At 48.1% G+C, this 59,495-nt stretch overlaps 1 protein-coding gene across 2 annotated transcripts; it reads left to right on the top strand.

Moving 5' to 3' along the window:
• The first annotated feature begins 333 nt into the window (after window positions 1–333).
• On the top strand, window positions 334–57,041 carry LOC112981013 (syntaxin-binding protein 4-like). Of its 2 annotated transcripts, none has more exons than XM_064520458.1 (22): window positions 334–535; window positions 17,348–17,421; window positions 24,183–24,278; window positions 25,057–25,126; window positions 26,558–26,632; window positions 34,617–34,702; window positions 35,561–35,681; window positions 38,924–39,065; window positions 39,258–39,364; window positions 39,798–39,951; window positions 41,152–41,224; window positions 44,317–44,414; window positions 47,387–47,483; window positions 48,610–48,737; window positions 49,471–49,563; window positions 50,099–50,164; window positions 50,763–50,951; window positions 51,550–51,666; window positions 52,870–52,919; window positions 53,809–53,939; window positions 55,308–55,365; window positions 56,172–57,041. In XM_064520458.1, exons 1-22 carry the CDS (start codon window positions 471–473, stop codon window positions 56,275–56,277), a joined length of 2,196 nt encoding a protein of 731 aa, XP_064376528.1. In that variant the 5' UTR covers window positions 334–470; the 3' UTR covers window positions 56,278–57,041. The 2 variants fall into 2 exon arrangements, with proteins under 2 accessions (XP_064376528.1, XP_064376529.1); XM_064520459.1 differs by lacking the exon at window positions 334–535 and adding an exon at window positions 14,731–14,798.
• Window positions 57,042–59,495: the final 2,454 nt, after the last annotated feature.

The raw sequence follows: 59,495 nt of genomic DNA, 5'->3' as shown, positions 1-59,495 counted from the left end.
CCGGCTCCGGGCTGCCCCGGCTGCTCCCGCCGCGCCTCGCAGAGACGCAGAATAACCCCATACGCATCAGGCGGCAGCCCGTTTGGGGTCAGCGTTTTATTTTTCCCGGACGAACTCTGAGCGCGTTTCGGTGACCCTGATTCTGGGGAAAAGCGCGGCCGCGCTTCGGGTCCCCCCCGGTGCCCCCGGCGTTGCGCTGCCCGAGCGCCCGGGCCGTGCGGAGCTCCGCGCTGCGCTGCGCCCGCCGCGGGGCAAAGCCGGAGCTGCCGGGGCGGTTCAGCGCGGGAGAGCCGGGTCAGGAGACGATCACATGTCCCGGCCGCCGGGGATTAGACGCGTCTCGCTGCGGCTGAACGCCGGGCCGGGGAGCCGGGCGCGGGCGGGCTGAGGAGCGGGGCCGTGCCGCCGGCCCCCGCGGCTCTCCCATGGCCGGCCGCGGGCCCCCGCGCCGGGGCTGACGGCCCCGCAGCATGGCCTACCTGGCGCCCGCCAGCCGCCACCTCGAGCGCGTCGAGGGGCTGTCCCTCATCTACTGGTGAGCGCCGGGCGCGGGGCTGAGGGCTTGGGCCGAGCGCGAGCCCCGCAGCGGGGCAGCCCGGGCGGCCCGGCGTTTCCCAGCGCCCGCGGTGCTCGCGGCGGAGGCGGCCGGGGTCCCCGCTCGCCCGGGCGCCCGCCACGGGCCGGGGCTCTGCCGCCGCCGCGGGGATTGGGGCTCGCAGGTGAGGGAGGCGTTGCTGGCGGGGTGGTTTATTTTAAAAGCGGCAGCAGGAGGTGGAGGAGGGGGCGGCTGGGCTCCGGGCTGGGGTGGGGGCGCAGGCGGTGGGGGCTGTGCAGGATCTGTGCGTGTGGTGAGGGCTGGGCTCTCCTGCAGCCGCTGCCTGGCTGCGCCAAGGCGGCTTCCCCGCAGGGCCAGCCTGGGAGGAGCTGGCTGCGGTGGGAGGTGGTGTCACTGCAAGCCAAGAGGTGATTTCTGTGCGGTGCGTGTGGCCCAGCTCTGCCCGGGGCGGGCGGCAGCGCGTGGAGCCCTGCCGGTGGCAGCCCTGGCCCTGGCGGTGCTGCCGGGGGCTCTGCGTCCTTCCCCCTCGAGCGGGGCAGGAGCTGGGTCCCCCGGAGCAGGGAGGGCTGCCTGGGGCGGCTGGTTGCGCAGGAAGGCGCAGGCTGCGGCTGCCTCCGTGGGGCTGTCGGAGGGCTCGGCAGCAGCGTGGCTCCCGGCAGGGCCGGGCTCAGGGTGTGACTAGCCAAACCTAGCTGCTCCCCTGGGGGTCAGTGGGCCAGATCCAAAGCTGGTGAGGGCTGGGGCCCTGTAGGCTGCTGGGGCTGCTCTGGGGACCAGCCCTGGTGTCACCTGGGCTTGGGTGTCCTGGGCACCCTGCTGCCACCGGAGCCTGTGGCCATTCCTGGGGGGAGACTGATCTCCTGCTAAAGCAGGTCAGGGGAGCGACGGCCCAAGCCTTGCTCTGGGTGCCGTGGGTGGGCATGGGGAGGCTGCTGGGGAGCGTCCTGGGGCGACGGCCCTGGGAAAGCTGGTGTGCCGCGATGAGGAGCGGGGTGCTTGGTGGCTCTGCCCTCTGGTACGTGGTGCTGGAGCTGCGAGACTCCCTGTAGGAATCACCAAAAGGTCTCGGTGCCCAGTTTAAAGAGGGAAAACCGTCCTCTTCGTGTGTCTCCATCAGTAACTTAAGCCCACTGATTTAATCCTTGCATAGGGCAAGGTGGCCCGGGACTGCCCCACTGTGTCCTCTGGGTGGGACGGGGGTCTGTCCACCCGTCGCCGGGCTAAGCAGCGGTCCTGTGCGCCCAGGGGCTCGGCAGCGGTCGGCCCTCGCTTGCTCCCCGTTTCACAGGAGAATCTCCCATGTGTGGGGAGGAGCTGAGAGCGCGGTGTCCTCACCCCGTCTGCCCCCATCAGTGGGGTCCCTCCTGCTGCCACGCAGCTTCCCCCAGCACTGGATGGGACAGCCCCGACCCCGCGAGGTGCAGTGCCAGCCCGTGTCACCCACGGGTGCCGAGGCCGTAGGGCTGCGATGGAGCGCCAGGCGAGTGTGCAGGCACGGCGCCTCTGCCCAGCACGGCCTCGCCGAGCGTGCCGGGGCCGGCCGTGCCCACCCGGCGCCGTGGGGCCAGCGCACCCGTGAACTCCGCTTTCCCCGGCTTGCAAGGGGAAATGGCCACCGACGGCTTCCTGCATCACAACTTTGCTTGTGTGTCAGGTTTGGGGGTTGAAAGCTCCCTCAGTTTTCTGTTTGCCGGGATTCGTTTCGTGTGGCCCCGTTGTGCAGCCGCAGGGCGGACGGAAAACCCCGGCTGCCGGCGGGGGAGACGGGGGGCTGGCCCGCGCGGGGCAGGGTCCGCGCGGCCGCCGTGCCCGGGGCCGAGCCTTACGGGCGCCAGATATGCGGGGCCGCGTGTGGCTGCCCGGGCGGCGCGGCTGGGATGGCGCCGAGGGCAGCAAGCAGATGGCAGGGGAGATGCCGCCTCCCCCAGCCCTCTGATAAATATGGCCCTGATCTGCCACTGATTAAGAGATTATTTTGAGAGTCTGAAATACAAATTTTATATATAAATATGAGCCACCAGTGGGACCTCCCCCTGTGCTGGTCCTGTGCCCTGCCATGGGTGCACTGGGCTTGGGGCTGTTGATATGAGCTCCCAGCTGCTGGTCCACCACCTTTCTTTGATCCCCTCGGAGGGATGCTGAGCCTGACCCATGCCCCCCGAGGACATGGGCCTATCGCCCATGCCGCTGCTCCTCTGGCTGCTCCAGGGCCGTAAGCAGGCTTTGCAAAACTGGCTTCCGTGCAGGACCCTCGGACGGCCCTTCGCCAGGTGGAGCAAGAAAACGCACAACCATGTGCAGGTCCCTTTTGCTGGTGAGGTTTGTAGACTGACCGCCCACGGTGATGGTCATGGGCTGGGACCCTGCGGTGCCCCCTGAGCGTGCGGGGCGGGTGCAGAGCGGTGTCGGCCCTCCGCAGCCGGAGAGCACCAGGCACGAGGTGGCTGAAAGCGCTGTCAGCCCACAGGCCGCTTGCCGGGTGCGATCCGGGCAGCTCTTGGCATGAGAACAACTCAGAGCTTCCCCCTCTTCCACTTTCTATTATTGCTACTGCTTTTATGGTTTATATCAATATTTGTGTTTTGTCCACAAGGATATTTACAGCTTGAGGACAGAGCAAAGCTCTTCACAGCTGATGTTTTGAGCAAAACGTTTGCAAAGCGGCAATCTGTGTGTACAGATGGCAAAGCCCACTGAGGTGGTGTTGCAGGAACGTGTCCTCGAGGGTTTCCTCTCCTCTCCTCTCCTCTCCCTTCCTCATAGCACCGACTAGCCGTCCGGGCCAGGGCGAGCAGCTCTGCAGCCCAGGCTTGTGGCATATTCTGGGCAAGTCAATCGAGCCTTTCTCAAAAGGTTTCATTTTTCACATCTCTCCATACCCAGCTATTTCCCTCCCCTTGTCTCCTCCTTTTTATTTAGACTTTGGATTCACTGGGATTTGTCTTGGGTTAGCTTCCTGCCTTCATTCTCGTATTTTTCCCCCCAATTAATTTGCTGCTCACCAGAGGATCTAATAGCTTGACCCTTGGGGCGGAGGGTGTTCGTGGCTTGGCAGAGGGAGCGGAGGCACGCTGCCTTGGGAGGGCGGGCGCCGTGGCCGTCGGCTCCCTGCACGGGCAGCAACAACCCTCTACTGTTAATAAGTTGATAAGCAGTCAAATCCTGTGACTGAGGGGACTGAGAAACGTAGGGAGATTTATAATCCTGTTAACCCTTAGTGCGTCCGAGTCACTGAAGAGTAGCTGAATGATTTATGCTGGCCACTGCCTTTTTTTTTTTTCTTTCCAGCTAATATTTAATTGTATCTCTGGATGCCTTCTCTTTTTCTGAGCAAACTTAGTATTTGGAGATATCACAGAACTTAAGCCGTGTGAAAGAGGTTTCTTCACATTTTGGGAGGGATAATGTCTGTAAATACACTTGTGGGATTTGAGGGCATGCACACGCTCAGATGAGTGGGCATACACGCACTCGCACCATCTCGCGGGACTGGAGCCCAGCGGAAACCGCAGCACCAAATTCTCCGTCTGCCTGTGCTGGGCACCCCGGCACAGCGATGGGGCTGTGCTGCTCCGCGGTCAGTGAGGACCTGTGTACCGGAACAAGTCAAGCTGATTAATGGTAACCGCACAAATACCCGTGGTTCACTGAATAATGCTGGCGTGAGCACGCAAAGCTCTGAGTCCTCATACTTTGAGGCGGAGCTAGACAAGGGCTTAGCTTCAAGAAGTCATTGCAGCTCTGTGCTATGTCCCTGCAGAGTAGGGGACGTGGACAGTGCGGAGGTTTAGCTGGTCCTTCAGCATGTCTTGTGGTGGTGGTTAGGAGCAGAGCCTGCGTGCTGGGCAAGAGGGACCGGTCCTGGGGCAGAGTGGGGTGGTTGGCCCTGTAATGGAGGGACTGTCCTGGGGTAATGGAAGAAACGACGACTCCGGTGTGAAATCTGGATTGGGGGCTGTTCCTCCTGCATTGAGAGCGGGATAGCGCAGTACATCCCTGTGGGGCATCTCGGCTCCCTGAGGCTGTGCGAGGCCCAGGACAAGCGGGGATGTCTCTGCTCGCTCCCTCGTTGCAGCATGGCCCGTGGCCTTGCTGAGTGGAGGGGCCGTGGCTGGGCGTGCCGCTCCTCTGCGGTGGTGCGTGACTTGCCTCGTGCAACTGGTGGAAGGAGCGGGTGGAAAAACAAGCAAGAAAAGGTCTAGTTGGGTTCATCTGTCAGGCTCAGGCATGGTTTATGGTACAGGTGCTTTGGAGGGTGGGGATTTCTGCTCCTTTGGAAAGGAAATGTTTCTTTTACTGGTCCCAGTCCTGAAGCGGTGAGTCCCTGAGAAGGGTGAGCTGTGTGGCATGGAGAGGACTGAGAACAAGCTGGGGACAGTTTGCAGGGGGAGCTGAACTTTCTTTTTCTCTCCCTTTGACAGTCCCTTTCTGTTAGACAACCCCCCTTTGAAGCTGATAATATTAATTATACCAACCCTGCAGAGCCACTGAGTTTCCGACTCTGTTCCAGGAAATTGTATTTCCACAAACCGAGGTCCAAATTAGGACGGCAGTGCAAATCCCCAATCCCTGGCTTCCCGTGAAGCAGAGCAACAGATTAGAGACAGAGGAAGAAGCTTCCCTGCGTGTGAAACGCCAGCCGTGCTCGGGGTTTCAGTCCTGTTAGAACAGATCGAACGTGAAAGGAGCTTGTTAGAGCTTTCCAGATTATATTTAGTTTGATTTAATTTTGATCTCAAGTAAATACATCTGGTGGTTTGGGCTGAAACAGATGTTGATAGGTACAGGATCTACAAAACACTTATCCCATTTGGATATATGGCCTTAACATTACCAAAGCTTTTCAGTACAGTTTTGGGCTAAGCTTGACCTTGCTTCCACCTGGAATAGCCTGTCTTCCTGACTGCAGTGGCACGGGGTAATTAAAGTGCCTTTTTGCCTTTTCTGGAACCAAAGATTTTCGAAGCAGCAAGGGAGGAACTACATTTCAATGGAGGGAAGTCTGTCCATTTAAAAATACTCTTAACCTCTCTCTAAGCTTCAATGGCCTATAAAATGTGTGCTATCTTTCTAACTCTCCTAAGCAAGAGTGTGAGGGCTTCCCCCCTCATGAATCCAACCAAATCCTGTGATGTTTCAGCCTTCTGAAAGCATCTGGTGCTGGCTTGAGGAAGAGCACAAATGTATGCTGGGACGGTATTAGCAGCAGACTGCTTGTGGGTTTGCACGCTCTGGGAGAGAAGCACCTCCAGAAAATGGTTCCTCTCAGTTGACTTGATTCATACTTTTTCGGTAGGATTGATTCCCTTCCAGGAGTGCCTGTCTGTACTGGGGTATAGGTGACCACCTCGGTTTAGAGACCTAACCTTTGTACAGCAAAGGTTCACTGAGATGAATCCTTTGAGCTGAAGAAATCCACTAGCCGGGAAGGATACTGAAAGACGGGGCAAAGTTTAGAGGAGGGTCACAAAAGTAAAGAGCTGAAACACCTGACTAGCAGTGAGAAACCAACTCCACCTGCTTGTGGTTTGAGAGAGAGGCTGGATGGTGCTTGATCATTGCCTAAAAGCACTGGAACAGGAGGCCCTTCGTTCTGGAAGGCTGCTGCAGTGATACACATTCAGCCTAGGATTAAAACATCTTGCATGAACAGCTGGAAGAGGTAACCACTGAGAAGCTTTAGTCTTGACTGTAAAATTGCTCACATCTCAGTCTTTAGGCTAAAAAGTACACTTTGGTTCAGACATGAATTAACTCAGTGAATGAGCACCCACCACTGCCAGGGATAGGAAGGATGAAATGCCCTCTGGGAGCTACTGCCCTACAACCCTTTGTGGCTGGAGGAGACAGGGAAAAGACTCGCACTCAGCTGCAAGCAGTGAAGGGGGATTGACAAGAGGGTTTGTCAGGATGGGGCAGGGGTGCTGTGGCCATTCACCTTCCCCCTGAGGAAAGGAAGGTCCCTTTCGCTTGGGGGACTGAGCCCTGTTGCAAGAAAAGGGCTGCACTGTAGTGAGAAGGCAGGTGTGACTGAGTGACCAGGACTGGTTGTCCACCTGGGCAAAGAGTGGATGGATTTGTGATCAGAAGGCTGTGGTGGGAAGCAGTAGCCGCCCTTGTGCAGCCCCCTTCTGTGCCCCGGGATTCACCCTGGGATTTCCTGTCCCTGGGAGCCCCCCCTTGGTGCTAGCAGAGGAAGGGGGCAAAGGAGCAGAGGTCTGTAAGGAGACTGGGGAGGAGGAGGGTGCCTGCAGGGATCAGATGTCGATGTGTGGGTGCTGCCAACCCAGCAGCCTGTCTGGATCCTGAGGACTTCCTTTATTCAAATAGGACATTTCCATGTGGTCTGTGTGCTGCCGGAGCCTGCCTGCCCTGGGTGCTGCTGGTCCCTCCCTGCTGACGGGTGATGCTGGGTGTCTCAGCTTCTTGAGACCCTGCGTAGATGCACTCAAGGCTGAGAGCTGCTTCTGCCCAGCCTCTTGTAGTGTTCTCCTTTTAACCCCAGCAGATGAGAACACTTCAAGGAGACAGGGGGTTTTTGGTCTGAATTATAACACCTGGGCTTTACTTGGTGGTCAGGAGAGCTGGCCCATCCCACAGGTGGGAAGGATTGCAGAGCAGGGACGCAAAGCAGCTGCCTGCTACAGCCAGAGCTGGCTCCGGCATTCACGTGGCACCGGTGCTGTAGGAGGACGCTAGCTCACCCCTTCTGTCTGCGCTGCTGTACTGCTGCCACCGAGGGAAGCGGGGATATCGGGAGAGGAAGCACAGCAGGTCGCTCCACAGCACAGCTCATGTCCTTAGGATAAAGGTTATTTATTCTCTGCAGCCTGTAAATCCTGCATGTTTCCGTGCAGCGTTAGTGGCTGGAAGTGCTTGGTGAGCAGGGAGCAGAGCGGCAGAAACGCTGCTGTTCTCCACCTCCTCCCTGCTGAGACGTTAGCAGTAACGCTGCAATTCGGTGTCGGCATGTGCACACGCCTGACACCTCATTAGTTTTTCATGCTTAGGTGAGGAGTGATTTTTGGTTATGCTGTAGGTATTTACACCTCAAAAGTCATGGGTCACTTGTACCTCAGTGTAAATGAGACCTGGGCTTGTGGGCACCAGGTCTCCCCACGGGAGTGGGCAGTGTCACAGGCCTCGCCCTTGCAAACAGCTGCAGCGGGGTGGGAAACCTGTGGGGCAAGGCTGAGATGTGGCGTGGAAGGGACCAGGAGGTGACACTGCCAGTGTGAGACAGCACTGGTGATCCAGCTAACACTTGGAGGACAGGTGGAGCTGCCTGGCCTCTGCCCTCGGCACCCTTGGGAAGTGTCCTTTCAAATTCGGGATGCTGCCAGTCATCAGCTGTGCTGGACCAAAGTGACTGGGGAGGGGATGTTGCTTTCTCCTGCACTAAACATTTAATGTGTAACAGTGTCAGCACTTGATGGGCTGATCCCGTCTCCAGACTGGAGCAGGGCAGCAGCAGCTGCCGTGCAGCTCAGCAGTAAATGTCAAGCCAGATTCCTCCATGACTCGAGGCTATTTACCCCTGGAAGAGCTGATCTCTGCTGTACCCCAGCCCTGCAGAAGCAGGGTCCCCCCTGCCCTGGCACGGCTGCAGCGCGGCCTGGCCACCCCTCGGTGACTGCCTTCCTGCAGCCTGGCACGGGAACGGAGCGAACGGCGAGCAGGGAGCGCTGCAGGCCCAACCCCAGCGCTGCAAAGCGGGGCCAGGAACCGCCGTCCCCTGCGAGAGCAAGGGGACCTCTGCAGAGGTCACTCCAAGCGCCCAGCCGGTTAAACGCAGGGATCCTGGGCTCAAGGAAACTCATCCTGCTTGCGGTGCCGGTGCCAGCTAATCTGCTAACACCCCTGCGGTGCGGCTGGGGGATTAGGGAGCGCATGATGCGGACGGCGGTAGCTATGGTGACTGGGGAGGGCACGCTGCGCTGGGGGGTGTTAGATGCCGCATGGCATGATCTGTACAGGCTCTGGCGTTTTTGCTTTGCCGCCTGTCTGACTTCCGAACAGCTCCGTGGGGCTGTGCACGAGCGCTTTGCGGCGTGGGCGGCCCGCTGCCCCCTTCGCTTTCCCGCGCTGTGTCCCGGGGTCACCGGCGAGCTGCGTCTGCAGCCGGAGAGACCAGGCACGTCTATCTCCACCGGTAATTTCGGCAACGTGTTTTTGTTCCCTCTTCTGTTCGGGCTTGTCTGTGAACATCCATGATTTTATGAGCTCGTTTGAAATCGCTCCACGGGTGATATTTATGAAAATGGTGTGGGCTATGTTGTGACAACACGGACCGTTTGCACTTGTTGCTTTGCTTTAGAGTAGGTGGTTTATTTAAAAAAAAATCAGTGCTTTGAAATGGATCCTGTAAACCACACAGCTGCATTTTCTGTTCACTAATGGGGAGCAAACGCCTGTTCAGCCCACACTCATGTTTTGCCATGAAACAAGCGTTGGATCTCTGTTGAGCAAGCGCCCGTCCGGGCGCCGTGCCCGTCTCCTCCAGGCGTCTGCCCGGGCAGCCCTTGCTCCCGCCGGGCCTGGCGCAGTCGGCGGGAGCTGGGAGCGGGGCCGTGGCGGGGTGCCCTGCCAGGGGCCGGCTCCTGCTGCCGGGCCCGCGGGGCTGAGCTGCCCGCGGCGGCTCTGGGCAGGCTCTGCCGCTGCCGTGACGCCCGCCTGCACGGACCTGCTCCGGCTGCCTTGCCGTCCCCGCCAGGGAGGGATGCGGGCGCTGCCCCTCGCCCCTGGGGGAAGCGGGATGGAGCTGTTCATGCAGTAAGCAGCCTGTCCCCGGGGAGCCGTGAGGAGCCCAGGGGAGATGCGTGCCACGGGAGGCTGTGGTAGGGTCAGGGTCAGGCGAGGGGGGTCGAAGCCCCCCTCCGAGGGCCTCGTGGCGGCCCCAAGGGGGTTGCACCATGGAGGACCGGCCGGGCCGGAGGTGGGATGTGCTCGGGACTTAGGGTCAGAGCGTTGGTGCCGACAAAGGGCCATGTACCCGGGGAGTCCCGCGTGCTGGGAAAGGCCAGGCGCCTGCGCACGGTGCTGCGCTCTCCCTGGCGCCGTGCCGGCACTGCCCAGGTGCTGCCCTGAAGGTCTGGAGGGCGAGAGGAGGCAGGGGCAGCGAGGGAGCGTGGCGTGGGCTGGCTCCAGGCAGGTACAGATGCTGTCCCGGAGAGGGTGGTCATGCCTGGCTGCCCGGGTAAGTGGCTGGCACGGGGCAAAGCAAACCACTGCATGGCTGAAGCTTCCTCTTGGTTTGCTGGCAGAGCTGAGAGCGTTCACATCCTCGTACTTGGCCCTTTCCCTTGGCTCTCTCATCTTGTCATGTATTTCTGCCAGCGATGCATCTCTTCACTTTTTATCTCATCATGCTCACTTTCATTCCTGCCCTTGTGATTTTAGAGTTTTCTCTTGTTCTGTGACCTTTTTTCATCACAAGTCTTGTGATTCCCTATCTTACAACCAGCCAGCACTGAAAGCAGTGTGTATCTGTCTGCAAGACCCGAGGAAGCATCTGTGGCATGAAGGTACAACCAAGCACTGCCTCTTTTCCTTTAGCCTTTCTTGCCTCCTTGATCTAACAGCATGAATCAGTGGCCGTCTTGCACATGCTTTTGATGTTCATGCTGCTCTTTCCTGAGAAGCAGGGAAGAAAGGAGGCAGAAGACAGAAACAAAGGAGGGAATATAGAAGAGATTCTTACCCGGGGACAGCTTAAAGATTGCAGTGCCCATATGCTGCTTCTGGGTATTCCCAGAAAGTTCTTTGGCTAATATTTATAGGAGACTTGGATAATAACTTAGCAGAGAGTTGCAACATCTGCTACTGACTTTCTACTAGCTAGAAAAGAAATTCTCACCAATTTTGTTGCATCCCTACCATAACTTTATAGATCTTGCAGATCCTGGCTGTGCTTTCAAAAGTAGGAAAGCTAAAATTGCCTGCCCTAGGAAATGAAGGGTAAAGAGTCTTGAGGCAGGATCTCCGTGAACATAGTGCACTGCTTGCCTAGAAGCAGGAAGGATTATGTAATTGGTACTTAAGAGAAAATCCAAGAGGACTTTAAAATTTGAAATGTGCTGCCAGAAAACTCAGGGTGGAGAGAAGCACAGGAGAGCATCCCTCTCGTAGAGCTTGCAGGCATTCAAGAAGGTACTTAAAACTAACACCATCAAAGTCCAAGTTTAGAAATGATCAGCTGCTGAAAGTCTAGAGGCTGTGCGCATCCTGGGGCAAACAGCCCTGCTCTGGCACAGAAACATAAGCTGCTCTTTCTTAGTGGAATCTATTTTCCTGGCTGCCCTTTCAGCAGACAGACATCTTTTTGAAGCAACGCAGATGTCTCATGTGCTAGTTTCAGACTAGGTGGCTTTAAGTAGGCATGACCTCTGCCAAAGGAGTTGGAATGAGCGGTGGCAAAAGGACTAATGATAGTGTGGAAGACCTAGATCCTTGTCTCTGTGTGGCTTTGAAGCAGCTTGGGCTAGGCAAGTTTTCTAGATCTCTAGGTCTTTCCCATCAGTTGGTTCTGAAAGCTGACACATGGCAAGATTGTCTTCTGGGTTTTAGCCTTGACATTGGGGATGAAACTGTTAAGACCAATGGCTCTATTTATTTGCTTGTATGGCCTTAACACAATGCAGAGGTCATTCTACCTTAGCAGGCAGGCTGGAAAGGGTTGTTTGGCCTCAATGCACCCCTCAGTTTCAAGTAAAAGTATATTTTGCAAAGACCAGTCTTGAGCAATGTCTTCCCGCATGATTTTTAATTCTCCGCTGGACAGCTCTCTCCTCCCGTGTTGATCATGCAGTGTCCGGACTTCCAATGATACTAAATCCAAGTCCTACATCTACTGTAGGCCAGTTGTTCCCAGCACTGCTTGCTCGTAGTCTAGGTAGGAATGGCTAGAGGAGACATGTATGACGAGAGAGTACTTTCCTGTTCGTCGTGCTTGTTGCAGTCATCCTCTTCCCTGATCTTCTTTCAGAAACCTAGAAACATATAACTTTCCACTTGAGATTAGACCAGCTTGTCTGCCTGCTTTCTTCTGGCAGAGGTCAAAGTTTGTTTTGGAGAAGGTGCAATACCTCCTACCCATCACTTAGCCGTGAGCAATGTGGACCAGGCGGATAACTCCAGATGAAACTTTCAGGTGCTTCTGAGAGGAGGCAGGAAGGTGTGTGCAACATACTGTTAACTCGGAGTAACAGCCTGTGCTACGTCCTTGCTTCCTGGCAGGACGAGGCAGTTCTGCTGACTGGCAGTAGGATGGGGGAAGAGTACAGCTATAACAGGCACAGTCACCGGGACGTAACCCGTCCCTTTCTGTGCTTCTCCCCACCGCTTCTCATTTCTTTCCTCACTTTCACCTTCATGATCTCTTAGAAAAATGTGTTGGAAACATGTCTGATCTGTGCTGTATTTTGCTATCAGCACTTCTTGTCCTGTGGTGCTACTGTAAGCCTTGTTTTGATTCTGCTTGTAGCGTCATTCCTGCCTGCTTTTACATAATATTAAGTAAAGCTGACTATTTCGATTCAACACTTTAAAAATATTTTTTCAAGGAAAAAGGGACTTTTACATAGAAAACATAAGCTTTGCTAAAATTCATTTTATAGCAGTGAAATAAAAGGTGGAAATGTTAAGTACATGTTTATAGGCTGTCCAGCCCTGTGGTGTTAGTTCATGCTTAATTCATACTCCTTTCACTCACCCATTTATTTAACAGTGTAAAACACTGTCAGCCCCAAAACAAGACCCCCAAACACACATGTGCCTGCTTGATGTTCAGCACGAAAGTTTTCCCAAGACAAAACCTGTGATGGATGACCATTGCTGAATTGCAAGGGAGGAGAATTCTCCTGCTTGTCTGCCCATTTTGGGGCAGAGTGGCCTGACACCACCAAACTCCCCCATGACCCTTCTGAAGCCGGTGTTGGTTGGAGAGGTTACCTATTCCTGCAGAACTTGCCTCCAGCATTTGTACCATCCCTTGACTTCAGCAGAGTTGACTTAGCAGAGTTGACTTATCCCAGCTGAGGTTCTGGCCTATGAGTCAAAGGGTTCATTCTGTGAATTATTTTATTAGCCGAGTCCCAAAGGACCTCCCAAGGCTGTGTGAAACAAGTCATGTAATGAGCTGTAGTGGTGAGATGGCAATATTCCCATCTGGTGACCGGAAGGCTCGTTAGTGCATTAGAGGATTTGCAGTACGATCGTTAGTGTAACCAGCAGCAGAATGGAAGGTCTGGCTCTGTTCAAATACCCGTTTACAAGTGAGCTGCTGAAGCAGGCCTGCCTGAGCTGGGCACCGCTCTGATTCCTGCTGCCTGAGGAGAATGTTTTTAAGGGAGTTATGCCCTGGCATGGGCCAGCTCTTCGTTAAAGGGGAATGGGCCAGGACGAAGGGTTATAGCATCTACGGGGGAGTTGAATTCTTGTGTCTAGCCTGCTACAACGCTTTCTTGGTAACCTTGATCTAGTAGTTAGGGTGAGACCCCCAGGTAGCTGGGCACTCAGATCCTCTGTGAAGGTGGCGTGAAGGTGGGCCCTCAAACAGCAGGGAAGGCAGAAGCCCTTGCTGCCTTAGTGGAGTTTCACTCTAGCTCCTCTGTGTCCTCGTTCCCATCTGCAAGAGGGGAGGGAAACTGCATTTCCCTCTTGGGGGGGGTTGCTGTGAGGATGACTGCTTCTGCGAGGCTCGTGGGCCCTCTGCAGGGAGGGGTACAGGCGTCCAGTGGACTGGGAAATGGCACCAAGAAAAACACCTCATGCTTAGTCTCATTTATTTCCCCATCCCTTAAGCTAAAGCCTTTATGCAGATGTAGAGCAATTACTGCAATAAGCAAATACGTACTGTTAGATGCTTCTACATTTGATGTCTAGTTGGGCATTATTTATCCAGATTTTGATCTTGCAACCAGATTAATTCATTTTTAGGAGAGCTTTGACCTAAAGAGTCCGTTCTGCTTTTTAATATTTCATCAAAATGCTCCCAAATGGAAATCACTTAAAGAGACAATTAAAAGAAAACCTTTCATACTTTTCATTGTTTTTAAAGTACCTAGAATTCACACAGCACAATTTCATGTGGCCATTGGGAAAGTTCTGGCTAATAAAACTAATTGTTCATTAACAGGAAAAGTAATATCCAACAGCATCGAGTACAAGCAAATATTTGGCAAATGGTCTGCAGTTATAAACAGCTGTGTCTGTATCAGATCACCAGCTGATCTATGCTGATGTACAACGAATGATGCCTGGCCCAGAGCCTGCGCACGGAAGCCGTGAACAGTGAGAAGGACAATCCTGATAGAGTTCGCAGCCTGCTACGGGGACCTTACGGGGCCTTAGCTGTCCACCAGAGCTGCCACCGTAGGGAGATGCAGGACCTGCGCCCTCCTGTCTCCCCTGCCCTCTCTGGCTCTGGAGAGGCACGTTTTTGTGGGAGTTTCTCTTCACACAGTGCCCAAAATCAGTTGTTCCAGCTCTCTCTGCTCACTGTACAACCTTGGATAATCTCTGTCTGCCTCAGTTTCCATGTTCTGTAAAACAGGGGCTGTGCTGCTTCTCTGGCAGGGTGATGTGCCGTGAGATAGCCGGATGAAGGAGGCTGTTTAAGGGCACACCACACTTCTGACCCCCTAACAGATATTAGAACAGCTGAACTCACTTTGTATTAAGGAGGAAACGCTGTGGGCTGGAGAAGATGTTAAAAAAAAAAAAAAAGATCCTAAGTGCTACAGTCTGTTATTACTTCCAAGGCTTTACTGCAGATTTTAAGCCTTTAGGGGTGATGAGAGCACATGTCCTACGCGGAACACTGCCTGTCGTCCCCGGAGGGGATATTCCCAACGATGAGCAATAACGTGTGAAAATAATCATCCCGTTGTTCCAGCTGTGCGTGCCAGCCCTGCTGGGGGGGGGGAGCTGGGTTCGAACAGAGATCTCTCCCCTGCCCGCTCAGGGAGGCACTTGCAATAGGCCGCGTTGGCTTTGTTTGGCTTGCGTAAGCTTTAATCTAAAGTTGGAGATGTTTTTAGCTGATCTGTGTTAATGTTGGGTGGAATTAACATGCATACGGGAAGACCATGTGACCCCTCCCCTCCCCTTTTTCATCGCTTTAACGGATTCCTGCCAAATCAGAGTGGCTCGAGTCCGGCAGGGCTGGGCTGCCGCCGCACGACTCCGCCAGCAAGATGCCCGCCGTCTCTGTCCTTTACAAGGGAGCCGTCATCATCAGCAGGTAACGCCTCGGAGCAGTGGAAGGCGGGTGCCAGGGGCCGCCTGGAAGAGGGAAGGAGCCCTCAGACGGCTCCCGGTGCCGGGTCTCGTAGCAGCCGCTGCAGCGCGGGCTGGAGCTGCCTCCCAGGTGGAAAGCGAAGGGGGCTTTGCTGGGGTTTCCTCAGGAGAGGGCTGTGCTTGGCAGGGGTTATTTGCATGCAGCAAAAAGAGCTGAGAGAATGAAACAAGCTGAAAAATCAGAGGAAGCATCACTTTCCAGCAGCAGAGATGTGCCTTACCCCATGCATGAAGTCTCCCTGGCACATGCAGGATCTTTTGGTTTTGTATCTCCCCCCATGAAGAAAAGGGGACCGGGTTTTTAAGTAGGAATGATGCAGAAATGGGATGAATGCTCTGCATATCATGCTGTTTTATTTGATTTTTGTCTCCTGTGAAGACCCTCTCCTGTTTCTGAATTTCCAAGGTGAGGTGATAGGTGTTTAGAAGATGGTCACTTAGAAATGAAGCTTCCTTGAATTCTCCTTGGGAATGGCTAAAGGCTGTTTCCTCCTAGGAGCAAACAGCGGTCCTTCTCTGCACCTTCACCCCGTGGTCACCCCCTGTGGTTGGGGGGTTTTGTATCCCTAACGTTAGGAAAGCTCATTTGTGCTTCTGCTCTAATGTTTGTGCATCATATTCAGAATAAAATTTGATCGTATCAGGTAGGCATCAGTTTTAACAAGCTGTCCTACTGTTACATTGCAGCATGGTTTGAATTTTCCTGTTTATTCATGAGGGAGTTTGCTCAGGTATTTATCCAAAATATTCTGAAAAGCCTGCACAGTTGCTTCAGTTTATTTAATTGGTCTGGGTCCAAGCTTTAGAGACTGGCCTAGCTTCCTGGGAACTACCGAAACTCTCATTTTCTGACAGCAGATGATTTGGCTAGTTCTTTGTCAAATTTCTTGAATGTGTGAAACATTGTAAGAGCGTTAAGGAATTTTATTTGTAATGAGGAGAGGGAGCTTCCTGTCAAATCTGTCTTTGTAGAATGGTTGGATGTTTTGAAGTATCTCAGGTGTGCTTTATTCAAAGACATGTCCCTGAGGTTTATTCCTCTCTTGTGACCTGTTAGATTTAGATGAGCACGTCGTGTCCCATGGCTTTCTCCCTCCTCAGCTGAGTCCAGTGAAGATTTGGGTTCTGCTATTGATTCAGAAACTCTCCTTTCCTCCTGCGAGTTAAATATTTGGAAATGGGAGTGTTTTAGGAGAACACTGCTGTGTCCCCTTGCTCACCTGACTCTGGGTTTGTCAGGTTAAAGACCACTGATCCTTCCAGGGTGATCTGACAGGTTTTGAGGAGAGGAGAAGCTGTGTCTTGAATGAGTGGGTCTTTTTCTAAATTAAATTTAGAAAGTAAGAAAATAAGGTAATAGCTAACAGCAATCCAATCTGCAGCCTCTGATCTTCTTTCCAAAACTAAATTAACGGTAGGAGTTTCTGAAGTCCAGTGCTGGAGCTGTTTGCTTGTGTGAAGCTGCTTCCACTCCAGATGCCTTCCAAAGGGCCTGGCAGGGAAGCGGTCTTGGGGAGGGAGTTTTTCTCCCTCCTCGCTGGGGCACTGCACAGCCAGGGCAGCGTCAACGTCTGCGGGCCGCATCGCTGGGTGTCCGTGTGACACTGTATCTGTTCAGGAAATCTAGATCCTTACTCATTCTCACACAGTGTAGGGAGGCTTGAGGCACCACGGGACAAGTTCTTGACCTGACAAGATGTTTTAGGAATTTTCTGGAGACGCGTTTACATGGGAACTGCGGATAGTCCCAGGACTGGAGTTGAGAGTGCCCAGCTGGGGCAGAGTGGATCAGTGTCTTTAAGTAACGCGTGGTTTGGGTAACACATGACACCTCCCTAAAGCCAAGCCTGTTTTCCCAACACCCATCAGAGTGTTTAGGGAGACTAGCATGCAGTGGTTCAGATACTAACTTGGCATGGAGGAGACTAAGGTTTAAGCTCCTATTCTGCCAGCCTTGGCCTGCAATGAAAATCTTCTGCTCTTAGTCTGACAAGACTTGACGCAAAACTTACATCCCATTTTTTCCAGCACCTCTGCTAGAGAAATGGAGATGCAGACAAATAGTCTGTTTCTCCTTGTCATGCATCTTGCATGTGTTACAAAACCTTGGAAATGGACTCTCACCCGTTTTCTTCATTGCAGATTGTGAAACTGGCTTATTCTTGGAATATTGGTTCGAGCTCTGATCTCATTTACATGGAGCCAGACAGCTGTCCAGCCCCATTAATCCGGGGTAACGGATCACAGACAGGTCCATCAGATTTGCTGGGTGGAGATGATGCCCATCTCTGCACATATTTCTCATTGACTTGTGTAAATTTGGGGGACGGAGCTGGGGGGGAGGTGCTTTTTGTCAGCATGGGCTTATGTGGGGCTGTGTCCTTCAAAGCCTGGAGAGAAGGGAAGGGAGTGCTTGTGTGCGTGTTCGGTTTTTGTGTATGTGTGTACATCTCTATTTTAGCCTATGAAAGACGTGTCTCCTCTCTCTCCCAGGACACTCATGGGACCGTATGGAATGGATCGAGCCGTGCATTGCTTTGATTTCTACGACTGTGCGAATGGGCTGGGTGAGTAGTGCCCCTTTAGGCAAGAGGCATCCCAGTGCACTGGGGAAACTGGAACAACCCCCCCAGATCTCCAGCACCTGATTTCATCTCCCTGTTTGAAGTCTGACTTCTCGCGGAAGTATTGCTGCTTGTGCCTGCCTGCCGGTCAAGCCTCCGATGTCAACTTTCACGGCAAGGAGGTTAAAATAAGGTCAAAGTCCTGATTAATTCTGTTTACTACAAGCAGTTGCAGCGCCTAGAGCTGCACAAGAGCTCAGTGCAAGATGGCCCTTTCCTTGAGCAGGATTTCTGGGAGCTGGAAGGTCCTAGGGGAGGTGGAAAGGAAAGCCACCCCTGTGCTGGGCACTGTGCCTGGGTATTCCTCCCACTGCCGCAGTTTCAGAGTGATACCAGCCAAGAAGTGCCGCCAGGCTGACCAATGCGAATACCAACCTGAGCTGTCCAGAGCAGCATGGCTGTAAGTGACATTGTGTGACACCTAAGTGCCATATGGGTGGCACCTGAGCTGGCATAAAATGGGCCAGTTTAGAGTTAACCACAGATTCCTGTTTATTTCCTCTCAAGGAATTTTAATAAATTAGGTGAAAAAGTCTTTTCAGAATTTTCCAGTCTTTTGTACTTTTCTAAAAAAAGAAAATCCCCTCAAGAGAATCCCAAGCCCTTCCCAAAGGAGTATCCCAGGAGCCGGGTGCCCAGGGCTCCTGCTGTGCTCCAGAGGCAGGTTTCCTGCCTGCGGCACCCCTTCAGCAGGCAATTCCTGCTGGCTGGAACCAGCGCGTCATGGCTCTCCTGTGGACTTGGGTGTATTAGAGCAAACAAAATCGGTCTGGAAAGTTTTGCCCACAAGTAAGAGTAGGAACACAGTGAGTCAGGCTTCCTTTCAGAGTGCTCTACACATTAAAGAGAAAAATAAGATGGTCATAACCATCAGAATGGGAGAAATAGTAATAGATCCATAAACTTAGGGCCAAAAGGATCCAGTGTATTATCTCATTTGACCTCTCTATTTCCAGCAGTATAAATAGAGATGCTCTTTCATAGCCTTTGCCAAAACTGAGATCCTCCACAACAGCTGCTCCAGAACTGCGTAGCGCATGAGCCACTCCCTGCACTCAGGGTTTCTCAGGGTCCACCCTGCATCTCATCAATAAATTAAAATTGCAAATATAGATGATAGTGCAGGAGAGCAGCTGAGGACCAGTTGGCAAGGTGACTGGTCCTTGGATGACTATTCGGGAACTGCTAATTCTGAGTACTTAAACTCATCAGAGAAACAAGCTCTCACATTCATTAGGGTTTAGGTTTCCTGAGAACTAAGAACATTGTTAATTATTGACTGTTTCCAGCTCTTGGACTGGGTAACTAGGATTTCTGCTGCAGAAGAATGGCTTTGGTAGGATCTCTCCCCCTGTATTTTATTCATGAGGTATATGGGAGTTCAGAGTAAGTTCTTTGCTCAGTGAATATGGTATTCTAATCTCCAGAGGTAGATTTGGTTGAGTTGGTGGGATTTTAGCTGATTAGATTAGCTCGTTAAAGGAAGAGAGACAGAAGTCTGACAAGGATGTTGCTGAAGGCTGCAATTTAGAGACGCACAGGTGATGCATCCCATTGAGAGCCGCCTTGCTGGGTCCCAATGTTCCTTCTTTCCACCACTCTGTGGCCAGAAGCAGGGAAGGGCTTTGCAAGATATTGCAACATGCTGTAGTATGCTGTAACGATATGGCTTTTCTATTGCCATCATCAGCTTTCTTAGTACTCTTATGAGACATGAAAGATCCAAAATAAACAGTAGTCCTCCAGAAATCATCCTTCTCTACTCGGAGCCTAGCACAGAGACGCAGAAGCTCCATGTCTGCCACAGATTTTAGCTGGTCCTGCAGTGCTCACAGTATGTTCTGGAAAAAAGAAGCCTCTGTGAACCTTTGAACCTGTGAGCCTGTTTGCTGCTAGCTTCTTGCCTTCAGATCCTGGTGTTACTCCAGCATAGTTTCTTTAAAGTCGAACCAGTCCACTCCATGCCGGCATGGCAGGTCAGCATTTGGCCCCAGGTCTGTTACTCTGTGGCTTTAAATGGAAACCCACATGTGCACCTCAGCAGAAGTTCAAAGAGGTTACCTGGCAGCTCCAAACACCTGAACTTTGAATTAAAGAATAGCCCTCAAAGGGAAGTGCTGATGAAGAAGTATTTCTCAGGAACACTGAGATCCCATTATCTTGACCTTCATCCTAGAGCAGGGCAGAGTGATTCGCCTGCAATCTGTCCCTCTGTCCAGACAGAAAAACCTGGCAGGGACTGTAAGATCAACAGAGGGATTAAGGGAAATGTAATTGAACGTTGCTAGCTTAGACGCAAAGCGGGAGTGCTGAGAGGAGCAAGGCACAGCCGCGCACAGTGCTGATGGAGCCAGCGCTGGGACACAAACCCACAGCAGGTGAGAACCACTCTTCACTGAACGCATGATCTAGTCAGACCGAAAACGAGCATCAACTCTGCTCTGCTCTAGCACTTTCCTGAGAAGTGTTTACAAAGCTGAGGGACCACTGTGGTCTTCAGTTTGCATGGGGAAGGCAGCCCCAAAATGCAATAATGTCAGCAGTACTGTATTGGGAGGCAGAGCTGGGAATAGGAGGCTTTTGGATCTTGCTCCTAGTCCCAAGGCTCTGGACCATGCCACGTATCTGTTGCTTGGATGCCAAGCATCCTCAAAGCCACCGGAGATGATTACAGTTAGGCTAAACAAGCAGATTAGCCAGAATGCCCCTTGACCTGTGGTATGTAGAGCCGCATGGAGATCCAAGCGCAGGTGAGATTATAGGCCTGAGAAGTTGATAACTGTGACAGTGGCATTAGTGGGAGCAGGATTAAGTGCACCAGTGTGGCTCAAGGGTCTTGGGAAAAAAAATTTAAAGGATCATTAAGAATTTCATGCAAACTCTGTGTCGGTCAGTCTAAACTACAGTCCAACCTAGAATTCCCCTGTTAACCTTTATCCTGCAAAAGAGAAACTTCTGGAGACATCAGCATCAACTCCAGGACCCTTGCCAGAAAAGAAAGATTAAAAGGAGAGATCCAAAATAGGCTAGATTATCTGGTCCTAAGTGTGACTTAATAAGCATTATGGTGGGACTTTGATGCTGTGATAATTAGAGCTGTTATTTACCTAAACTGTGTCCCAAATACAAACTTGGTTGAAATAAGTGTTTATAAAATACAAAAACCTCCCATGAATGCTACCACAAACTCTCAAAGCTCCAAACAATAACCAGAGAAAAACTCTGCAGAGAAGTAGACTTCTGAGCCACGCAGAACTAGTGTTTTTTTTACTGTCGTAAAATGTTTGAGATTAGAAATCTTGTGGCTTGAGCAATGCTAGAATTTGATGACTCAGATTCGGTGGCACAGTTAAGAGGATGTCCCGTGTCTGGATGAGGCCTTGAATTGGATGGCTCCTTCCTCCTCTCCCAGGTCCTCGTGGGGATCCCCGGTGGAAAGCTCCAGCGGAGGGGCAGGCGGTTCGCGGTGCTGCGGGTTCCCGGCTCTGCTGCCAGATCCGTGCGGGTGGGAGGCAGGAGAGGGAGGCAGAGGGCGGGTTTGTTTGCCGACAAGGGAGTTCAAAGTCAGTTTTGCCCTGTCAAAGTTTGAGTGCGTCTCGGAGTAATGCTGTGAGTAATCACTGATTTTAATAACAAGATCGGATTTTCTACTGACATAGTTGGGGATAAAGGAGGATTTGTAGATACTTCAGCTATATTAAGCCATTATTACAATTGATTTGTGGACACAAAAGGGAAATGAGTCATTACTGCTTTTGATACCTAGACAGAGGAGCCTGCAGAAGCCACCCTCTGTCACAAACAGGCCTCATTGCCTTGGTATGTGATATCATAGTTGCAGTTATTTTGAGATGCAAATCTTACCTGATGTCTCATGCATTTTATCATTTCTAATTACTTTAGGTACTGGTGCGGAGAAAGATGTATAACTCCTTTTTGAGTCATCACGTTGGCTTAAGTATAGCTTTTAGTGTCCTCCCTCCCCTCAGGAAGCGCTGTGACTTTGCCTCTGTGAGATCCCTGTCTCTAGAGTTGGAGTGTCCCCTTGCCAGGAGCTTCTTAAACGTGTCCCCAGTCTCCGTGTCTGCTCCACAGGGTTTCTCATCCAGGTAGCTCTCTTCAGGGATGACTTATGTGAACGTATCTCACGTCTGCTTGTGGTGTAAAGTCCATCCCCAGCCACTCCAGCTCTGTCAGGAGTCCACTGCCAGGTACTGCCAAAAACTAGCTGAGAGGGTTTATAGCTGAGTATCGCCCATGATGAGTGGACTGAGTTTGTTTTAGCTTCTGTCACTCCTAGGAAGTTTCGTCTGCCTTCAGGTGCTAGTGGGGATGCAACATCTATCATCCTCTGGAGCCCAAAGGTACCTAACCTGCCAGATGTGCCAGGCCAGTCCTGCTCAGTGAAGCTCAAGGTGTTCAGATGTTCAGGCACTCCTGGTTACCACGTGTCCTGTCTCCAGTCACATCATCCAGCCAGTTCTTAGTGTTCTGCACAATGCAATTTCTGTTATTTCTTGTGACTTTTACAGTAGTCCGTTTTAGCTTTTAAAAAAAAAAAGTGGTGAGCCATTAAAATAACCTCTGTGCTGTGCCAGATAATCTGCAATGAATTCATTTGAATTCATTACTGGTGACACTGACAAAGGCCTGCTTGACATGATATTGGATTGGGAATATGCCACTACCAGTGGTTCATCATCTCTACTCCTGCCTAAGGGCACAGTGACAGTCATGTGCTCCATTAGTCCCAAACTAGGGCGTGAGAATTCAGTTTGCAATGGCTTGAAGAGGCACCTCTCCTGGGCAGTGCTTCAAATGTCAGTGGAATTTCTAAGACTGCAGTGGCGAAGAATGTTGCTGTTGTACAACATTTTGATGCTCCAAGCCCAGCCAGGAATGCAATACCATCACTGGAGTGGTGTTGGGCTTTTGTGTTTGGGAGAAGTGATGGGTTGGTGTGTACATGAATGAAATGAAAAAATTATGGCAATCTGGTTTTAATCCCAATTTTAATGGGTGGTGCCTTGAGAGACTGACTCCTTCCCCTAGAGGTCAGAAGTGTCACAGGTGAAGGGACAAGTCAGACATCTGAGTACATCTGGACACACAGCTGGCCTGTGGTTTTTTTATAGACCATCAGAGAATTCACTCTGGTGGGAATGATGTTGCTGAGCCTCTGTGGGGCCTTCAGAAGCACCATTTCTGCCTCCTTAGCATGACACTAAGGTCACTACCCATACTTCCAGTGTCCTGTGAAGATATTCAGTGATTTAAAAGTTCAAGGGAGCTGTCAGAGGAGAAGGTTATCTGGCCTGAAGTAGAGAGTGCTGGAAGTGGATCTACTGCTTTCTATGGTGCCACTTGTCCTCAGGGTGCCCTCATTCTCGCCTCGTGTTCAGAACAGCAAAATGGCTGATCAGCGGGTCTCTGGGAAGATTTGTTAATTAAAGCCAGGCTTTTTAATCCTGCTGTCCACAGCCCGGATCATGGAAGCAGGATTTAATGAGCCCCTGACAAGTAAGTCTCTTCAGCCTTTTCCTGCCAGACAGCTTATGTAATTCTGCACTGCCACGAGAGGAGGAGTGTGCTGCAGGCCCGTCAGCTGTGGAGAGCTGGAGCGTTTGGAGCGGTGAATGTGCGGTGCTGGTAGCCCCTAGCAAAGATGCCTCAAAGCGTCAGTTGCTCATCCCTGCTCTCGACCTGTGCACTGAGGGACTGTGGCTACTTCAAGTTTACTGGAGAGAAACTTGCTGTATTTACGTGTTGTTGTGATGAGAGAGAGAGTCTGGCTGAAAAGGCTAATGTAGCATTACGCGGACGCACGTTGCTTTGGAGGTTTTGGTGCGTCTCAGGCACCACTTTCGGTGGATGGTGTGACAGAGCCCAGCTGTCCTGTGGCAGTGTAGGGTCTGTCAGGAGCAGAGCACCAGAGACCGCTGCATCCTGGCTCTCCGGAAATACTCTGGTCCGCAGTAATGTTTCCTGTGACAAGACTTCATGGGTTTCATCAGAGACACGAGCACAGGCTGAACCAGCCACAGCCAGCGACTGAGCTGAATTCTTCCCTGTCGGTGACCGACTTCACTGCAGATGATGCGTTTTCTGGTTGATGGAAGGTGCACTTTCCTTGCCTATACATTTCTTGAAAACTCTCTAGCGTCGTTATTTTGAACAGATGCTTTTTGATGCTTTTAGACTTTATATTACGTGACTGGCCACATCCCGTTGTTTCCGCTGCTCACTCACTGCCAGAGCTCCTTTCAGATGTGAGTGTGTTGTCGCTGTTGTGTAGTGCAGATGATATGCAGGATATCCCACAAACATTTGCAAAAACAAGTCGGAGATTCAAGAACTAGTTATGTCTGAAAGAAGCTAATAAGAGTTAAGTCACATTAGCGATTCTGATGGTCGTGCTTGAGTAAATGTCTGCAATCACCTTTTTGCAGTTTACTCAGTACGCTTGAAAACACGAGGAGGTAATGCTGTCCCAAGTGTACATTCCTCAGTTGTGCTTCTGTGCTTTGCAAAATCTGTGGGATAAAAAGAGGAGACGTCAGAGACTGCCGTCACACACTGTTGTTGCGATGTCTTGGAACCGTGTGGGAGGTCGCTTCCCTCTGAGATGGCCCAGAATAGCACTCTCCCATGGAAACTGTGCTTGTTCATGCCTGTGTGTGACAGGGTAATTTCTCTCTCTGTAGGTATTAAGGTGATTGGTGGTATCAAGGAGCACACAGGAGAAGAATATGGAGTTTATGTCAAGAGGATCCTACCAGGAGGTGTTGCTTATGCTGATGGTGAGTTGAACATGGTGGGGAATATCGCAGCTTGACAAAAGCCAAAAGATAGTGTACTTATTTTATACATTGTGTTACTGGACATTTGAGACATTTCCTCCTAGATTTTCTGGCAGTGGGGAGTCATTGTAATGTCTGACAGCAGCCTTCCATCTGGATTCTGGGGCATTTAGATGATCATTTCATTATGCTTAAACCAAGATACATCCATGCTTCAGAAAACTCTCATCATCTTATGATACCTCTCTTTTCCCAAGTGTCTTTAATTGTACGTAGCCTGAAAATGACCTGAGATCCTTTTGCAAATGCTGATCTGGCCTGCACCATTGATTTCATTCTGAACTTCTTCAGATAAGTCGGTATTAGGCAAGGGTCTGCAGAGCTGACCTTTTATACCTTAAGCCAAAAAGATTTTTCAAATGTTACAACATCACTTGTTCATCTAATAAAAATAAATCCAGAACAGGTGGAGGTGAAACTCATGGATTTTCTACCTGACCTCAAAAATTAAATCAAGTGAAAGCTTTACTGCATTTTTTGTATTTGCTTTCATACCTTCCTACAGCATAGGAAGCACTGTGACAATGACACATTGTTTAGAGAGGCTGTAGAAACTTCATCTGTGGACGTCTTGAAAAACAGGTTGGATAAGCATCTCTCAGGAATGACGTATGCATATTTCATCCTCTCTTTGGGTAAAGGGAGGGACTTCCCAACCTCTCCAAGTCCCTTCTAGCTGTATCTTCTGCAGTTTCTATCCATTAGTTTTCTTTCCTAGGTCGCCTGCAACCAGGAGACCAGATCCTGGAGGTCAATGGAGATTCCCTAATTGGAGTCACAAGTGAGAGGTACCATATCCAAACGGAGACTTGGCATTCCTGTTGGTTTTGTATAATTCTGTGAAGTGGTTTTAGCTGCAGGTTGCATGAAGAGCGCCAGTGCATTGCTTTGTCCATGCCCTAATGTAAACAAAGGGTTTCTGCATCCAGCGTTGTTCCCAAGGGTCAGCTGTGTTATGGGACTATTACAGAATGAAAAGTTTCTATAGAAAAATAGAGCAGGGAACCCAGACTGTATTATGAGAAATTCATGCTGGCTGGAATGCTGGCTGAATCCAGCCTCAGTTTTCCTTGCAGAAATAGTCATCTTCTCAATATCTTTTAGCTTTCCGTGCTCAGTGCTGTAAGAACATGTAGACATCACACACAACTGTGTTGTTGTTCCAGTCCAGCACTGTGTTGGGGTAGGGAGGGGACTTCATGCTGTATGTCGTCTCTGTGCTTTTCAGTTCTGGGCATCCACTGGAGTATTTCTGCAATCTGCTTGACTTTGCAGTAGTGTTTAATGTCTCATCAGGGGCCACACCGCAGCCCTGAACTGCTGTAGAGGAGTGCTATAGCGCTTCCCCTCGTGCTTATGGCACCCCCGCTCCATCTGCTGCTGTTTCCCAGCAAGCCCCTCTGCTCACAGCCACACAAGGGATTAGCCCATGCATAAGCCCGGCAATGGTGCTGCGCTCGGGGGATTCCCTCCAGAGCTGCAATCCAGCCCCTTGCCTCAGTGCCAAGAATATAATTAACCGACCCAGATGAGCACCACACTTTGGGGGCACCGGTTTTCCTTTAAATATTGTGCTGAACCACTGGTTGCCTCACACCTCTGCATGTCACTCTTTAGCTGCCACAGCTGGGTGGATCTTTAGAAAGCAGCACAAGGAGCTTCTGCTCCCACATCCCTAGAACCTGCTTTTTCGATGGAGGATGTTCCCTATTACATTTCTGCAGCTACAGGGGCTGTGTGGTGCGGGGATGCTCTGCCTGGCCGGTGGACCTCCAGTGCTTTGCCTCTGCCTCCAGCTGGGATACGTGTATTTTGAACCAGGAAGCAGTGGATGTCTCTGAGAAGGAGCCTTCCAAAGGGAGGAGGTGTGCTGGGAGGTATTTGCCTGCTGGCACGAACATGTTCTTGCTTTGCTTTATTATCGGGAGCTTCTAAGTTAGTGTAGAAGTGGGAAAGTCAGGCAGTGACTCAGCTTCCCTCCGACCCTGCTGCCAGGCAAGAAAATCAAGGCTGCTTCACAGATATTCTGTCTACCAGAGGCCTCTCCCTAAAAAAAGTCGTTTGACTGCTGTTTAGGGTTTGCCCAGGACGCGGCTCACTGCCAAGTTTGATGTGAGCGTTGACGTGCCGATGAACGAGCTTGGTGGTGCGTTGCTGTAACCCAGCGTTGAAATGTTACAGTCATCGTCTTGCCTGTCTTCTTGTCTGTCATCTTGCAGGGCTGTGGATATCCTCAGAACAGCGTCTGCCACCAGCCACATGCGCCTTCTCATAGCCCGAGACGATGATGCCAGGTGAGGTGGTGTCGTACACTTGAGGGGAGTCGTGGGACTTGTTGGCACCAATTGTAGCTGGACTGCCATTAAACTAACCAGGCTCGTCCTCTCTCTGGCTGTGGCTGTGTTAGAGCCGCGTGCCCTCTCTTCTCTTGGTGTGCATAGATGCTATTCTTGTTCAGTTCCCAGCCTCCATTTCCACTACCAACGCTTAGGAACTGCAGTTCACGCAAACCAAATCGAAGCCTGTAAAGAAGATGGCCAAAGGCCTTCATTAACTCTAAAGCAGTGGAAACATTTTGAAGTCGTAACGGGAACAGAAACAAAGTCACTGTCTCCCAGCTGCAGACCTTGCTCACAACCCAGCCAGCTCATCAGGTCCGTGGAGGATGCAGGCACTGAACAGATTTTCACAGGCATTTCTTTAGCCACAGCATGAGAGCTGTCCCCAGGCCGCACCAAGACAGCACTAGCATCACCCCTGGCTGGTCCGTCACGGGCAGTGGGGAGGCCCCTTCCTCACTGTGCCTATGGTTTATCACATCCTGCAGAGTGATTTGGATCAGGACGTACAGGGACAACAGGATCATCCCTTTCCTTTCCAGTTAGATGCATTATGCTAAGGTGGTCTTTCACCTGGATGTGTTTCCAAATTCAAGGCCTAAGAAGGGCTTTAGAAATAGTGGTACCTTCCCCACAGAATTCCTCTCTCCCAGAGAAGAAGGTCAGATTCTCCCTGAAACCTCTCCACCAGCTGCTCCCTGGAAAATCTTGCTTTTTCTAGAGACAGTTGGAGAATTTGAAAGGAGAAGGAAAGAGTTCAGTTCTCTCCTGGCTAGATTTAAGCTGAGTATGAGACAATAAGAGTATCAGAAGACAGGGCAGGGTTATAGAAACCAAGCTGTGGGATTAGTGAGATCCTTTAACTGTATTCACCTTACGTCTTCTGAGGTATCTGATGCAACGTACTGGAGCATCCTGTCCCTTCTGAATAAAAATACACGTCTGGAAGGTGCTCCAGGAACCACTGACAATGGTGGGTTAAGGCAGAGTGCAGTTGTGGGCAGGCAGCCAGGGTCTGAGACTGAGCATATGCTAAGTGAGAAATCCAGAACAAAACTGCTCATCGCATGGAGCCCATGTGCAAAATGACTGCAAAAGCTAGTGGCTTCCAGCCACGAGAGGCAACGGGGCTTGGTTTGGTGGCTGCTTCCTGATAAGCAGAGACAGAACAAGCTGCAAAGGGAAAATCAGCTGTATGCCAGAACGCCAGACCAGCGGGCACTGCGCTGTCGGGGCGGCTTGCAACTCAGGGCTGGCACAGGGGCCTGCAGCGGCTGGTGGGACAGAGGTTCGTACTGAACGTGGGTGGCTTAAGATCAGACAATCGTTTGTTCAGTATTCCCACACCCCTTAGGATTGGAGATGACGGTTTTATTCATTATCCATCAATGGCTATGGCATGTTATTGCCTTGGTGAAACAGTGAGAGCACTAAAGTGAACGGGATAAGGCTAACTTTGATGCAGTTATAGTCTGTTGGAAGAAGTATCTTGCATTAATGGTTTTAGCTAGTTCTACTCTGCTCTTCAAGTAAAAATAAGCATCTCAAGTTATTACAGTAACCTGCGAGTTCCTGAGTCAGCTGCTGAGGAAGCACTGAGTGAAGTGGTTAATCATCCAATTTGAGATTGGGAATTTGGCCGTTTTGGTCTGAGAACTTGCACAGGTCACTGTGGTTTTCCCTTTAGTGAACAGTTTTCCTTGCGTTGGCGGGGGGGAATAGCGGGCTTCCCGCACTGTCTGCCGTGCGGGGCTGTGCCGCCACAGGGGGTTGGATTTCCTTTTCTGAGCAGCTCCCTAGAAACCCCCACATGGGCTGATCAGAAGCAGGACTTGCCCATATTCCTTGTGGAAACATTTTGTTTCTCAGCCAGTGCCCCCAAAGCAGGCTTTCTGCCTTTACTGGGTTTATCTGTTCCAAGCTTTTCAGGCATCTCAACATGCCTCTTAATATCTTAAATTGCAGCAGATGTTTCTTAGAGTATATGCGTGCGTGGCTTTGTCTGCAGCTCCAGCGCCTTCGTGCATCTGTCAGCAGAGCCTCCAATCACCATGAGATACAGATCGTTGTAAATAGATAGGCTGGAGGCAGGGAGGGCGGCTAAACTTTAAACAATTTATTTGGCTTCCATTTGTTATTGCTTATCTGCTAAATCTGCAAAAGGTTACTCGGAAGGAGAGTGGGGAAGTAATCAGTTTAATATATTTTTAAAGATTTGCAGAGATTTCACTTACATAATCATCTCACAAAATGTTTAATACGCAAATACATATCTCCTGGATTAAGAGCTATGGAAGAGGGGGAAGGATCTTTCTGCTTTCTACTTTTTTTCTTAGTTTTGTCTTTATTTTTTTGATTCCATATTATCTTTTAGCAATGTCCTCGAGCTCAGCCAAGCAGACAGCCCTCTGTCCCTGGGAGTGTCAGGAATGCCCACTGACACGGATGTAGCTGTGGCCAGCGGCACTTTCTTGTCTGGGTCTTAAATGAGAATGGACTTGGCCAGCTGCAGGACAATGAGGAGGGCCCGATTCTCATGTACACTAAGGCCTTTTGCACTGCCCTCTCAGCCTAAAATTGCCCTGATGTGAATAAGAAGCAAGGCAGGACTATTCTATTGGCAGTCCAAACAAATTGGCGTTGGCTGTGCCGTCTTGTCACCTTCAAATGGGTGGAGTGAGAAGCTGGTCTTCTCAGGATGCCTTCCTCTGAGCCCAGGCCTTAGTGTCAGCACGGCGCTCGTATGGAGGGACCCTGCAGGAAGCTGTTGCCATGGCAGACGTGGCACAATTATCTTCCTCTCTTCTGACTTCTCAGAGAATGTCAGTAATGGGAGTGATATCCTTGGAGCTGCTGCCCCATTAATTCGAATGAAGCGAGAGCAGTCTTGTACCTTCATGCTGTCTAGCAAGGTAGCTCGCGTGACTTGCAAGCCAAGGAATCGCACTAGGAGACCCATAAGTCACTGTCTACTTGCAGATATTCGCATGTAAATTTTCTTCATGAATCCAGAACATGTAGCTGTGATATCAGGTGCTCTGCAGGGCGAAATGTGGCGGCTCTGGATTTGAAAGAACATTCAACCCGCTTGCCAGTTTTCCCAGTGACTCAGTTGAGTAGCATTCTGTTTTGGCTGCCCTTGGGTGAATTTGACTTACAAATGCTATTATTTGTTCCTGAAGTTAATTACAGGCCCAAATTGCCTGTGCTGTTAATGGAACTTAGTCCCAGAGTGTATAAGATGCATGCTTTCGGCTTGTCACATCAGACATGCTGCAGAGAACTACAATAATGCTAGGGTTTAAAGCAGAAAATTCATATTTAGAGCTTAGCATGCCAGATTTGGAAGATGTTTGGATCTGATTTTGTCTGTGCTCATCTCCAGCTAATGAGGATAAAATTACTGCATGTGTGTAATTATTGTTTATTTGTTCTTAGCCTGCAAGCTGCAATAGTTCCTTGTTTCTGTTAGTTGCATAGGTATCATCCTAGTCTTTCAGGTTTATCATTGTGGGAAAGCCTGTTTGTGCTGTACCTCCTTGTACACGCAGGATAAAATGCTAATGCAGTGCATCTCTGCGTATGGTATGCATGGTCACCTGGTGAAAAAGTATTGTTATAGTAATAAGGCCTGCCTCAGAAGAAATAAGGAAAGTAGTCTGCTTTCATGTAAATGCACTGCACTTTTTACCCTGAGCAATTTCCAAATTACACATACGTACATCCAACCACAACTATAAAATCCAGGAAACAGCAAATAAAGCTGCTTTCTTTCACTCGGCATTCATTACAAAATGCATCTCTAGCATCACGACGCAGGTGACTGACTGACATCGATACAACCTCCCCGGGTTCCTGCCAAGGGACGGGGTTTCGCTGTATTTCCAGATTTCCCAGTGTGGCCTTTCAAAGTTAACCATTTGCAAGGCCGTGGTTTGGAGTTATTTCTTGTTTTGGTTTCAGTACTAAATCTGTGATCTCCGTTCTGCGGCTCGTGCGTTCTCGGACACTTGCCGAGGACGGCGGAGTGAGCGGGTTTCGTACTTTGTGAGTGACCGGGGAGGACAGACCTGAAGGTGTGCCAGGGACGCGTTGCTCTCTTTGTGTTAGATCTTGCATTCGCACATTACTTTTCTAACCTCTCCCCCCCTTTTTCTTCTCCAGTTTTGGCAAGTGGGCAGGGAGGACTCACGCCTGCTAAAGCCACCCCTGTTAATCAGTATCCAGGAGCAGCAGAGAGGCTGTTACTGAAGGTCACACTTAGCCTGGTGCAAATGCCAGATGGTCCCTTTTTACTGTGAGCCAGACAGTGCTGAATCACCCTCCACCCGTGTGACAGTGGCGGTGGCTCAGGCAATACCTAGGAGCTAGCTTCAGTCACTTGACTGTGCGTCTGAGCACTTAGTACTAAACTGAGGCTTGTGCTGGGGCGGAATCCTGCAAGCCTCAGGTCTTCCAGGGCCCCAAGCTGCTCTTTGAGGAAAAACGTGTATCCTTTCGAACAGCAGCTGAGATGTGCAGCTGGTCACTGCTTCCTAGGCATGTCCAAAAGCCCGGACCCCGGTACGGCCTGAGGTACTGCTCGGTGGCAGCGGGGCATGAGCCAGCTCTGACTGCCAGGTGAGTGCAGCCCTGTCCCCAGGCGGTTCTGCTGCCAGAGCCGGGGTCAGGCTCCGGGCACGGAGCTGCGGTGTCTCGGGTGGAGACCTACCCGGGAGAGGCAGGAACGCTGCAGCTGAGGGTGCTGGGTGTGAGAGAATCGGCTTCTGGGATGACTGCTGTTTGCAGGCGGCTTGCAGTGCTTGGGGTTGACAGCTCCCGCTGACCTGCAGGTTTTGTTTACTGAAACCAGCTATTAATTTATCCGGTGTCCCAGACTGCTCTTTCTCCCCCATCTGCAGTGCGGAGGCTGAGGTTCCCAGACGCTGTGCTCCCACATAACCTCTGTGGGATTCGCCCTTTGCTGGCCCCAGAACGAAAGGGTGGGCCAAAAAGGTATTATGAGATAAAACAACAGTGTTCTGCAGAAAGATTGACCCCCTGCTGCTTAATCTGTGGCAAAGTCAGCCCACAGCTGGCTGCTGCTGGCAAACTCTGCCTCCGCTCCACGGGTCTAGCTGGAGCAAATCGGAGCTCTGCCACAGAGATCCTCCAGACCCTTAAATTTCTGTATCTTAATGAAAAATAGCTGGAGAAGTGGTTGTTAAAATCCGCTTTCCACCTATAACAATATTTTCCACTTATAACAAAAATTTTTTGCAATGAAGTTGAGCGTCCAGTCCCTCAGAGACCTGACAATTTGGGATATTTTAATAAGGTCACACTTTAAATATTAGAGAAGACTTCTGAAGTCTTTTAGCATCTGAAAGCATAATGAAAGGTTTGTTAGCATTCCTCCAGGGTCGTTCATTAATCAGTAATGTTTGGGTAATATCTTCCCATTTAAAAATTCCTGCAAACATGATGCTGAGGACAAAATTGATTCTTGGGAGGTTCATGCAAGAAATTGTGCTGCTTGCTGCTGGGATAACACGTACTTCAAATTAGTCATGTATTTTGTCCTTGGCTCCTGCTTTGTTGGTCAATACTGCGAGCCCCAATTCGGCCAAGGTGGTTGTTTGTGACTTGCCGGTTGGTCACACCAGCCCTGTACCAAAAGGATGGGCTGGACGGTTTGCAAAGCACCTGTAGGCTCAAAGCTCTTTGTCCAGGCTCCTGAGCAAATAACAATAAATACTTTTTTGCTTTGTGGATGAACTTAACGACATGAAGCAAACAATAACAAAGAATGCCCAAATCATACTTACCCTTGTTTACAACAAATAGCTCGACAGCTCTGACTGGTGGTTGGATTTGCATTGTATAAAGAACATAAGAGCTGCTTGATTAGTTGCATTTCCATTTACTGAGTTTTTTTTTTAATCGCATTGTTTTTAGTTTGTAACCTTTTCCCTGCTCTGTTGAATTATCATCTGAGAAACATGCAACAACAGAGGACCAAAATAATGCCCAGCCCAAAACAACAACCCAGCTGCTGATGGCTAGGTAATCACTGGAAATAGTATATTAGCTCATACTGCTAATCAAATTCCAGCAAATGAGACCTCTCATTACAAGAGGTCATGGAGGGATAGGTCCGTCAGTGCATGTTACCACTGAAATGGGATTCTAAAAAACCTCTATAAAGATAAAAGTTTTACTGGAATATTGGAAAAAATCTGTTAAGATGCTTAAACCAAGGAAACCAGAGGACAGGAAGCAGCTGTACTATTTCTACTGGATCTTTGTATGTTGTTCTTCCACTTACCCAGTGCTTTTTACAAATAGCTTTGGTGTCTAAAACTATGAAAGTGCTAGTTGGAATAGAGCTAGTTGGAATAGAGCTAGTTGGAATAGCTTTGTAGAAGGTGAGGTGCCTGAATAAAGAAATTCTCTTTATTTAAGGTCTTGGGTTTAGTTGATAACGACAACAGTGTTGATGCAAAGTATTTGGCCTCGCCAAGGCATTCCAGTAAGTATCGTGTGATACTTGGATGTAAAATTAGCATTAAGTGGGATGAATAAGGCATATATTTGATAGCAATATTAGATAAGGCAAACATTCCTTTTTGACGTTTCTTAATGAGCTGGTTGTTAATGGGAAGACACAAATTACTGAGAGCGTTTCCAGCAGGAACCGAAAGAGCTGATGATTCATCCGCCATTTAATATTGTTGACTCTCATCTAGCTGGTAATACGTAACATCTGGCTGTGTGCTAACAGTGCAAGAGCAGCCTCCTCGGGAGGAAACTCTGCCATGTCTGGTCTCCTCCAGATTTATGTCTCGAGGTTGACTGCCCATCACGCGTGAGAGCTTGCCGCTCCTAACTAGGCTTTTGTTGTGGCTGTAGCACAAAGAGGGCACTTTTCCCACGTGGATTCCCTCATGTCTTAAAAGTGAACAGCTAGTGTTACCACTGCAGCAGAAGCAACACTTTTACGGTCTCCCTCCCCTGCCTGGCTGCTTATTTAACAACGCCGGTAAGGAGTTGGTCCTCCTTGAGGCCCTTCTCTCTGCCAAAGGTGGCTGAATGTGTCAGGAAGTGTTTGGGTTATGGAGGGAGAGGAATACCCAGGCATGGAAGAAGTGCTCTCCTGGGAGCCTCATCTGCTAAGGAGGCCGGCATGGAAGAGCATGGATGAGCAAAGGAGGGACCACAAGTCCGTGCACAGCTGGGTGAGGCTGATAGGAGAACATGGCATCCCCCCGCCGAGCCTGCTGTTCAAAATGGGCGCAAGAGTCTCATGGCAGCCCAAAGAAGGATTACAGAAATGATGCAGGAGCTGGTAAAATATGGTTAATAGGGGTTCTTAACAGTTTAAGAACTCAATGTATTTCATTTGGCACAAGGAAGGTCATGAAGCACTGTACCTCTTGTGTGCAGGTATTTACAGCTCACTGGGGGCTCGGCAAGTCTGGGCAGTAATAAGGTCGTGAAACTCAATCTGGAAGCGTTTGAGCACTGAGCTAACTTCTCAGGGGATCAATAATCAACCCCGTGGCAGGGCAAGGTACCTACGATGGGCTGGAACTCTTGTGTGCCTCTTCCTGCTGCAGAAGGCATGCAGGGGTAGCAGGGGCAAGAGGGGCTGAGAAGGGCTGTTTCAAGAGGCAGCTCGCCTGGGTCAGGGAACTGTCCCTGGTGAGTACACAAGTTCCAGCCCATCAGAGTCAACCTCATGGCAGTGCAGGATTCCTATTGACCTTAACAAGCCCTTGAAATCGCAGGGAGGCTGTCCTTAGGAAGAGAAATTTGTCTGCTCCATGCTGCAGGAGAGAATCTGGCCCATAAACTTGGTTAGTATGTCAAAGCCATTAGAGGTGCTGTCGTCTCTACGATCAGGTAGGAAATTAATTGTTTTGAGCAGCAGCTGACTATATCGTGGTTTTGTTTCCAGGAGAGAGTTCTCTGAACTGATGGAGAAGTTTGGCTCTCAGAGCAATACAGGCTCAGCGCGGAGCTCTCCTGTTCTGCACGGTGGAAGTGAGTACTCTCTCTGATGCACAGCGTTGTCAGCACCACGGCGGCCAGAGCTTGATGTGCCCTCGTGTGAAAACTGGAAGTCCCTTTATCCTTCTGCCAAGATAATTTTCTTTATCCCAGTGCTATTTTGAGGAAATTTTGATTTGATACAATACTGTTTTCTGTGGTATGCATCTGGGTGGAGGTCTGGAGGAAGCAAAGTCCTGCTTGTCATTATTAGAAGCACTTCAATGCATCCCAGGATGCAGAGCAGCGGGGTACGGCCAGTAGTGCCTGTGCAAAACAAGGGATGCCAAGCAAGCAAGCTGACTTCCTTGTGGTGAATAAAGGAGAAGGAGTCGTAACAGCTTTCCAGATTGCTGAACTCCACTTTAACTGTAATACTGGACTGGTAACTTTAGAATAATGCCTATTTCTGCAAATGCAGCTTTCTGCTATGGCTTCAAAGTGTTTCAGTGTGGGGAATGATCAATATTTTTTTTTTGCAAATCAGGAAATGGTCAGAGAGAGACAGACAACAATGTTTACCTAAGGCATTGGCCAGCACATCAAATCATGTTTGTGTGTGGGGAAAGGTGTGGCTCTGGCTTGTTGTATCCCACCAGAAGGCTGCCAACCCTTCCCCTTATGCAAGAGATAGGTAAGGCTGGCAAAGAGATAACAGTCACAAGTGGAGATGGTCTCAAGGAGGTAAAATGTCCTCTACATGGGGAATGTACTGATATCTTTAACAAACACATGTTTTTCCCCCAGGTAAAGAGCTATGCCAATTGTGTCAACCCTCAGTGGTGGAACAGAATAAGAGGGTGGTACTGGAATATTTGAATTACCTGGGCTGATTTTGCCTTTCCTATTCAGGTCGATACCTGGAAAGTACATCCTCGGGGTCCTCCTCACGTTCCCAGAGTCCGCTGCTCCTGAGCCCTGCAAATTCTCACAGCCCGCTCATCGGAAACTCGGCACACTCTCCTCACCCGCAGTATGTACACGATCCCAGCACAGCCTGTCTGCTGGCCTGACCCTTTCGTACAGCTTTCTCATAATGGAGTAATAACTATGGTCTGCTATCAAAAGTCAGCTGGGCAGGGTGTCAGTCATGATTTTCAAAGGTTTATAGTCACCAGTTTCAGTGAGCAGCTAACAGTGGCTTGTTGGACTGTTTCAGTGCGTGGCTTCCAGATCCTTATTTCTCAAAGTGTAGAGTACCCTCTTCTAAAATGTATGCTGTTTAAGAAGTTTCTGTGCGTGTTCAGCAAAAAGTGAGGTATTCCAGACGATTGGTCAGTCACGAAGATGGTCACTGAATATCTAATGTTGCATAAGAATAGATCCAGTAAATATTTCCAGTGTTTGAGTGATTGCTTTGTTCAGCCTCATATTTCCTACACCATTATATCACCATGACGACTTACTGTTAATGTACTTGCATCATGGTGCCCTGAGAGCTGAAAAGCTCCCCCATTGAGACAGTCAATGTGTTTGGAATGTGGTTAACTATATAATTGCTCAAGTTCCTCCCCTCTAAAAGTTGGGAGAAGCCATAGTTCGCAGCCATCTGAGAGGACAGTACATATCATGTTTTTAAACTGTGTCACTGAATATTTCTGCGAGGCCACTGGTGCTTTCAGAAGGTGATTCTGGACCGCATTTTCTATTGGCCTGCTCCTGACGTGTTTACACCAGTGCAACAAGACGGCAAGCATTGCCCCTTAAATTCAAACACTTCAGTTGCCCTTTGCATTGGTGTAAACAGAGGTTGCCTGCAGAGACTGCATCCTTTTGTGTCTAGGACACTTTCTAGACTGTGTGTTCATGTGGTCACCTGCCCCTTTCATATTTCACAAGATCAGAGGTTTGGACAGGCAGAGCTTGTTTTCTGCAAAGTCTAGTCTCCAGGGTGTTTGGGGTTGTCATTCTCAAGAAGGACAGCTTGAAGGGTGTTAATTGTCTTGGAATTGAGACTATTAGTCCCCAGGGCCTGCTGCTTCTCTTCCTTTGCTAGTGTAAACAAGTCAAGTCACTGGTAAAGAGAATCAGGCCTTACTGCAGACACACTAAATCCTCTTGGCAGGTTACAACTGCCACATGCTAAATATCAGCCCTTTATTAGGGATTTGCAGAGGACAAATATTTGGCACCAGAGGTTTAAGCTGCTCCTATGAAGTGAGAGACCCTTACAGAGCAGAGACCAGCTCATCTACTTGGCAGCTGGTTTGGATAAACTAGACATCCTTGCTCCACAATTAACCCCCTTTACGCTGCAATTAGTCTAGAGGGGACCTAGCTTGACAGCATCCTTATTCAACGCTGCCACACTCATCTGTGTTCAGTGCATCTCCAGGTTGGGGCTATACCAAAGAATAGCCAGGCCCCAAGTAACCTCTTCTTGGGAGAAACAAGAACCCTTTGAAATCCCTGCCTGCGCAGTGTGGCCAGTAGGCTACAGAGATACAGCTTAGACCAGGTGCAGCCATGGTCTTTGTCTGCATCTGGCTGGAGGGGGTTAAGTAGCTACCAGCCCTTGCTGCCATGCCATCTCTTACCTGGAAGCTTCACCCTTCTTGCCTTTCCCAGCAAGCCCCAAAGTGGACCCTGTGAGCACTCCTTGTTCGCAAGGGCACAGTCAGGCAGTTAAACTTGAACCGCCTCTGCCTGTTTCTTGGTGCTGCTGTGTCTTTGCTCTCTGCTATTCCATTCTTTACGTGTAGTTCTTAGCATCGTGATGAGACCGCAGTCTATCTGAAGTCCTTCCATCTCTTTAAGCAATGTGACTCGGATGTGATTCAGTCTCTCCACAGATAGAATATATGATATTTTGATTTGGATGCAGGGTTTTAATGATATGTCTTACTGTATTTTCCCAGAATATTTATTTTGGAGATGTTTTTCATAAGATTAAGATGCATAGTCTATTAATAAAACCCCTTTGCTCCAAAAAACCTGGTGGCTTTCCCAGGGGCCTGCTGCTAGTTTGGAAGGGTGCTGGCCCTAGGTTGCTCTTTCACTGTCATGTCTGACCACTGCTGATGGTATTATTGAGAAGCACAGGGTGGTGATTACACACTAATGTCGTTGTGAGGTACAGGATGCACAGCCGTCTTTCTGCCTTGAGTTATCAGATAACACAAAGGATACTGGAAGCTGCAGACTGCTTGAGTGGATGCTATCAAAATATCATGTGAAAGAGAAATACCAGGTACAACCAGCGAGGTATGAGGGAAAGGATTCCTGGCCCTTTGCTATGTGGCTTTGCTCTGCCATTAATGGAAGCCCAATAACTCCCCTGCTCACACTCCTAGCACAGCTGCTCTTTGTCCCGTGCCATGCCCCACTGGAGAGGAAACCTCCTCATCCGCATTTAGAATCCCGTCAAAACCCTCTTGAAAGCTTCCCTCTGCTGTGATCCTATCCAGTCCTACCCGCCTTTGGGTAGGTCAGTGAAGTCTCTGCTCTCCTACAAGTTCTCTTACTTCGTTACCTCTTCTTTCCCATACAGAGCCACCTGCCATGACCCTGTTTTGGTGGCCTGTTTTGTCCTGTTTAGCAGGAAGGTCTTTGAGGGTAGGGTTTGATTTCCTTGTTACTTCTCCATGAAGTGCCAATCAGTGCAGTGTCCTTGACCCTTGACTGGGTGAGTCATTAGTATTAGTGCTATAGAAATAAAACAGTGTGGTAGTTATTGTTATAAACAGCCTTAGGAGCTCAGATCTTAAGGCATCTTGCAAGGTTTTGAGTCCAAACCTTGGCTGAGACAAATTCAGATGTATATTCCGAGCCTCACTTTGCCTGTGGCTAAGGGCTGCTTATAGCTGACCAATCTGTAGATTGCTGTCTAGTGATCTAGGCCAGTGTAGCTGGATGTGAATGAAAGCCACATCAATCCTTTGTGTGCTTTTGGCTACAGAAACAAGGGTGCCAAATACATGCTGGCTAAACCTGTATTTATTTTTCTCTTTAATTTCCAAATGAAAGCAAGTATTTCTCAGCATTCGTGAATATGCAAGCCAAACATATTCATAAGGCTAAGCAATGTCTGCCAAGAAACTGGAGTCCTTATCTCCTCTTTTCGAGACAGGGTAGAAGACAAGATGCAGAGGGAAAAAAGGTTGGGAGAAGTTAGAAGGATCATACTGAGAATGACAATCAGGCAGAGTTTGTTCAGTGACATGGGAAATAAACCAGATCAGCCTTGAGTCACCTGCTAACATCTGTCCTTTGCAGTTACTCCATTGAATCAGGAATCCAGAGCATCTCTATAGCAAAGTCCTCCGGCTTAGGGCTGACAATCAGTGGTGGATCTAACAGGCCTGATGGCCCCATGATTTACGTTCAAGAGCTTATGCCAGATGGTGACTGTTACAAGGTAAGTCAGTGTGGAAACCATCAGTGACTTTGCAATGGGAACCTCTTCTAGAAGCTGTAGCTGTTCTGAAGCAGCTTTTCTAAGAATAGATGAATAATAGGCATGGACTAATGAAGATTTGTATTGCAGAATAAAACTTTGGGCAGAGGGACATTCCTTTCCATTCCTCTGACTTTCTTCCTCCTTGTTTAGGATGGTCGGCTCCGTCCTGGTGACCAACTAATTGCTATCAATAAAGATTCTTTGGTGGGCAGCACATATGAAGAGGCCAGAAAAATAATTGCAAAAACCAAATTCAGGTAGGCATGTATCATGTTTCCTATCATCATCATCATGGTGCTGTTGTCATGATGCTGTTGAGTCTTAGGCAGAGACCCTTCATGTCATACCATTTTTTGACTTCAAGAAGCATTAGGCATGTTAGTCTTGAATGATGGTTGAAGATGGTTCTGATAGGTGGTCAGATAAGGGAATCTGAATGCATGAATCATCCAGAAGTGTAATCCAGACCTTCCCAATATTTGGTCCTTGTGAACATCCCCAGTAAGAGCTCTGCAATGAAAGTTAAGTTCAAATAAGCAACTCATCTCTTAGAGAGCCAGCTCTATTGGTGTAGATTACATGAGTTTAAATGAGATTATCCTGGAGAAAAAAAACCCACTAACATGAAAGTTCTGAAAATGTAAATCGTGCTTTGTTCATTAATAAAATGTTCTGCATTTGTTGTTTAAGACATGAGGGAAACACAGAAGTGGCCTTTATTCCTGGAAGGGGACGGTTGCATCCTGGCCTGTCAGTTCATAACAACACCCAGTCGCCGCCTCCAAAGGCTGTGGGAAATGGTCTAAGTTCCTGCAGATCGAAGGTCCATGTGAGGTCCCCAGAGGTAGGCTGAAGTTCATATCTAAGACTACAGACACGAATCCTGTGATCTCCTTCGTTGATCAGAAAACTCTCTTTTTAGGGACTCTGTGGTAGTCCTCTCTGGGCTATGGAAAGTCTGTAACGTTGATTTACACAGCCCTGTTTATGCTTGTTTAGATCCAGGTATTTTATATCTGAAATACTGTTCCTTCTGTCTTGTGTTTCAGATGGCAAATGCCTGGTGTAACTTCTGCCCTTGGCCACATAAACTTCCTTTAGAAAAGGCCAGGTGGAGGTTCCTTTCATACAAGCCTAATTCACAAAAAGTCTTTCTCTCCAGAGCCTCTGGAGACATGGACTTGCAAAAATGCCAAATACATGTCTCCTCTGGGGGTACCTAGCTGGAGATGGGTGCGCTTATGAAGTCAACCTTAGCCTGTGTATATAGCAGAATACTACAGTTAGATCCTGTATCATCCGGCAGAATGTGTGCCTGCGTAATTTTGAGCACCTAGATGAAATTATATTGCTGGATGGAATTAAATTTCTCCTTTTCTCACTTTGCTGCTAAAAGATGTAACTTTTAACAAGGTCTAGGCTTCCAAGTTAGGGAAGGAGTGTTCAGAGTCTTACACTGCCTGTGCCTGTAAGTGTTCAGCATCAGTCCCGGGTGTCTGCCTGCATAAAAGTTGCTAACTATGGAAGTACTATGTCTCAGTGACCCTCAGCTTATCCACACTGTCACTCTTTTTCCTCTTACTTGTGATTTAGCCAAGATCTGGCATTTAAGAAAGTGTGGGCACTTTCTCTCAGCTTCCTGTTGTGCTCATTCTGATAGCGTTTTAGATAAATAACGCAACTGGCCCTGATCTGAATCGGGACCTCACTGATGTTTTGGATGCAGGGCTATGGAGAAAACACACAAGGTCAAATTCATCCTTGACTCTCAATTACAGTTACAGAATTGAGTTTGCTGTGTGCAACGAGATTTTGAAAAGACCCAGGAATGGATCTATGCCAGGTGTTTAGAAAAATTCCTGGAGTCTCTTTTGGCCCATCTGCATGGGAAGTGTACAACCTGGCATCTGTCGTCTTTATGCAAGGGTGGCTCTATGGGACAGTTGGGATGGTCTCTCTTGAACTTCTCTGGCTTCTTTCCTATATTTACACCAGCACATTCCGCTCAGCAATCTTTCTGTGCCATTTTGTCTTGTTTTTCTAGAATAGACATGAAAATCTTTTTCCTGTGCCTTCTTTGTCACCAGACATTTGCCCGCCAGAGCTCACTGTCTCAGGTAAGAGTCTTGCTTCATTGTTCTGTTTGTGTAGCTGACAAACACTTATAGCCTCAGCTCCTCAGTGCTGAAGATGATGAAATTAATTTTGATTGGTGTTTATACTGTTATAGTGGAATCTAATCATGCAATAATGAGACTCAGCCCACTAGGACTAAGGGAAGGCAGCAGCCTGGCTTACTCATGAGCATTAACTAATTAATGGACAGTAATTATGCCCATGTTGGTTTGTTCATAGTAGTGAAATTCTTTGCTAAGGCAGGCAGAGGATTAGAAAGAGGAGACAACACTTTTTCCACTCTCTGCCCGTGGTTCATTTGCAGCAGCATCTGTATTCTCCCCTAGAGATCGTATCAGACTTGCATCCAGTGGGTCTCATCGTAGGTAACGTTCTTATGATGGAAATGAATGGTCCCTGGAGACACAGGATATGTTTTTTTAGTATGAAAAACAGTCAGTTGTCGATGCCTGTAATGTACGAGGCAACTCCAGGTATTTTACATGCATTAAGACTGCCCACAGTCAGGTTGGGAAACTGCTTACTGATGTGATTAAGTCAGTTATATTTGTCTCCCCAAGCTTAACTTTTCCTTACTTTTTCATGCTGTATATTCTCCCCATGCTCCAAGCTGCTACTGAGTTCTTCTCTTTTGTGGAAGAGACCTACTCTCTTTTCCTAATGGAATGGCAGCAAGATGAAGGGGTGAACTTTAGCCACAGTATAGCTTCACAGTTCCTTTAGGAATCATTGGAAATCATGTTAATGCCTCTGATCCAGTGTCCTGTGAGATGACCTTCAGCAAGATACCACATATCCCTGTGGTATGAAGGTTACATCTGCCCAGGGGAAAAGATGGGCTTTCTGACCACATCTTAGTGAGTCCCTTGTGAGTGCAGGGTAGCCTGATGTAGCTAGAGATTAGACCTGACCTGCAAATGTGTGAAAACAAGTCAGAAAAACCTTGTTCCTCCATACACTGCTGAAATGCTGACCTTGCTTGTGAATCCACAAATTATGCTGTAATTTTCATCTGAGGCCCCAGAGGATTAGCCAGAGATGTGGGGATAGATTAAGACTGAGCTTTGCAAGGTAAATTTTGCTGCAGAGTCTATATAACCGGAATTAGTGGGAGACAGAGGTAGCAGACGAAGTGCTGAACTGTGTGTTGGAGAGGGTGATGTACACATCACATAACCTGCACTCTCCTCCCAGGGATGTGCTTTCTCACCTTGGCCCTTCAAGTTGCTTTGGCCTTTGTCTCTGCGGTCCACACTGTGAAGACACTAGGATGGGACTGCTTTTGTCTCAGTCCTCACAGCCCCTGGTGTCCTGCAACCTTGATTTCAGGTGGGCTGTTACGTAGCTACCACTGACAAACAGGTGTGAGGGTGAACGAAGCCCTGGGCCATATACACTGTACAGCAAATAGCAATAACCTAATCAGTGACTTAACTAGGGGATTTTATTGCACAAGTTATGTGAAATGCTGAGAAGACTTTTGTCAGTGTTGTCATCCATGAAAACAGACAACTGGCTTGGAAAGGGCAGCAGCTAGGCTTGGGGTTTGGAGCAGTGGTTGCCTGTCTGAGGGTGCCACCCTGGATGTTTCTCTGCTTAGAGCGGACAGCAAAGCCATGTGGCACTAATCCTGATTAGCCATGAGTAACACGGGTAACAGCTCTGCCCTCGAACTGGCACACGAAAGCGTTGGTGGCCAGTCCAGGAAACCCACTTATTACCTCTTCCCACTTCCCAGCCGCTGGCGTTAGCGGAGCAGATGAATACCAGGGCTAGAAGGATTATGCTTGTGCCGCACCTCTGCTGCTTCCCGTTGCCTTTTCCCCATGTGCAGTCTCTGCCCCTGACAGTCGAGGAGGGTGAGGTCGAGAAGTGTTGAATAAGACCATTTCTTCTAAATCACTTGAGCAAGTCTTGCATGCTCCTGTCATTCACAAGCTTCTGAAAATCCGGCCCCCACCCAGTCTGAACAGCGGGAGTTTTCTTTGAGTTCCTGAGCAGCAGCAGCTTTAGCGAATTTGTTAATCAGATCCCAGGCAGGTGAAAGAAATGGGTCCTTGGGCCGATCCTGCACTGTTGACACAGAAAGGACCTGTGTTGCTGACCTCGGTACCGTGGAGTTCGTGACTCCGGGGCGAGCGGGCTCAGGCACCCGAGGCAGCCGCAAGTCTGCGGCACGGCAGTTGTCCTGCGCCTCTGTGGGAGCTGCAGCGGAGCTCCCGAGCGAGTAACCCTTTCTGCAGTGCTTTTCCTGGGGGATATCACGGCTTGTTATGGACAAGGGCTAAACATAATAAGATGGGATTTCCTCCAGCGATGGAGGACCATAGGTGCCACAGCATGGGAGTAGGATCTGTGCTCTGTGCCACCTGAGCTTTGAAAATGGTACCTGTAGCGAAGAGCCAGCTTTCAGCAGCTGGTTCTTTTCCTGGTCTCATGACAGCTTGTAACTAGAAAGCAGCTGCCGTTTCTCCTCTTACAGAAGCATTTCAGTCGCTGTGGTCTCAGGCACCCTCCCTCTGTGTCTGCATCTCAGAGCGTGTAGTTTATTCTACCCAGACAACTTAAATGTGCAACCGAGTGAAAAGGTCTCAATCCTTTTGCAGCCTTGTGGAGGGGAAAACTCTTGCGCAAATATTTTTCCACATTGCTTTTAATCTCTGAGTTTCCTTTTCCATGGGAGTTCTGTGTTTCAGTTTTGCCAGATCAGTGAGAGAAGACAAGGTCCAGACTGAGGTTTTTTTTGTTTTTTTTTTTTCTTTTTAAGATCACCATAGGTACAGATGCCAAGACTCAGTTAAAAAAAAAAAAAAAAAAAAGTGATTGGAAATTTCCAAAGTGACGTTTTGCAAGCTTAGGTGCTTAGATAAAATTTGATTTTGGTGTGGGTGAACTATTCACGCTCTGCCATCTAGTCTTTTCAATAGTGGCAGAGTTCAGGCTTCCAGAACCTGGTTTAGAAAATCCTGTTCTTTGATTTTGGCTTATCTACACACACTATATTTCATGCAACAAGTGTCTTGAGTCCTTTGCCCAAGTGCTCTTCCATCAAAGTTTGCCTCTTGCTTTTTAGCACCTGCTTCAGCATCTAATCAGAAAGCAGCTTCAGGCAACAAACCAAAAGTAGCACTGGATCCACATATTCGTCTCAAGGATGGAAAACTGGAACTGGTAAGTGGAATGGCTCCCTCTCTTGAAGGTGCGATTTCCTCTCAATCCTCTCCAAAACTATGGTATGCAGAAAACTGTCCATTGATGTGATACCAGTTCCTCCTTGTTTACAGCTTCTAAATTATCGTCAGACGAAATAAGCTTATGTAAATGGTCTCCTCACATTGATTTTCTGTGAAGAAATGTCTGTGGGTTGTAGGGAAGGCTAGGAGAAGAGGAACCAGATGAGAGATACTGAGAAAGGTAGGGCCAGTCAGTGGTCAAATCGGGCAGTGGCACTGGGAAGGGGGAGGCTCTCCGTTCAGTTAGGACACAGTCCATGCTGGGAGGACGCTGGGCTGGGGAGCTCCCTGATGGAGCAACATAAACACGTAGCTTAGAGGTGTCTGTGCAGGAAACAGGATCCTGAGCTGAGAATAGATCTAGGAAACAGGATCCTGAGCTAAGAATAGATCTAGGAAACAGGATCCTGAGCTAAGAATAGATCTAGACATTTCAGGTTTGATTCTTCCACTAATGTCACATTCAGGCATGTGAGGACTGTCAGTTTTTAGAATCGGGGTTAGTATGTCACTTGCTTTTCAGAGGGATTAAAAACCCAAACCTGAATACAAATGGTCTGAGAGAATCAGGTCTGCCTATTCATGTCATAGCACTTGGTCAGTGAGCTAATCTGCACATATATCACCCCCCACTGAGCAGAGTCTGCTCCAGCCTAATTCCACTTTATTCTTATCACAAGCCCAACCAGGCTGTACTGGGAATATTAATAGCTCAGGTGATGTGGAATGCAGATACGGAAGCAGTGTTCAAAACACTGATTTCATGATTAGTATCACACTGCTCATGGGGTGCAATTAAATTTCAGTCCTAATCTGATTAATGATAGAGGCAGAATAGTCTGCTACCAAACTGCATTACTGGGAATCTGAAAGAAAAATGGGTCTTAACTCTTAAATTGAATTTGCTTGAGATTGAGTTGTACTCAAATTCTAAAGATAAAAAGGGGGAATACATCATAATGAAACATCCTGATCACATCTGGAGGTGCATTTGAATAATCTTGGCTTGTCTTAGCTCCTTTTCAATGCTGCAGGGAGATCCAACAGTTTGTGGTTGGCAGACTTTTCTCATGGACGTACTGCTTTAGATTCAAAGAACTCTCAGGGAAGTCAGCTGCTGCCCTTCTCCACTTTGTCAGCTTCTGGCCAAACTTTCCAGCGACGCTTTCACTGCTGGAGCGGCCTGGGGGCAGCCTGGTGTGGGAGAGAATGAGGCTGAAGTAAAAGATGTGTCAAAGTAGTGAGTAAAGTCTCAGAATAAGGGTAGTGTTTGCAGGGCTGAGGATCCAGACAAAATTGTTGCTTGTTTAATCTTTTGATGGAGAATATATTCAAAGGGTGTCATCAAAGGGCAGGGAGTGGAACTGGCCACTCACGGGGAAACCCAGCAAAGGTGAGGGTGCCCTTGGAGCTGTAATACTCACTGCTCTGTGTCGGGGAGCCTCCCCACCCCCGGGCACTGCTTGTCTTCTGGTGGGAAGCGTGTGAACATGCCCCGTGTGCAGCGAAGACGACTACAAGGAAGGGACAGACGTACACACATGAGCTGGCATTTGCTGCCACCCTATGGCAGATGCAGCCCTAGCATTTTTGCTGCTCGAGCCTCCCAGGAAGTTCAAGAGGGCAGCACACAAGCAGAAAGTTTTCTTCTAAGCCTTCTAATCCTTAATCAGGATTTAGGATTGCATTTTCTTTTGTCTTGCCTATTATGGATATTACACCAACTTCTCCTTGGTAGGAGGCACGTAGGACGCTTGGCCTCCCCCTTTAAAAGCAGATGTTATGAACGGCAAGCTGCTGTGGGTCAACAGCAGCTCTGCTGGGGGTGAGATGGGTCCTTCTCTCCTTTTCCAGATGGCTGCATGACACAGCCCTGCCTGGCAGAGCTCGCAGTGAGCACCCGGCCATTCCCCCGCAACCAGTGAGGGTAGCTGTGCGGGGACGCCCAGGGTGGACCCGTCAGGTCACACAGCCTGAGATGGTTGCTCTGCGGCCAAAGCAATGTGCCAGCATAGCAGACGGCAGAGCAGGGCAGCCAGCCACATCTGGGGTAGAAATCTGAAAGCAGGAGAGAGTGTGGCATCACTCTGCACCAGCGTGAGGTGGAGATGGCAGGGAGAGGAGTGGGAGGCGAGAGGTGCATGAGCCTCCCCGGCAGTGTAGGAGAGCCGACGGGCCTGCTTCAGCCCATGGATCTCCTGCTGATGGTTACACGAACAAGGACTCACCTCTTGCCTCCTTTCTGGGGGATCAAGAGGGAGGTGCTGTATGTGTGTAGGCAGGAATGGCAGGTACAGCCTGGACAACTGAGACAGGTGAGCTTTTAATTCAGGCTCTTTCCCAGATTCTCTGCTGAGCTTGGCCTTGTCTAATCTTTCACTTGCTGCTGCCAGCAGTGATGTGGGATTTTCATAGATTTATCTCCTTCTTTGCAGGTACTTTGAGATTGATGTGATAAACATCATAGAAGACAGGGCGTCTCACATAATAAGAAAGCAAAAGCTGCAGCGAAGAGGCAAAATGTTAGAATGTCTTCTGTTACTGCAGAAATACTGTGAATAGTTCTTATCTTCTCAGAGATCTGCTGCATTCCTGGGCAGCAAGAGCCAGAGGAGAGGCTGAGCTCTTGGCTGAACACTGACAGCTCCGCTGACTTTTAATAAAGCTCTGTCAGTTTATAATAGCTGCAAATCTGTTTGTGTAAAATGTTCTTGGTGGATATTGGGGCAAGCATGCTGGTACAAATGTAGGAAAGACAGACTGCAAATCCAGTCCAAGTCCGTTCCTTTAGGAGAGGTTGCCTGAAAAATTACTTCTAGGTGAAATGCAGCACTAAGCATCCTGCAAGCACCTCCTTCAAAAAGTTGCTTTTCCAGGATTCTCTTCATAGGCTCGTTGTTTTTGCCACAGGTTCTGCAGTATCTCGGTCTGGATGTGACTGAGGAGAAGAAGAGGCAGTTACGGCAAAGTCTGACAACAGACTCACAGGGAACAGTGGCCTATGGAGGTGAGCAGGCAGTTCTGTGCGTGTAACGGGGCCTTTTTCACCTTTTGTGCAGCTTTGCTGACAGCTGAGAAAAGAGCTGCATCTGCTGAAAGGTGGCAGGTACGATAATTCTCTGGCTGGGCACTGGTGTAGCCTCCAAACAGTTGAGTCACAAAAAGGAAAAAGGGCTGTTGGTCAAAGCATGTGTAAAATGGGAATAAGATAAGGTAGTTGTGAGGATTCGTTTTACTTAAATCCTCAGCTTGCTTGCCAGGAACTAGCTAGATACTCAGAAAAAGTAACGCTCCGGCACTTCACAAGAAATGGAGCAGGCTTTCCTGTTCCCTAGAAGTGTCTGTGCTTTTCACCAACATCCCCTGTCAGACAGAACAGCCTTGCAAAGTGCATTTCTATTAGACTTGGCTTTTTCATGCAGAGCTAGTGATGAATATGCAACCTTATGCCTCTCTTAGAGGAGACTGGGTTGATGGTTTGTGGCAATGGAAACAAAAATGATTAGGAGTACTTGGCAAATCTACCCTTCCTGAAAGGCTCAAGTTGCTGCTGCCGTTCCTACGGAGATGTGGCACAGGGCTGAGCACTGGATGGGCTTGGGCCCATTGCACGCCAGCTGTGTAGGCTCTGGTCTGCCCTACCCAGCCTCTTGCACTCTGCTTTTCTCCACAATGTCTGAGAGCAAAAAATCTTGACTGTCAGTTGTCAATTTAACACCTTTTCTAAGCGCTAAAGTCCTTAGTTTTGTTTAATTCTGACTTGAGAAATGTCAGCAATCAGGCTGGTGAAACATGTCATCAAAATCTTTTATCAGAGAAATTTTGGTTTGGATCAAAATTTTAGAACTTTTAGAAACACAGTGCTGTGAGTTTTTTTAAGCTTCATTTTTTTTCAATTCAATAACTTCTCGGTATTAAAAAAAAACTGGTCTGGTAAAGATTGTCAACATCTTATTTTTAGCTTGGGGGGATTGTCAAAGAACTGACGAATTTTAGAAAAATGTTTGGCATTGCTAAACCTGACCTGCTTGGCAGTCAGTGAATTTCCTCAAGATCTGTGACATTTTCTGCTGAACATATACAGCATACTTTTCACTTTTGGCCCTGTAACAATTCTGATTTTTTTCTCATAGATTTTCTCCAAGCACTCAGGGATCTAATGCAGGATGAGCTGGATGAGGCCGGCCTTGATTCCAGCTCAGTGCTCTTCACTCAACATGAAGTGGCCAGTTTGCTGGATACATCTGCTTTTCACTCTCTGGTCAGTCAGTCAAATGCTCCTCTACTTCCTCTTCCAGTCCAGCTGCAGGCCGACTTGCCTGCAAAGCTCTCCTTAAGGCTAAGATTTCTGTATGTCTATCTGTGATCTGACAAGCAGCTGACATGTCTTTAGGCCAAAAAGTTCTGTTATGGACTTTTGGACCGCACAGTGGTTGCAGGAGTAGACGTACAGAATCAATCACAATGCTGTTGCTCTTGATACATAAATTCATAAGAGTCTGAGAAGGGAAAAGCTAAACTTCAATTTCCTAATTGTTCTTGAGTCATAAAGAAAAGGTAGAATTGTAGCCATTACTCATTCTGATTATAGGAGATTCTGTAAAAGACCTCAGACTTCTCATTTTTATAGGTAAACATCGAGGGGATGATGTGAAGGAAGCAGCCTATGCCACTCAGTGGTGTAGAAGGAAAATTAGCCATAGTTAATCAATTCCAACTAATTTCGTTTGGCTCACAAAACGAAAATGCACTGTAGCATGGCTATTCCAGGTGTGTCATGGATCAAAGATTGAAACCCTGTGGGGGGAGAAAAACTGAGATTGGATTATTTAATGTGACACTTGATCTGATTTGTAAACATGGAGACTCTTTTTCAAAGTGATTTTGATTAATCATTATGCTGGATATGGAAAGCAACATGCCTGCAATATGACCACATGCTCTTGGGAAAGCATAAATGGTGCTTACTTGCGGTCTGGCCCTCTGCTTTGCAGACTTTTGAGACTCTCAACTGTGATGGCAATGAGGAACTGGAGCAGCTGCAACTGGAAATGACAGAGCTGCGGCAAGAAGTCCGGAGGCTAAAGGTGGAACCTATCATTTGGGCGGCTTTTGTGGCTGGTGCCTTCTGCTGTAACTCGCTGTAGTCATATGCGGGAATAGTCTGTGCAGCTTGTCTCCCTTAAGTCACCGCCTTGCATTCTGTGCAGCCTGTGCCACGAGGGAGACTCTCGGGCTCTGCTCTCCTTAACTGGAACTCTTTCTCCTGTGCTCGTGCTCTCCTGTGTGCTCTTGTTCAACTGAAAACCTGTTCACACTGAAAGTGCACGGTCACTTTTTTAACAGAGAGTAAATTGTATTTTTAAGTACAAAACCATGCTACACAGATCAAGTTGGTGGATAGCGGAACCGCCGCCTGCCCTCCCCTTCCCACCTACAGCGTGGCCGGCAGGGCGCCAGGGCGGACGCCGGCACGCAGGTCACAGCCACCGCCGGCCGTGTCGCAGGGCACCTGGCTGCTGTTGCAGATAGTGTTCTGGTGGGGAGGAGGCAAAATGCCAGGGTGTCTTCTAGGGAATGGCCTATTACTTCTTTCTAACCCAGTGAAAATATTTTCTCTAGTCTCTCCTGAAAGAGGTAGAGAACAGTAAGAAGTCGATGGAAGATGAACTGCAGAGACTGAACCAGGTTAGTGAACAGCTCGTTCGTGAGTCATTAGATGTGGCTCGCACCTTTTTACTTCAGTGCCCTCGGGTTCCCCCTGGCCTACAAGAAAAAATACCATGGAGGCTCTTCCCACATACATCCGAGCCTCCAGCTGGGACACAGTCACCGCCCATGGCACAGTCACAGTTCTTACCGATGATCCGTCCTGGGGCAGAGCCAGCACTCCAGTCGGGCTTCAGGATCTGGCTGCAGGTGGCTTTGTGCACAGAAGTCTCCGGAAGAAGAGCCCGAGGGGGTCTCCCACGCTCAGTAACCAAACAGTACTGTTTGCAATGGGTATGGGCCTCGGTCTCCAGTGAAACCAAAGCTACAGGGTGACAGTGTTACTGTGATCAAGCCTTTTTAAGGTTCTTTGGGAGACACCAGTATTTCCGAGTTCCAGCCATTGCTGCACGGACAGAGAGGGATGCCAATGATGTGTTTAGCATGCAAAAGTCTGGGGGAAAAGGCAGACCCTAGTGCTGGGACAGGGCCTAGGAGGGCCGTTTGGGTGGTTCTGGTGCTGGTGGCTGAGGGGAGGTGGTAGATTAAACTAACCAGAACTCCTTGCTGGTTCCAGAAAGCACTGGGCTTCCTCTCTGAGAACCGGACCCTGCACAGCAAGCTGCAGATGGCAGAGGTCGTGCAGAGACAGGCTCACAGCGCAGAACAGGACTACGAGGAAGTGATCCACTTGCTGGAAGCTGAAATTGCAGAACTGAAGACAGAGCTGGCAGGGAAGAAAGCAAAACATGTCTCTGAAATAGAGGTAATGCAACCCCTGAGCTGGCAAGGGCCTGCAAGGGAACTAAACAGACCAGTTAAAAAGGAGAAAAAAGAAAACAAAAAACCCCCTCCTGACCTCACTTCTTTTGTTGTCCCCCACCACCGATACCTTCCTTTTTACAAAGGAAAACAAACTGTAGCGCTTACATTGATTGTTGTGTACAACAAGGCCAGCGTGGTCTTTATGTATGTGTTGTAATTTGTATGATTTCCATTGTGCGTTCCAAAAGGAAAACTTTCCCTAAAAAAAAGACTCCAGCTAAAACTTTTCCTGATGACCACTGCTCCCTGCCACACTCTTGACATCCACAGACACCCTACTTAAGCTCACTTTTTTTTCTCTTTGGCTGCCCCTCTCAGCAAAACCTCATCACAATGCTAAACCTGCGGTGAGGTGCTCAAGGGAAGGCACATGGGAAGTCTTACGGTTCTTGCTAGCCCTGGCCGTTTTGGGAAGTTCTGCTGTTACCCTGGAAGACTGACTGTGTTCTTCTGCTCTTAACACATGCCTTGGTATAAGTCAGTGTTTCCAAAAGCCAGGACTGTAGTGTCATAACCACCCTTCTCTTCTTCTATCTTAGGGGGATATTCTGGAACTGAAAAGGCAGTTGTCCCTGGCTGATGGCCAGTTACGAAAATCAGAAGTCTCACGGAAGCGCCTGGAGATCTGCAATAGGAAGCTCCTCCTGTTTGTGCAGGTGAAGTACCGAGCTGCCACCTGTGCTGATGGCACCACCTTGTCCTGTTACCTGAGAGTTATTTTGCAAGTCCAAATCATTTCCTGGTCCATAAGCAAAAGCTAATTTTCTTCCATCTCATTCTAAAAAGACTGTCTGTTGGTTAGGAGAAACTCTTTGGGAACGAACTCATATGCATACAAGCTGTGTAGACGTACTGGTGCATTGTTTGCCCTGTGTGACCTCTGCTGCCTAAGAAGAGAGTCCCTGCTCACTGGTCCCTCTGACCATCCCTCCTCTTCAGCACAGCTGCTGGGGCTGAGGCCCGTTCAGAAATTCTGTTGGACCTGGTCCAAACTGTGTTTTAACCTTCCTTTTGTGTAACCGGACTGTTGCTTCTCTGATTGTACAGCAAATGCAAACTCAAAGAGCAGTTTGCTGCTTCGCTGTTTTTTTCCCCAGGTTTTCTGTGGAATCACACGTGTAATTGCTTCAGCCATTTATCTGATTGTTCTTCCGCTTCATTACCTGGCCAGCATGGCCAGCACGGGAAGCACTAGTATGCAGTATATCTGCTACAGTTGCTATTATTCTATCTTGGGAGCTCCTGAAATCAATACAAAACAGTGGACTGAAAGGAAGTGTAGATGCTGTGTCCTCTGCTTTGGTGAGGAAAGAACTAAAATCCCTCTAGAACTGCAGCACTAAGTACTGGTACACAAGCGGCTTGCTGCTAGAATTTAGAAATAGATTTGACTTTACCCTAAGGTCAAACATCACAGGGTTTTGACCACTGGAGCAAAATATGTTCCTTTATATGTCCCTAAGTAACGTTTGAGAATTCACTATCCGTGCATGGTAACGAGAGAGAAATGTGCAGGCACAATCCAGAAACCAGGGATCGTTAGTAGCATTGATCATGGGCTCACTGAAATGTAACCTGCCAAACTGTTCTTTGGAAGCCTGCTTTTATGCTGCATCTGGTATATTTTAGTGTTGGTATTAATACGTGTAATTTAGATGTGTCTGTCTATTTGCATAGACTGTGAATGTTGCCCGTGTTGCAAAGAGCCTTGAGATATTAGCTTCAAAGGCAACGAATAAGCAGAAGCTGATTACTGTCAGATTAAATCTGATCACCAGCAAAAAGCCCATGAGGTTTGTTCTCAGGTATTATTTATTTCTACAAGTTTGAAACCTTTTTCCTTTTTTATTTTGTGGCAGAATGTTCACAAGGTCCTGAGCACATCCAGTCATTTACCAGACCAGAAAAGGTAGGAGTCAGCTTCTGGGAACTGTGAACAGAAACATGAAATGCCCTTTTTCGACCCTTCTCAAGGGAAGGTGATCCACGCACTTCTTACCCAGAGTTTCTAATCATGTTGTCCCTTTGGAAATGAAATCATTGTGAAAAGATGAGCTGGAGGCTATTGGTGGATTGGTACTCAGAAGATTTGGCCTTTGTTTCACACTTTTTCTGAGCATCATAAGTGAAACATTTCTCTGGTTAAGTTGATCTTGTTAGCAGAGATCCTGAGTAGGCTGAGTCAAAGAAGCAGAGCTGTGACTCACCTGCTTTTCCTTATATTAGACAGTTTTTGACTTTAGAACCTGGCTCTTTTCTAACAGCAGTTACAGAAGCTGATAGTGAGAGTGCAAGCAAAGAGCAGACATGACTCAAGTGCATAAATGGTTACAGAAATATAGGCTTTTGGACTCCCCTCCAAGCTGAACCTACCTCCTATCACCTGGGGAAAAAAATGTATCAGAACTCTATTATCAGAACTCTGTTTTTTAATTGATTAACTGATTGAAAGGTCACTGTCTCACTGATAATGACCAGACCCTTAAGAGAAGCCAGTTTTTAAGAATGATGGTAAAGGGAAACAGATTTTAAATTTCCAAGATGGTTATTTCTAAGATAATGAAGGAAAACATTTCTGAGACATTTGAAGGAATACTTTGATAGTATATCTTATAACTATCTGTCTGTAACACAACAATGCAGATATGTTGAAAAGAGAATTTCCTGTGATTATGAGCTGAAATCCACTATGAATGAAAGCTGTAAATTACATAGAATGTCCTTTGTGAGAGACTGGCCAGGATTTTCAATGACCATTTTATAATAGAAGTATTGATGGCACTTTCCGTATTTATAAGAGTCAACAGTGAAACAGAAGAGGATAAAACAGATGCAGTCTCAGATACATCTCTTCCATCTTCAGATCTTGTTGACCTCTTGCTATCAGAAGCTAAAGAACTGCTAGCACCAATCCTCTCCAACAAGGATGGTAAGCACTAAATTAACCAGAGAAGACTGAACCTAAGGAAGTCTCAAAGTTGTCTATTGTTAGTGTTGTTTGCAGTTTCCACCACCTTCCATATTTGCTTGCTATACCAGTTAAGACTCCAGTAAATGTACCTGATTCTCACAGGCTAAATGAGATGTAATTTACACTCCACATACTCATGTGACTGACTCATCTTTGAATCTGACATGTAAACATACAGTGTAAGGAGTCAAAGGGTGTGACGTGTGCCCAGGGCCAGAAGAAAGGCATTTATCCAGAAAAGAAACTAACAGGGAGGAGGAAGGTTTCACAGAATCATAGAAGTGCTGGTCGAAGGGGACCGCTGGAGATCAGTAGTCCATTCTCCTGCTCCGAGTAGGACTACTGCCCATACTAGATCAGGTCAGTGCTGGCTTTGTCAAGCTAAGTCTTGAAAATCTCCAAGGTTGAAGATCCACAGCCTCTCTGGATAATGTCTTCCAGGGCTGCCTTGAGCTCCATGTAAAGGAGTTTCTCCTAATGTCCGCTCTGAACTTCCAAAGGTTCAATTTGCGGCCGTTGCCCCCCAGTTACATTCTCTGCCACTGTCAAGAAGAGTTTGGCTCTGGCATCTTTGTAATTGCCTTGAACTGGTAGTGAGTGCTGCTAGATTGCCTTAGTCTCCCCTTTGCCAGGCTAAATAAGCCCAGCTCCCTCAGCTTCCCCTCACAGGTTATATGCTCTAGGCCTCCCTTTGCTGGACCTTGTCCAGTTGCTCTAAAGCCTTGAACCAGGGACCTGAAACTTGGTGAAGTATTCCAGACACAACTGCACCAATGCTGAGAGGAGGGGAATAGTTACTTCCCTGTTTCCTTGGCATGCAAGTCTGTCAGTCCAGACTCCCTTCCACTCACATGTCTGTGGGTGGGAGAAAATCAGAGAAAATGAATCTACCTCTGTGAGAATCCAGAGTAACTTTCCCAGCTTGGGATGTTGAGCTTAGTCTGTGGGCTGCAAACTTTTCTTGGCAGTGGTTGCTTGACCCCACTTGTCCCCTTCCATACAAAGGGAGAGTTTATGATCTCGCCCTTGTCATGATCAGGTGAGCACACAGTCCCGAATATGAGTTCAGTCTTTGCTCTTTGACGCTATTCACCAGCTGAACATTCTGCCGTGACGTTCTTGCGCTGCATTCCCACATTGCCTTTTCTCAAAGCACAACACAGTATAACTGTAGCCCTTAAGCAGTACTACTAATATGAGTTTGTCAGTGTTTCCAGAGTCCCTGCATTATTTAAATGTGCGTTTCTCGTGATGTAGCAGCTCTGCTTGTATTAGAGGTGTTTTCTAAGCCTTCACTGACACTTGGTTGTGTGCTTATGTTTGCAGCTTTGCCATGTGACTGGGACCAGTGCCTGCCTACTGAAGGAATCTCAAATTACAAGGAGTAGGTGTCGAGACTGCCTTGGTCTGTAATTTCAACAATTCACGTAATAAACTCCTGGTTTTACTCATCAAAAATTTCCCTGACAACTCTTAATCACATAATCGAGTAGAGGCCTTCAGATGATCGTGTCAGGGAAACAGACAGCAAGACACCTTAGACAGCAAGACCCTTCCTGTCCAGCATGGTGAAGTATAGTGTGAATTCCTGGATCTTTTTGCTTAGTTCATTTTGTTTTGTTTTTCTAGGATGTGCTTTTTTTCCTTTGGGCCAGATGGGAATTTATGGTTCCATGGCTTGTCTAACAGACATTTCTCTAGACCATTGTGAAGTTCAGAGCATGGGAAAAATCCTCACTAAATGTGTTAGTCTTATATATCATGGAACCAAGATGCTGTGCAGTCCCAGCCAAAGATAGTAGGACAGTCATGGCTCCATTTGGGTCGTCTTTCACTTAAAAGATTTCAGGGAAATTCTTATGCTGAACAGAACGGTATCCTAAAGATACCGTTAACGGGCATTTTTTTGAGACCTAAATGTCTAATACTACAGTATTAGTGGATCACTTTCACTGAGCCTTAAAATCTGCCTGCACAGCTTTTTTGTTAGGTAGAAAATAGACATTTGCAAACATGATTTCAAGGTTACAAAAAGCATTTTCAGACAGAACAAATGCTTAATGTCCAGTACAACCAAATAGCCGTGCAAGATTTGAGATGTCCCCTTTTCCTTCCTTAATAACAAATCTTGTCTTCACATGATCTTCTGTGTTCTTTTCCCAAACTACATAAAATATTTTTCATTTGCAGCCATCTTCATCAGAAGACCACATGGCCCCCTCCTTCAAGCCAGAACAAGAATGATGAGCCACAGCCACTGAGTCCAACCAACAAACTGCCTGAGAAGCCTACATAAATCTCCCACAACTTTTTCGTGCTCAGAAGTGTGCATGTTCATAACACAGCTTCTCTGCTGGGAGATGGAAAGGACGCACAACTGGTGTTTCAGCTTCCAGGCAAACCAGAGGGAAACAAGCTTTCTAACAAGAGACTGATTGTTCCTGAACAGCCACTGAAGACTTTCAGTCACCTCCCCTGCATGTCTACCTCTGAGTTATCGTACAAGGCTATTTTCTCTTGGTTTTGCAGCTTTATAGGAAAAATATTTTCAAGCGGATACAAATGCCTGGATTTCACTGGCAGCCTTTTAGAGCTTGTATCCTGGGTAGTAAGAGGAGCATGGACTTACTAAGGGACTCAGGAGTCTCAAACAGATTCCTTTTGGTATTTCATATGAAAAACCAAAGTACATTTAGTGACTATAATAAAACCAGTTTAATCTGTAGTGTCCTAGCTGTTTTGGGATAGGTACTTTTATTTCTATTTTTTTTTTGTATAGCTTATCCCAGCTGCAATGCTTGACATGGAAAGCACCATCCCAGCTATTCATTGGAGAAAGGGGCCAGAGACAGCCATACACTACCAATGATGTAGCATTACTGGACCCCAACCAGTCTTGGGAACGCAACAGAGGCCATAGTGAACATATTTAAATAGAGGCCCAAGGTGTCACTTGGAAATTAGATGCACAGGATGCAAGATTGTATGTGGCTAGCAATGAACATGGTAGAGATCTGAGATGAACATGAGGTCTGGAAAATAAAGTGAAAATGCTGCTTACATGGTGTTTGCTTTCTGAGCTGGGTTATCATTGCAGTTGCAGCTCATCTGAGATGAATTCCTTGCTTGATTCATTCTTTCTCTTATTTTGGCAGCTAGTAGTAGGATGCATTGAGATGTGACAGGAAAATGCGGTATATTCTAGCTTTCACTCAGAACTTGGTACTATTACTTCAAACTTCCTTCATGAGGGTTCGAAGCATGTGGATCCTAAAAATGCTAAAATAAAGGCCTAGGAAGACTTGTGACAATAGCTAATATCTGCTATACTTAAATCACTATGCTGCTAAAATATCGACTGAGTGGTGGAATTTCACAGTCATAAATAGCCAGTCTGAAATTTAATTTCGTAGCTCATGGTAAATTAAAATCTTTTGAATACATCCCTCAGAATATAAATTAAAGGACTTTTAAAAGGAAATGTAATTCTTTGGACCATTCATGAGGAATTCTCCCAGGAAAAAGATACTTTAAAAAATATTAATCTTCTTGGGATGTCTATGGTTAATGTTTTTTTCCCCAGTGTTGTTTCAATGGAATGGTAATACTTAATGTTACTTGTGGATTTAGTCCTATGGCTTTGTTCTCATCTCATGTATTATATAGAGAGGGCAAAACTGCAAGACAACAGGAATGAAAAGTGCATAGAGTAAAACCTAGTCTCACCAGTTTGGCCTATTCTGTCTCTCTAAAAATATCTCCAGTTCCCCTGGGGTTAGTATGGCAATACCAGCCTGCCGGTAGCAATGCATCTTTAAAAGCCTTCAGCCAGAGGTGTCCCATCCTAGGAAGACGTCTAAAAGCCTTTGCTCACCACACTAGCCAGAGAATATTACAAAGAAGATTTTGGGAAGTAGCAGGTGTTCAGCTATATTGTTACGTATACCCAAAGGCATCTGAGAAACCTAATAGAAAAGGGACTAGTTATAGGGAATATTGAATTATTTAGGCCTAATTCTGTTCTTGTGGAAGTTAACAGTTTTGCTAATGACTCCAACAACCATGGAATTATGTCAATTTATCAGTATTGAACTCTGCCTCCCCAAGTGCTGGAACGGTACAGCCCAATGGGATCTGTCCTGTCCCAGGGATCAGCTATGTGATCTGAAAGGGAACATATTTGATGCTCCTTCCATTGTCAAGCGATTTGTCTTTTCATGTCCCAAGAAAGATTTTTGTGCAAAAGTATCGCAGTGTGTCAAAGCCTCGTCGAAACGAGCCTGACAGAGCCGAAATGTTATGCAGGTGATGCAAACACATGGTAAAAGGTGGAAACAACTAGTTGCTGACCCAGGGCCACTGTATTTTATGTATCCTGAGCTGTATGCTAGAAAAAGAGCTGTGGAGATTTTAGCCTTTTAAAAAGCCTAGACAATCCTGTGTTCTTAGCACAACTGGCAACCTTTTTGGAAAAGAAAGCATCCAGGTTCCTACTAGCCAGAACATCATGCATTGTGTACATTTTGCTTTTCAAAGCAGTTAAACTTCTTAGCTTGTTTACATAATTTTTCTTAGTATCATGTTAAGCTCATCATTTTCCTTTTGCCATTGCTTCAAGCACAGAAAACTTTCCATTTCCTATTAATAGCATTGTTCCTAGCTGCTACCTTTTCAGAGAAATGTTGAAAGCTAAGACATGACGAGAATTGTGCTCCTGGAGGTGCGGCTGATTTTGGTGACCTAGAATAACAACCCTATGTCATCATTTACTCCTAGGCAAGTGGATTTAAGCAGAACTCAGCTAGTCACAAAATGACACCTTCCCGTAGAGCTACCAAGAGGCAAAAAGGAATGAACAGCACAGAAAGAAAAGTCACAGAACATGGTATTTAGCCAGAACATATTTTATTTACACAGGGCCTGTCTGGCACTCATAAAGAGCTAAATTCCATCATCATTTGCAATATCATAGTTTGCTGGTGGAGATCTGCTGCTGTCACAGCATGTTATATCTTTGTAAGAGGGCCCCAGCATGTCCTAATAGAAAGGAGGAGAAGAAGTATTTCTGATGAAAATTAGAGTCTTGCATGGTACTAGATCTCACTGAGCGATTACGATGGAAAATGGCAAGTATTTTATGAGCCGCAAGGGGAAAAGCAAACTATGCCAGTAAATGGGCGTAACGGACTGTGTTCAACACACTGCATATGTATAAACTCATGACAATGCATTTAAAGAACATCAGTGCAGTCAGCTATTCACTTGGAAGTTTTTAGTGTAAAATATTACTGACCTGATGTTTTTATTTTTATTTTTATTTTTATATTTTCTTAAGCAAGGCAGAAATTAATTTCTCACCTGTTGGTGGGTCAGAGGGTGGGAATCCTTTTCCTCTAATGAAATAAACCAAAACAAGATAGGAATATCAAACTATTTTAACACATGCAAAAAAGGGAAGCTTAGGCAGGTAGCCACCTAGGCATTATCTTGAAAGGTGAATGTAGCGGAGAGCCA

Source organism: Dromaius novaehollandiae, chromosome 14, assembly GCF_036370855.1.
Source record: "Dromaius novaehollandiae isolate bDroNov1 chromosome 14, bDroNov1.hap1, whole genome shotgun sequence".
NCBI lineage: Eukaryota > Metazoa > Chordata > Aves > Casuariiformes > Dromaiidae > Dromaius > Dromaius novaehollandiae.
This window is presented reverse-complemented; position numbering and strand designations above follow the sequence as displayed.

Excerpts from the sequence above, each read along its gene's own strand:
- LOC112981013 (XM_064520458.1), top strand. The coding sequence starts at position 471 with ATGGCCTACCTGGCGCCCGCCAGCCGCCACCTCGAGCGCGTCGAGGGG. Across the intron at positions 26,633-34,616 it reads GCCCGAGACGATGATGCCAG|GAGAGAGTTCTCTGAACTGA; the intron begins GTGAGGTGGTGT and ends TTTTGTTTCCAG. Across the intron at positions 50,952-51,549 it reads AACATGTCTCTGAAATAGAG|GGGGATATTCTGGAACTGAA; the intron begins GTAATGCAACCC and ends CTTCTATCTTAG.